Genomic DNA, 72,089 nt, shown 5'->3' with positions numbered 1-72,089 from the left:
GCCATCAATACGGCCCTACATCAGTGTAACCTCATATATAAGATCAATGCAAATCTGAGTCGCCTCATCATGCGTCTGTGGCTGGATAACCCAAGGTAGTCGCTTAATTACCTTATTAACCAACACCCATATCTGTCACTGATTCTGCACCAATCGCTCAAGAAGTGCATAAGAAATAGTGATCATCATACCTGAAACTGTAGGCGTGGAAGAGGTAGGCCTGGAGTCGCCATCTGGATGCTCTATGGCCTCCTCCGTCAGATGAAATAAAGTTGTACCCTCTAAAGTTAGAGTAGGAGGAGGTGGACCTGTGGGCATCGTGCTTGGCCCAAATAGTCAGCTCGGCTTGATCTTGTACAATAGGTTGGCCAAATTCTTTATCAGTGCCGCATATGTGGACTTCGTTGTTGGGATGTGCTTATCAAAGTGGTGATTTACCATTGTCCTAGCGAACTCACATAACATCGTGATCAGATATAGGAATGGCAGTCCAGCCCATTCATTAAATGCTCGATCTTAAATTTTGGCCAGAATTAGCCTATAGATGGGTAGTCCAAATCAAGCCATAATACAAGTTACTAGAAATACCTATATGGGATAAAAGGTGTTGTAATTTGCAGTTCGTCAAAGATGGGCGCGGATAATGGCCCACCAAAACTTAGCATGAAATGTGAGAGAAGCCTTACTAATCAACTGTCGGTCATTAGTAACCCAAGGTGCATTTTCTCCCTCAATAGCTATATGTTTTGTAATCCATCCCATAATTAGTTTTCGAACTGGAGGATCACTCATTTTTGCCTTATCACTAACCTCATAGTATCGATTCTCATAGAGTCTTGTCCAAACATCAGTCTGGAATTTTGCACCATATAAAAACCTATTGAATGTAGTCTCTAAGACATCCACTATATTTCCACAAACTGTGACTTCATCCCATGGTGGTTTATTTAACGCAAAGTCCATCTTCTTATTTTACGAGATCTCTGCGGGTATAGCATTTATCATTAAGACAGCAAAGTCAAAATAGAACTCCCTGACTAGATTTTCACCATAATATACCGGGTCGTTGGTCATCCACCCAAAATAATGCTTGTAGAAAAATTCTTTGAGCTCAGGTAGGGCGGAGAGGTTATTAAGGAATACCCTAACCTCTGGCCTAATGGCTCACTTACATAGGCCTTTGGACCCTTTGGTTAAGCCGTTTGAAAAGATATCATGTTGATCTAGAACAAGCCACTTGTTTCTCATAAAAGTAATAACATTACAGCATGCAATTGGGTCACTTTCTTTTGCATGGGCAAATCTCTCTATAGGATCCAGTCTGTCATCCTCATCACCAGCTGCACTACCCTCCTCACAAGATTATGCATCATCCCCACTTGCCACATTGGCCGAGCTGGCTGCCTCTTCTTCAGACTGGGAGGGATTGGCCTCAACCTCGACAGCCACTTTGGATTTAGTCGTGGGAGAAGCATGAGGAGAGATAGTGGTGTTCACTTTTACCTCAGAAATACTGGATATATCTCTTATTAACTCTCTCTCCATCTCATGCTTTGATTTATGCTCATATTCTTCAGATGGGGAGGCGTGGAGTTCGTATTGGTACTAAAGAAATAAATGGTTAGTATTTAAACAAGAAAATGCGATGACTTTAAATAGGTTCTCAGACTTCCCTATTATTCATACAAGAATGACAATAACCCCTAAGAAATGACGTCGCTTAATCTATCATAGGGTGATTGCAAATGGAAACTGAAAATAAAAACAATACTTGTGTTTTTCAGATTCTTAGAAAATTTTTAAAGTGTTTCAGTACGGTGGACTTTCACGGGCCGTGAAGGTCATCACAGACCGTGAAGGCTTTCGATATGCCTTCTAGAACTTAAGACTTAGGGGTAGTCTAAAACTTTTTCTAAGTGTTGCGACCACGGAACAACACCACAGCCTATGATGAAGTTCACAGTCTGTGATGCCTTTAGTGATCCTACAGTCAAAATTTTTTAGAAGTGGAGACAACGGTCCTCCACCATGGCTCGTTAAGTGCAATACAATCTGTGGTGAAGGTCATCATCCCCAACCCCTCACAGTAGAGCCATTATCGAACAACTCCTCAATTACAACCCAATTTTTACACCAATTCAAGAACATTTAGCACATTGAAACACGTAACTCAATAGTTAGGCATTCAAAGTTAAGAAACTACAAGTATACATCAACTCCACATTCCAACTACTACTATCTGAAAGTCAAATTACCCTATCCCAACATACTATGCACATTCACAGATACAACATAGTCCAAACTATCCTAACAAATATGCACACATGATCTAAACTATGACAAAATTCCCATTTTACAATAACCCAACGAATTGAAAAGAGACACTTACTGAATTCGTTCAATGTATGCCTCACACCATTGATTTTCACAGTTCTAGGGACAAGACACTCGACTAGACACATAAATCACTCCTTGCAACTTGAATTCGTGGGAGGAGGAAGGATTTTCACAATAAAGGATTTGAGGTTTGCTCTTTGCTTTGGTTCATATTGAGAGAGAAGAAACTCGAATTTTTAGTGTAAATGAATAATAAACCAATAGCCCTAAATAATTTGCATTTGGGTAAATTTTAGGTCGACTAAATACCACGTATCCAACGAGGCTTCACGACCCGTGGTGGGTACTCATGAAAAGAACCATAGATCGTACTCCCCTTTCATGACATGGGAGTTGGAAAAAATAGAGGTGGTCTTACTTGGGTACCACGGAGGGGAAAATGGTCTATGAAGTTCATCACGAGCCGTAATCCATACCGTATTTATGGACATGGGTAAAAAGTAAGGGACCTTAACTGGGATTTACGAAAGGCAAAATGGTCCGCAAAGTTCATAACGGACCGTAATCTCTCCCGTAATCCTGGAGTTCCTTAAGACATTGCACATTACGCCACTCCATCATAAGATATTGTGCCTTACATGGTCTGTATAGGTGCTTGTGGTGAGGAACCTTGGCCACTTTTTAATGTTTCTCTCCTCTTTGATACCCTTCACTCACTGAACACGCTATGACACTACAAAAACATCCAATAACAGAATTTAACCTATCTAATACTAATACAATCCTTGGGTTACCTCCCAAGCAGTTCTTGATTTAAAGATGCGGCACGAGGTGGGTCACTCCACTACTCAGAATTTTTGAAGCTTTTCCCCATGTGTTGCCTCCCATGAAGCACCTGATTTAATGTCATGGCATGATGCAGGTTCCTTTATTGCTCAGACTTCATCAAGCTGGTGCTCTTCAATAACTTTCACTTCGTTAGGAGATCCCAAGTACCGTTTCACCCCCTGTCCATTCACTTTGAACCTATGACCATCTTGATCTTCAATTTCAACTGCTCCATGAGAAAATTCTTGTGTGATAGTGAAAGGTCTAGACTACTTTGATCGTAGCTTGCCTGGAAACAACCTTAGCCTGGAATTAAATAGCAACACTTTGTCCCTATTATTGAATTTGCACTGCTCAATATGCCTATCATGGTATAGTTTCATCCACTCTTTGTAAAAGTAGAACTCTCACGCATACGCAAGTGAAACACATCCATCTCATTGATTTGATCTAGCCTCATATACGTAGCTTCACTTCAATTCAAGTTCAACTTTTTTAGGGCCCACAATGCTTTATGTTTATGCTCTATATAAATGCCATACCTTTCCAAACATAAATTGGTATGGGTACATACCAATGGGTATTTTGAAAGCTATTCAATATACCCATAGAGCATCATGCAGCTTCCTCACCCAATCAATCCTGTTAGCATTCACAGACCTGGCTAGAATCTCTTTGATTTCGCGGTTTGATACCTAAATATGTCCACTAAACTAGGGATGATATGGAGTTTCTACCTTGTGTTGTCGCACATTGTATTTCGCCAGTGGAGTCCAAAAGTACTTATTACAAAAATAGGAACCCCCATCACTGATGATAGCCCTAGGAGTCCCAAACTTAGAAAAGATGTTTTTTCATAGAAAACCAGCAATATTTTTGCTTTCATTATCTGGTAGGGAGACAACTTCCACCAATTTTGAGATGTAATAGACTACCACAAGAAGGTACTTCATCCCATATGAGCTCATAAACAACCCTATGAAATCGATATGAGCTTCCACCTATTTTTATTACGCGTCACACTTGTTCTTTTATTTTATCAGCGGCCACACCCTCATGCCTATTTTTGTTCTCATCACCCAACCCTTTTCATAACCCACTTTTTCTCTTCTCTCTATAATAGTCACCCTCAACTTAGGATTTTGGCCTGAGTTGAAGTACATAATCTCCTAGGAGGGACCAGGACCAATATAAAGGCTCACAGATTGGTTCTCCTTATAGTAGCCACCCTCAACTTAGGCTTTAGCCTGAGTTGACGAACATATTGTCCTTGGAGGGACCAAGGCCAAAATAAAGATTCACAGACAAAAAGGGAAGGTGAATTGTGGTTAATCAAAGAAAAGGTTTATTCAGGCTCAAACTTTTTGTTCAAAGGATATGCTTTCATTTGGTCAGTTATTTTTAGGCTAAGTGAATTATTTTCAAAAATAGCCTATAATCATATCCTAATCAAGCTATTCTATCATTTCAGTGAGACAAACTAGGCAACTTCTGGCTTACAGATGCATTGTTCAAACTAAGTAGTTAGACTCACACACACATGGCACATAATTTATACTATTCAGCGCTAATCAACCCAGTCATATCCTAGCTAGCATTTGATTGACAAGTCAATACGTACATGTCCTATAAAGATCGTAACAAGTCAGTTTTCACAAGCCATACCAATCATACAGTATTTCACATAATTTTAAATTGGGATTCATTTTAGCACTTCAACTCATGCTCTTCACAGGCTACTATATACTTTTAAGACTCTTGTATTTACACAGAAACAACCTAAACATGTCAGTTCTACTAGATATATACTTGCAAGAAAAGAAATATGGCAACAAAAACTTCAAGCATCGGGATGCCCTACCCTTATCAAAAAAGTATGCATTATCCTTAATTATACGTCAAAGAACTTAATAATAACTACAAGGGAAGTGATCATATCTGTAATCCCTTAGGCGTCAGTCGGTGGTGGTAAGTGACACCAGCATCGGTTGATACACTCAATGATGTAGGCTACCCGAAAGGATTATCGCCTATAGTAGGAGTAAGCATGCTAGGAGGCACCTCACTCATAGTCACAACTAGAGCCAGGATCACACCAGTCTCAGAAGAGGAGGCTCCATTAGAGGATGTCCCAACCATAGTAGCCTCAACCTGCTATCTCAATAGCTCCGCCTTCTCCTGGGCTTGCTTTGCTGAGATACGCTTTGCTCTCTTTTCTGCTTTTTTTGCAGCTTTTCTTTTCTTATCATCCTCATCTAGGGAGCTATCTCTCTAGCGCAATTTCTTTCCCTTTCCTTTTTTATTAGACTCGAGTACCAAAATAGAGTCCCACACCCCATCTAGCTGAACAGGTATAGGCGGTGCTAACAATAATTGTAGCAAGGTATCAGTTATAGCACTAGCAGAAATACTAGAGAATGACTTTGCTTCCAATTTACCCACAGCCTCTCATAAGGTAGCCAACTCTGCCCATAAGGATGCAGTCTCCTCATCACCTAAATGACCACTTTGTGTAGAAATGTGGAACTCAAGGCCATCAATACGGCCCTCTATCAATGTAACCTTCTATTTGAGCTCAGTGCAAATCTGAGTTGCCTTCTCCTGTATCTGTGTCCGGACAACCCAAGGTAGTCACACAATCACCTAATTAACCAACACCCGTGTTTGCTAATGATCATGTAGCAATTGCTTAAGGAGTAGATAAGGAACAGTGATCATCATACCTAAAACTGCAGGCGTGGAAGGCATAGGCATGGTGTCTCCCTCGAGCTGCTCTATGGCATCCTCCATTAGAGGGAATGATGTCTCCCTCCAAATTAGTCGTCCCTACTTGGTCTTGCACAACTGGTTTTCTAAACCCTTTATTAGTATCGCATTTGTGGTCTTCATTGCTAGGATGCACTTGTAAAAGTGGTGATTTACCATTGTCCCCATAAATTCATATAATATTATGATCAGATAGGGAATGGCAGTCCAGCCCGTTCATTAAATGCTCTATCCTGAATTTTAACCGCAATTAGCCTATCGATGTGTAGTCTAAATCGAGCCATACAAGCTACTAGAGATACCTATGTACGGTAAAGGGTGTTGTCATTTTCATTTAGTTAGAGATGGGGGCGAATAATGGTCCACCAAAACTTAGCCAAAAATGTGAGTATAGCCTTAGTAATCAACTGCCTGGCATTAGTAACCCACGACGCATTTTCTCTCTCAATAGCAATATGCTTTGCAATCTATCCCATAATTAGTTTTCGTACCATAGGATTATTTATCTTTTCCATCACTAACCTCGTGGTGTCGGTGCTCATAGAGACCTGTCTGATCATCAGTTTGGAATTTTGAACCATATAAGAACCTGTTGAGTGTAGTCTCTAAGACATCCCCTACCTTTCCACAAACTGTGACTTCATCCAACGGTGGTTTCTTTAACTTTAAGTCCCTTTTCTTCTTTTTCAATATCTCCGCGGGCATAGCAATTATCATTGAGGTGGCATAGGCAGAATAGAACTTCCAAACTAGATTTTCACCATAATATCGCAGGTCATTGGTTACCCACCCAAAATGATGCTTGTAGAAAAGTTCTTTGAGCTCAGGTAAAGAGAAGAGATTATCAAGGACCACTCAAACCTCTGGCATAATGGCTCGTTTACACAAGCCTTTGAACCTTTTGGTTAAGCTATTTTCAAAGATATCATGTTGACCCAGAACAAGGTATATTTTTCTTATAAAAGTAATAACATTGCAGCGTGCAATTGGGTCACTTTCTTTTGCATGGGCAAAACTCTCTATAGGATTTAGTTTGTCATCCTCATCACCAGCTGCACTATCCTCCTCACCTGATTGTGCAACGTCCTCTCTTGACTCATTAGCTGATCCGGCTACCTCCTCTTCAAACAAAGAGGGAGGCCTCAGCCTCGGTAGCCACTTTGGATCTAGTCATGGGAGAATTATGAGGAAAGATAATAGTTCCACTTATATCTCAAACCCACTATATGCATCGCTTCTTGACCCTTTCTCCATCCCATGATTTGATTCATGCTTTGATACTTAGGATGTGAAGTTGTAGAGTTTGTATTGGGAAGAATTCTTGTTGCGTGGTCGTACCATGGTACCTACGAAAACAACAAATGGTGAGTATTTAAATAAGACAATGCGATGGATTTAAATGGGTATGCAGACTTTCTCATGATTCATACTATCATGACAATAACCTTTATGAAATGACGTCGCTCAATCTATCGTAGGGTAATCACAAGCAGAAACTGAAAAAGTAAAAACTATTTTTATGTTTTTAGATTCTCAGAAAATTTTCAAAGTGTTTCAGTATGGTAGACCTTCATGAGCCATAAAGTTCATCACGGACTATGAAGGCTTCCGTGGTGCCTTCCAGAACCTAAGCCTCAAGGGTAGTCTGAAAATATTTCTAAGTGTTGGGACCACGGAACAACATCATGGGCCGTGAGGAAGTTCACATTCCATGATGCATTCCATAATCCTACACTTAGAATTTTCTAGAAGTGCAGACAACGGGCCTCCACCATGGCTCGTTAAGTGCAATACAGTTTGTGGTGAAGGTTATCATCCCCAACCCCTCACAATAGAGCCATTATCGAACAAATCCTCAGTTACAACCTAATTTTTACACCAATTCAAGAATATTTAGCATATTGAAACACACAACTCAACAGTTAGGCATTCATATTAAGCAAATACAAGTATGCATCAACTAGACATTCTAACTACTAATATTCGAAGTCAAATTAACCTATCCCAACATACTAAGCATATTCACAGATACAACATTGTCCAAATTGTCCTAATAATTATGCACACATGATCTGAACTACAACATAATTCCCATTTTACATCAACCTAAGGAATTAAAAAGAGAAACTTACTAAATTCGTTCAATGTATGCTTCACACCGTTGATTTTCACAGTTCTAGGGACTAGGACACTCGATGACACACACATATCACTCCTTGCAACTTGAATTCATGAGAGGTGGAAAGGTTTTCATGATAAGAGTTTAGAGGTCTCCTCTTTGCTTTGGTTCATAGTCAGAGAGAAGAAGGGTGACCCAATTTTTTGGTGGAAATGGGTTATAATCCAATAGCCCTAATTAATATGCATTCGGGTAGAAGTCGGGTCGACTAAATATCACTTACCCAACTAGGCTTCACGACCCAAGGTGGGTACTCGTGAAGAGAAACACAGATTATACTCCTCTTTATTGACATGGGAGTTGGAAAAAATAGAGATGGTCTTACTTGGGTTGCACGGAGGGAAAAATGGTCTGTAATCTCTACCGTATTTATTGACTTGGGTAAAAAGTGAGGGACCTTATTTGGGATTCATGGAAGGCAAAATAGTCTATGGGTTGCCTCACATGCAGCGCCTGATTTAATGTTGCGGTATGACGCAGGTTCTTTGACTACTCAGACTTTATCAAGCTGTAGCGCTTCAATAACTTTCACTTCATCAGGAGATCCCAAGTACCGTTTCACCCGCTATCCATTCACTTTGAACCTATGACCATCTTGAGCTTCAAGTTCAACTGCTCCTTGAGAAAATACTTGTGTGATGGTGAAAGGTCCAAACCACTTTGACTGTAGCTTGCCTGGAAACAACCTCAGCTTGGAATTAAACATCAACACTTTTCCCTATTGCTGAATTTGCACTACTCAATATGCCTATCATGGTATAGTTTTATCCACTTTTTATAAAGATCAACATTATTATATGCACGCAAGTGAAACACATCCATATCATTGATTTGATCTAGCGTCATATGCGTAGTTGCACTCCAATTCAAGTTCAACATTTTTAGGGCGCACAACACCTTATATTCCAGCTCTACGGGCAAATGATATGCCTTTCCAAATACTAAATGGTATGGGGACATACTAATGTGTGTTTTAAAAGTTGTCTAATATGTCTATAGAGCATCATCCAGCTTCCTCGCCCAATCAATCCTGTTAGCATTCACAGACATGGCTAGAATCTCTTTGATTTTGCAGTTTGACACCTCAACCTGTTCACTACACTAAGGATGATATGGAGTTGCTACCTTGTGTTGTCGTACACCGTATTTTTCCAGTAGAGTCTGAAAGATCTTATTGCAAAAATAGGAACCCCCATCATCGATGATAGCCCTAGGAGTCCCAAATATGGAAAATATTTTTTTCATAGAAAATTGATAACACTCTTACTCTCATTATCTAGTAGGGCTACAGCTTCCACCCATTTTGAGACATAATCAACTACCACAAGAATGTACTCATCCCATATGATCTCACGAACAGCCTCATAAAATTGATGTCCCATACATTAAACAACTCTACTTCCAGGAATGGTGACATAGGTTGCTCCTAACGCCTAGATATGTTTCCTGTATTTGGCACTGATCGCAGATTTTTGCCAAATCATGGGCATTTTTGCAGATAGTAGGCCAGTAGTAACCACATTACAAAATATTTTGTGCAGTGCAGCTCCCACCATGGCATCCACCTATCTGAGATGAGTGGAATGCCTTCAAAATACTGAGCATTTTTGCTTCTAGAATACACCTTCTGATGACATTGTCAGCACACATCTTAAATAAATATGGCTCATCACAAAAGTACCTGTTAACATCATATAAAAACTTCTTCATTTGTTGGAAAGTAAGATCTTCAGGTATAATATCACTAATAAGATAATTAGCATAATCAGCAAACTAAGAGATAAGATCAAGAGTGGCATCCAAGACCTGTTTATCTAGGAAGGAATCATTAATGTCAAGCTCGTCCTTACCTTTATTCTCATCTTCTATAATGGAGAAGTGTTCAGCCACCTGATTTTCATTACCTTTACGGTCCTTTACCTCAAAATCGAATTCCTGAAGAAGAAGCACCCATCTGATTCTTGGCTTGGCATCTTTCTTGGTCATCAAGTATCTCAAGGTTGTATGGTCAGTGTGCACTATCACCTTGGTACCCAAAAGGTACACTTTGAATTTTTTGACCACATACACTACTGCCAATAATTCCTGCTCAGTCGCAGTATAATTCTTCTAGGCTATATTTAGTTCTTTTCTAGCATAATATATGGGGTGAAAGATCTTATTGCATTTTTGCCCTAGCACACCCCCCAAAGCCACACTGCTAGCATCACACGTGATCTCAAATGGAGAAGACTAATCTAGAGCAATAATCAGTGGTGCTATCAACTTTTCCTTCAAACACTTAAACGCTTTCATGCATGCCTCATAAAAGTAGAACTTTACCTCCTTCTCCAATAATTTGCACATAGGGTGTGCAATTTTATAGAAATACTTGATAAAACACCAATAAAAACCTGCATTGACCTAAAAAGCTACAGACACCCGCTATAGATATAGGAGGAGGTAGTTTCTCAATCATCTCTATCTTTTTCTTCTCGACCTCCAAGCCTTTCTCCAAAATATTGTGGCCCAGCACAATACCCTCTTTGACCATGAAGTGGTATTTTTCCCTATTCAGGACTAGGTTAGCCTCTTCACATCTCTGCAAAGCCCTACTAAGATTTAACAAACAGTCATCGAAAGTATTGTCTATCATAGAAAATCATCCATAAATACCTCAAGAATGTCTTCCACCATGTCAGAGAAAATAGACATCATACAATGCCGTAATATAGTAGGGGCATTACATAATCCAAATGGCATGCCCTTGAATGCAAAGGTACCATAAGGATATGTAAAGGTCGTCTTCTCTTGGTCCTCTAGTATTATGGAGATCTGGTTGTAGCCAGAGTACCAATCCAGGAAATGGTACCAACCTCTGCCTGCCAACCTATCTAGCATTTGGTCTATGAAGGACATTGGAAAATGGTCCTTCAAAGTCTATTTATTCAGCTTTTCATAATCTATGCAGACTCGCCATCTAGTGATTGGCATAAGTGGGACCAACTCATTCTTATCGTTAGTGATGATTGTCATCCCTCCTTCTTAGGGACACATTGAATAGGACTAGCCCAACTGCTATCTGATATAGGATATACCACACCTTCATCTAACCACTTGATAATCTCTTTCTACACCACCTCTTTCATAAGTGTATTTAGTATCTTCTTGTGTTCAATACTGGGACTGCAATTCTCCTCCAATTGAATTTTGTAAGTGCAAATATGCCAGGAGGAATACCTATAATATCAGCAATAGTCCAACCAATAATTTTCTTGTACCTTTGTAATACCTCAATCGGTGTTGTAACTTGCCCTTCACTTAAATCTGCATTAATAATTACTGGCAAAGTGTAATTCTCACCAAGAAAGACATACCTCAAATGGATTGGCAACTCTTTGAGCTCAAGTACATGCGGCTCCTCTATGGATGGTTTAGCCGGTGGAGCCAGCATGTTCTTTAAGTCAAGATCTAGCTACTTTGGAGCATAGGGATGTGATATTATGCCCTGCAAAGCTTTCACAGACTCTCCATACCCCTCACTGTCGTCACCTTCAAAATTTATGATTATAGCTACAAAAGGATCAATATCAAGCCTTTTCTCAATAGGTACATCGATGACACTCTCGATCTTAACATTAAACACATACATCACTGCCATATATTTTGGCTGCTTTATGGAAGCGCATACATTGAACTTGACAGGTTCATAATTTAGCCTAAATGTAAGCTCTTCATGTTCTACATCCATCAATGCTCTGCTAGTTGCCAAAAATGGTCTCTCCAAGTTGATAGGGACCTCAAAATCAACCTGACAATCCAGTAGGACAAAATCAGCTGGGAAGATGAACCGGTCTACTCATACCAACACATCACACAAAATTCCTACTAGTCATTTCATAGATCTATCCACCATTAATAGCTGTATATAAGTCGGTTTGGGGCTCCCAATCCCAACTATCTGTAGATGGCTAATGGCCATTAGTTTATACCTCAACTTGCTTGGTACCATTATTTTAGTCTGTTTGATTCTGCTCCAATACTAGATCCTCGACCTGATGAACTCATCAAATATAACTGTCTTATCTGCCTGTTGCTTTTCATTCCCATCAATCTCAGGAGTTGCATCCTTTGTTTACTCTATCCCTGCAATAATAGTGTCAAACAGTACCTTACCACTCCTTGTTTTCACTGCCATGCACTGCCCATCTTTCCTAGGATTTTTCACTATGTCACTACGTAAAGTACCATTCTTCCATTGATTAAATATTGCTGACAACTAGCCCATCTGATGCTCTAATTGCTTGATAGAGGTAGAGTATGCATCTACAAATTGATTGATATTAGTCATGTCACCTCACATATCTCTGACTCCAAACTCAGTCATCTCGATCTTCTGTAGGACCTTTGTCATTAAGTCTTCCAGCTTAGAGTTCCCATTATTAATTTTGTCCTGATCTATGTTCATTGATGGCACATAAACCCCACTTTTGTCATTCTTAAAGTTGTCCTTATTTTGCCAATTTCCTAGATCACGATTACCGATCTGGTCATACTAGTTATCCCGTTGAAAGTTATGACCTTGGTTTCCAGAGTTGTATATCTGGAAACCCCCTAGCTATTCAGAAATTTGGACTCCTCCTCATAATCAAACTCTGGTATATCATATCGACTTCTAGTATCCGCAGCTTTTACCTTTTCAAGCCCTCCACCTAACAAACGCTTGGTTAGCAGATCTATCTGCATCCTCATGTAGGCCATATCCTAATCACACTCTTTTTCCTTTCACCTTTGCTCCGCTGACATCTCAAATTGAAAGCCAAAACCTCTCACATCAGTGTCTCTAGTGGACTAGGCTTTGTTATTCTTTGTGAGCTGATCTAGAATTATTGTGGCTTGTGAAACTTCTTGGCCATGAATGAACTACCACAAGCTATATCTATGACTGGTTTGGTTAAAAATTGCGAGACCTATAGAACACCTCCTTCAAGTGCTCATCGGTCAGGTTATAATTGGACACTGTTTTAGCTTCTGCCTAAATCTCTCCCAAGTCTTATGCACTGCTTCAGTAGGTAGCTGCTTGTGAGAACTAATCTCATCCTTGGTTTACAGCTTCTTGGATGGTGGGAAAAACCTCTCTAGAAATGCTTTCCTCAACTCCCTCTAGGTGGTGATCAAGTCATGTGGAAGCTCATTCGACCACTTTAATGTCTCTCCAGACAGAGATAATGAAAACAGAGGTAGTTGTACGAATGATTGGCTAACCCCAGGGATTTTAGAGGACTTGCAGGTGGTGATAAAGTTTATCACATGTTGGTTAGCATCGTCACTTGCTGCTCCACTAATTATTCCTTTTAAGTTCAAGATTTGAAGCATCGTACTAGTGATAGTGAACATCACGCCCTGAGGTAGTGGTGAGGATTATAGCTCTAGTAGCTCCTGCACCATCCATATCAGTATCATCATCAACTAGAGAAAAGTTCACAAGTCTCTGATCTCTACCCGGCAAAGCTCTATTGAGTTCATCCCTGTTGTTAACACCATTCCTGGCTTGATTTTCAGCTAGCTCTCTCAACCTTAGCGCCTCATATTCTTGCGCATTCATCTTTTGAATTGACCTTTGCTTTGGGTGTTTGGCATGAACTACCTGTTCCCTTCAAAAACACAAGCAAGAAACAAAAAGTAAAATTAGGAAATAAAACTACAAACTGAATTAGCAACTAATAGAATATCTCAAAGTTGTATTCCCCGACAACGGCACCATTTTGATAATGCTCAATTATACCTCTCGAAAGAGATATAGATGATTGTTAGTAGTATATTTTATCCAAATAAGAGTCAGAGTTGAACCCATAGGGAATAGGTCAAAACAAAACTATTAGCAATCATTTATTCAGTTGTAGTAGCTATTTCCCGAAAATAAAGTACATAAAGTAAAATGGGGGTTTTTTTTATTTAATTTAGTAACACAATGATGTTTCAGCAAAGCAACTAACAAGTAAGTTGTGAACAATATGGGAATTTATCTAGGATTGTATTCCCCATGACATGTAACTTAATAGACAAATTGTATTCATGATATTGTTCAATGCATTGCATGCAAAATCTAGTGAGTTAGGTAACATCTAATTCACGTCCCGATCCTTCTTAGATGTATCTCATTCATCTCCTTCTGGTCTCAGAATGTATTCTTTACTAAGCCTCATTCTAGATCTCAGAGTACTAACTCCTTCGGATCTCAAGTAACTTAGACAAAGTTTATCCATTCTTTCGAAGTTAGGCTCTTTGAATTATTGTTGTGATAGTCTTTTCCTAATCACTACCTCCCTCCCGAGCAAGAAATAAATACGTAAAAGTTCTTAATGTGTGCACTCACTAAGAAAGACTTTTAAATGAAGAAATCACAATACATGCAAAAAAAATCACGAATACCAATCATACGTTTTGCCTATTTTAGTTAAGTCGTCATGGTTCCCACAACCCTAGTTATTGGCTTAGCTACTCATGATTGTAAGTAAAAGAACAATAATTTATGTAGAATTCATGAATCAATACCTATGCGGATGGAAGTAAACATTGAATCAAACACACGAACCCACGAATCAAGAATGAAAATCTGAATGATATTTCAAGAATCAATCTCATAAAGTAGTAGAGTGTATCTTTAATATGTTCACAAAATACTCAAAAAAACTAATAAAATGTAGAACCCAAAAAATAAAATAAATTTGGGTATTTATAGAAATACAAAACCAAATCCTAAATCAATTAGGAAAACTTAAGTCGACACTTTTCACGTTGGGTCATTACGGACCGAACTAGAGTTAACTGTCCATTGATTCCCTCGTCTGAGAACCGCCATTCACGTACTATTCCTCCCCACTAAAAAGAGCGATTGGTCCTACTTTCGTGGTGTTTAACTTGACTTCTTCACCTGTGTAAACCTTGACTCTTCACGAAAAATCACCATGCCCCGTGGTGCTGAATACAATCTGTACTAGAGTCCGTGGTGATAGCCTTTGCCAATTCTCCAATTTCTTCCCTCAACCTTTACAATCAAGAAAATACGATTCGTAGTGGACTCCACAGCCTATGATGGGTTCCATGGAGTTGCACTTGGCCAAAATTGTAGCAATAACCTCTTCACAAGGTTAGCATTATGACATCCACCACGGCCCGTACAAGGCACTATGGTCCATGGTGGGTTCCGTGGAGTTATACTTCACCAAATCCTCCAGCACAATTTCTTTCTCTTATCAGCACTACGCCAACCGCCATGGCCCGTGCAAGGCACTATGTTCTATGTGAGTCTTGTATTCCTCGGTCCTCAGTAAAATAGCACTCAGACCCATAAAAATCATTCAAAATCGTGCGTGATATAGTTTTCCTGCAACATACACAAAACACACATCATATCAACAAAAATATGCTTGCAATGCACACTAATTCACCGTTTTGAGCATCTAAAATATTATAAATACGTGATACATTAGACATCACCTGACTTAGATTCCATCCGAGTTTGACTTAGCCTAGAATTTTTAAGTCACTACCCAAAAAAATTTATTATCCAATTCTTTCACCATTGATCTACCCATAACGACAACGAGTCGTTACAAGTTCTTTAAAAATAATTTGCAAAAATTGACCTCCAAAAGACTTTTTTATTTTATATTTTTTTAATCCCCACCTTTTTTTTTAAAGAAACCAGTATGTGGGATAGGACGGCTAGTTGTATTAGGACTGGTAGTCGTAGTCGGCATCGAGGAGACTGGTGGTGGAATGGAGAAGTACAAGAAAAGGTGGAAGCAAAGAAGATGGCGTATGCAAAGTTGATAGAAAGCACGGATGAGGTGGAGAAGTGGACGAATAGGGAACTTTATAAGATAGAGAGAAAGGAGGCGAAGTCGGCGGTTTCGACGGCAAAAACAATAGCTTTTGAACGCCTTTATGCTGAACTAGAAGAGAAAGGTGGGGATAGAAAATTGTTCAGGCTAGCCAGGGCGCGGGAGATAAGGGCACGAGATGTGGACCAAGTGAAGTACATTAAGGACGAACATGGAAAAGTATTGGTGGACGAGACCCTCATTAAACAGAGATGGCAGTCCTATTTCCATAAACTCTTGAATGAGGAAGGGGACAGAGACTTTGTGTTGGGAGATTTAGAACATACAGGGAGGCGTCGCGATTTTGGGTATTGTAGGAGTATTAAAGTCGATGAGGTTAAGAGTGTCGTTTGTACGATGCGCTAGGGAAGAGCAACCGAACCTGACAAGATTCCTAGAGAATTTTGGAAGAGCACGAGCTCGGTAGGTTTGGAGTGGTTGACTAGGTTATTTAATGTCATTTTTAAAACGACAATGATGCCCAAAGAATGGAGGTCGATCGTAATGATTCCTCTATACAAAAACAAAGGGGATATCCAGAGTTGCAACAACTATAGAGGTATTAAGCTACTAAGCCATACTATGAAACTGTGGGAAAGAGTGGTAGAGATGAGGGTGAGGAGAGACGTGTCTATTTCAGAGAACCAGTTTGGATTTATGCCGGGACGCTCAACTACAGAAGCCATCCATCTTATGAGGAGACTGGTGGAGCAACATAGGGAAAGGAAGAGGGACTTGCATATGGTATTCATCGACCTAGAAAAGGCTTATGATAAAGTCCCAAGAGAAATACTATGGACATGTTTGGAGGCTAAAGGTGTACCTGTGGCATATATTAGGGTGATCAACGACATGTACGAGGGAGCCAAAACCAGGGTAAGGACAGTAGGAGGGGACTCAGAGCACTTCCCAGTGGTGATGGGGTTGCATCAAGGATCAGCTCTTAGTCCTTTTTTATTTGCCTTGGTGATAGATGGATTGACGCGACAAATTCAAGGTGCAGTGCCATGGTGTATACTTTTCGCGGATGACATAGTCCTGATCGAGGAGACTCACCGCGGAGTTAACGCTAAGCTGGAGGATTGGAGACATACCTTGGAGTCTAAAGGGTTTAAGTTGAGTAGGACAAAGACAGAGTACTTAGAGTGCAAGTTCAGTGAGACACTTCAGGAGGTTGGCGTGGAAGTTAGGCTTGGTGCTCAGGCCATCCAAAAGAGAAGTAGTTGCAAGTATCTTGGGTCTATCATGCAAGGCAGTGGGGAAATTGACGATGATGTCACACATCGTATTGGGGTAGGGTGGATGAAATGGAGGCTCATTTCCGGAGTGCTATGTGACAAGAATGTGCCACCAAAACTTAAGGGCAAGTTCTACAAAGTGGTGGTTAGACCGGCTATGCTGTATGGGGCGGAGTGTTGGCCAGTTAAGACTTCTCACATTCAAAAGATGAAAGTTGCTGAGATGAGAATGCTGAGATAGATGTGTGGGCACACCAAGAGCGACAGAATTAGAAATAAGGCTATTCGGGACAAGGTAGGAGTGGCCTCGGTGGAAGACAAGATGCGAGAAATGCGACTAAGATAGTATGGACATGTGAAGAGGAGAGACACAGATGCCCCAGTGCGGAGGTGTGAGAGGCTAGCCATGGATGATTACAGAAGAGGTAGGGGTAGGCCGAAGAAGTATTGGAGAGAGGTGATTAGACAGGACATGGCGCAGTTACAGCTTACGGAGGACATGACCTTAGATAGGAGGGTGTGGAGGACCCACATTAGGGTAGAAGGCTAGTTCATAGTCTCGTTATTCTTCTTTATTCATAGGCGTAGTAGTGCATTACGATCTCTTGCGCTTTGACTTCTGATTTCTGTTATTTCTGTTAGTATTTATTACTTTCTATGCTTTGATTACTCTATTTTATCTGTGATGCTTTCATTATTTATTTATTCGTTATTTGTTATTTGTTATTTGTATTTATTTGTTATCTATTCGTTATTTGTTTGTTGTTTTTCTCATAAACTTTTAATTTCCTATTCTTATCTAACATTTTTTTTATGCATTTATGCTTTTACTGAGCCGAGGGTCTCCAGGAAACAGCCGTCCTACCTTGGTAGGAGTAAGGTCTGCGTACATTCTACCCTCCCCAGACCCCATGTTGTGGGATTTCACTGGGTTGTTGTTGTTGTATTTTTTTAAAGAAACCGACCTCCTAATAGTACAAGGACAAACCAGACCCATTTTTTCTTGTTTTGGAAATATTATTAAGAAGAGTATTTTTTGTTTAGCTACTTTACTAGTTGAAGGATATTTTTGAGTCAAAAATAAAACAATGAATGCCTTTTTTGAGCTAAAACACAACAGAGAATAAATCTGGCCCATTTCAATTAGTTCAAAAATATATTTAACTCTTTTTCCTATTTATTATAATTAGTAAACAGGGGAATTACAAACATATATAGTAATATATGATCTTAAGTAGATATAGTAATATAGTACAAATATATATAGTAACATATGATTTTAAGTAGTGATAGGAGTTAACAGTTCCTTCTAAAAATTCTAGATCGGCTTGAGACAATATTTATACAATTTCACCATATGTCAGAATTTCTTATAGTGAATCTTTAATTGAAGATGAAGATATTATATTAAATTATGGGCAAATACATAATAACAATAAAGTTTAAAAAAATTATACCTTCAACTATGATTGTTACTCATGATGACAAGGGGCAAATAAAAAAATGAATATTAGGCAAAAAGAAAGGTCTAGGTAGCTCTCGACTTTAATTAAGAGCCCTTGATAATGGGAAGTGAGTAGAAACGTCTTACTTTTAAACGCATATGGACGACACAAATATCATAATGGAAAGAATAGCTGATAATTTATTTTTATTTTTAAAAAAAAACAATATATTAGTCTTTAGATTAATGAGACCACCTTCTTAATTTCAACTTCCACTAACACAAAATCTTATGATCTCTACCATCTATAAAATCCTAAAAAGTATCATCTTCCATTTAAGAATTCGGCTCCCTTTCATTATCCCTGCTCTCCATTTCATTAAGTACATATTTCAATAAGAGATATATATATTTTATTTAATTTTTAAAGGTTAAAATTATATTATATAAATAAATATCATAACCATAATTAAGTGAATAAAGTTTTTAAAAACACTCTACAAATCCATAAATTTTGATAAATACAAATATCATCTTATATAAGATATTAAATTATTCGTGGCTACTGTGTTTGGAGAAAAAAATAAAAACATCTTATATATTACTAATATTTAAATGAGTGGAGGCTAGAGAAAACAAGAATTCATTTTTTTTTCAAAAAAATATTGTGAAATTTAAGAAAACATTGTTTTAAAGAAAAAAAATATTTTTGAATATTCTAAAGTAAGAATATTTTCTTATCAGGCTAAACAAATACGTTATTATTAGTTTTTGCTAAATGAAAGAAAATACTGTTTTAAAGCAAAAATATTTTTGAATGTTCTAAAGAAAAATATTTTCTGATCAGACTAAACAAATACTTCATTAGATTCATGTTCGACAATTTTAATATTTGAATATAAAAGTATAAGATAAAATAAATAATATTAATATGTATCAAAAATTTGTGGAGAATATTTTTTCCTTTCCTAATTTGTAGAGATATTAGTTTTTTGTAATATAATCTTAACCTTTATAAATTAAATAGGAAATATGGTTTTTATTTAAATGTGTATTTGACGAAATGGAGAGAAATGGGATGCTCCATTTGATAATGTTTCTTTATTTTTTATATTTGAAGTCAAAAAAGGTCACCCGCGTCGCCAATATATTATATCACACTCATTTATGATGATATTGTTTGTTCAGATATGATGTGATGTATAGCATGCCATCACGATTCAAGAATATATATATATAAGCATAAATAATATAAAAGTTGTCTTTTTCAATATATAAAAAAAAATATTCATAATGTTATCGTAGAAAAGACTAGCTATGCTGTAGAAAGATTTGATTGTATTGTTGTATGTAAGGGTGTACATAAATTGGATTGGTTCGGATTTTTTACAAATTAAATTAAATTATTTGTGTCGGGTTATTAAATCTATAAACTAAATCAAACCAATAAAAGTTGAGTTTTTCGATATCAATTTTTTTCGGATTTTTTGAGTTTTTCGGATTTTTTTGGATTTCTCGGATTTTTCATAGTATCTAATAAAAAGCACAGAGCAGTGCTTCTTAAAAAGAGTTTTAGTACAAAATATCAACATATAAGATGGAGGCAGAACACTGTTTGAAGTTTTAACTTTATAATATAACTTTATAAGATGTTGAAGTTTTAACTTTATAATATAACTTTATAAGATGGGTTTTTTTTGTATATTATTTAAATGAGCTTTTCAAGTCCAAATCTAAATGTAAGAAAGAAAACAAAAATTATGAAAAAAAATTTAAAAAATATTTATAAATTATATTTTAATAAATATTTTCATGTATAACATAATTTAAAAGTAGTTTATCTATAATCGGGTCGGTTTGGGTTCGGTTTGACTTTTTTTAGTTAAAACCAAACCAACTCTATAATGGTCGGGGTTTTTTTCCAAACACCAAATCAAGTCAAACCAAACCACTAGTCGGATTTTTTCCCCGGTTTGGTTCGGTTTGTCGGTTTGGTGTGGTTTATCGATTTGCCCTGTACAGCCCTAGTTATATGTGTAAGGAGTCGTTTATAATGGGATAAGGGATAACAATTTCATAATAAAATATATGACTATTTTATTTTATATTTAGTTAAAAATATTAATTAATTTTGAGATTATTTATTTCATTATTTGTAAGAAAATGATGGAATAAGTTATCTCATATAAATACTGGTATAATAAATCACATGGGATATACCAACTTATGAGATATCTTTATTTATTTCATGATTGTTTGATTCGCGGACAAAGTTATCCCGCGATTATAATGCTAAAATTATAAACATGAGACTAACGTATTCCACTTGAAAAATAAGATAAAATAATTCCAAGTTGAATGAGATAAAAATTAGGATACGATAATTAAAACTAAATTTGAGATTAAATTTATATTTAGCTAAATATAAATTTATACCTTCAATTAAATACAGTGTCAACTTATCTCAAATTTTATTCCTAATATTATGACGTATTTTTATGTTTTAAAATAAGGTTAATGACTTAATGGTGCCCATTGCCAGTGGCTTTTGGGATGATGTTTTGATCCTTTAATTGTGAGCTAATATATATAGTAATATAGAGGAGTATTACTATATAAACGGCTCTAGTTTATTCTTATGGAATTAAAATACAGTTTTCAACTTAAAAGTGATGTCTAACTTATACTTTTGCTTTAGATACTTCTTATTTCTGGACGAGAGATAAATTACATTCCTTAGTCTTAATTTATGACGTAATTTGATTGAATATGGAATTTAAATTAATACAAAATTTAAATTGTGTTTGGATATGAATATAAATTAGAGTTAATTTTGAATTTTTATGAGTGATTTGAAGTGAAAATTGTAAGAATAATTTTTTTGAAATTTTCGAATTCTAAAAAATTTTGGAGTTCAATTTTAAGTTGAATTCCAAAAAATTATAACAATTCTATGTCCAAGTAATTTTTCGATATAAAATTTCTGAAAAAAGTAAAAACTATCCATGGCCAAATGAGCACTAAGTAGCTTCTTTTTTTAAGAATAAATAAATTATAAGTAGCTTTTTTTTTCAACTACCACAGTGAGACTTCGTTCACATTGACAAAAAAAAATGATAATACTGTTAAATTTCTCTCTAACGAGCACTTCTTATAACAACATTTAAATATAATGACTTGATTTTCTCCAAAACTGATTTTTCATGTTATATTTTACTTATCTATAACAACGTTCTACCTATAACAATAATGATATTCATTATAACAATACATATTTGTAAACTTACCTCTCTATAACAATCATACTTGAATATTGTGCAATAATATTATGTATACAATAAATATTATTGCAATCATCTTTAATATTATGCACGTAGTGAATTTTAAGTACGAATATTTAAATAAAGAAAAAAATATTTAAATGGTGTTCATCAATTATATATAGTCACAACTTGAGGAGGAAAAACTATTGATGTGTGCTTTTTTTTCCTTTTTTCTTTTACATTCATACTGTTTCTTATGAAGAGATTATTGAATCTAAGCGGTATAATATCACTAAGAGACTGGAATTTACGAATTCTTATGTCAAATTTAAATTTTTTAAATCTTCAATTAATTTTAAATGCATATGTTCCTTAGATTTTAATTCTTTGTCTGCAAGGTCTAACTAGTTATGAATTTATTAGTAATGTATTAGTCTTTTAAATTTTTAATTAAGGAAATACAAAAATCAATTGAGATTTTAAAATTAACAAGCATTATATTTTTGCTTATAACATAAGAAGTACAAAAAGGACAATTTTGCATACTTTTTTTTTATAACAATTAAATAAGATTTAAATGTCTAGAGTTAGTACGCACATATAACAACACTTTATTACAGCAGTTATTAAATTTTTAGATAAACACTATCATTATAGAGAGATTTGACTTTTTTTAAAAAAATAAAGAGTTATTTTTTGTATTCAAATAACAAAAAGTGGTTTTTTCTTTGAAATCTTTGTCATTAATAGGAAAAATAACTTTCTTATATATGTTTTTTGTCCGTTTATTATTAGAAATAATTTGAAATTGTGGGACAGAACTTCTTTGAAAATATTTTCCATTCAAGTCTCTTGTCATGAAAATGATGGATTTGATGGTAGAATGAAAAATTGCGAAAAAACGAAAAACAATTTTCGATTCTTGAGCATGTTGGGGGATTAGGCGGCAATTGAAAGAGTTGCTCGAAAGCTTGACGACGAAGCGAAAAAAACCTATTTATTCTATTTTCTTAATTGAGTAACTAACAAACAAATGAAACAGAATGATTCAAAGACGGGGTTCATTTTGGTATATATAAGGTGACACTACATACGTCTTGGAATATTTTCTTGATAGATCTATATCCTTTATTCCCTGTAATATTGTTGGAGACGTAATCTTAATGTTCTTTTCTCATGAACGTGATGTCAATTGACATTGAATTGGGGGAGATCCAACAAATTGGATAAGATTTACGGAAATTCAGTAATTTTAGCTTAAATGTTATATATACATATTTTAAATTTTAAATTCATTTATGAATGAATCAACCACTAATTATCAAGTATAGAGTATATTTTATGAATACTACAAACACCAATACTGCTTTGACTTATTAGGGTCATGAGGGCTCCAAGAGTAAGCAAATTTGACCCCAAGTTAGGAAGGAAAAATCCATCATTATGCCTCTTTCTTCTTCCTCTTCTTTTTCTCCATTCTCTTGTGCATTAGAAATTTTTAAAAAGATAAAAGAAAGAAAAAAATTACCCATGATCAATTAATTATATTATATTTGGTACGATTCAAAATTTACTATATCATGATGACACCTACACTTTAATTCAATAGGCGAACCAAATTTCAATCTTAATCCATTTCAATATATGAGAGCGGAAAAGTGAATGTGAGAAACATTAATAGACAATAGGTCATTAAAGATAATTCAATAATCATAAAGCACGAAAATAGCATGTACACTTTAAAACTTGATGACACGAATATAAGAGCGACTATATAAAATACAAGTCTGAAAGTGATCCAAATACAATTGTCTAAGAAATATGAAAATACATTAAAAAATTAAAGTAGGGATAGATGGAGTCTGCTGTTGCGGAAAAACTGGATAAATCCTTGTATAAGTCAAAAATGCAGAAATAAAGAAAGACGGCACAATTAAGACTCCTATAAAGAAAAAGCAATAAAAAATGTGTACTTTTCTTGTAGAACTCAACTAGGTCTTCAAAAACCAATGTTATAAAAGGAAACGGTCGCACAAAGGAGGGTTTGGCTTTGTGCAATCTGATATCAAGAGTTTTTTGTGAAGAAAGAGGCAAAGCAGCAGTTCAAGAGCAAAACATTGAAGAAAGAAAAACTAGAGTTAGGTTTTCTTTCTGAAAGTTAATTCATGTGTTTGAACTCTTCTTAGAAATATTATTGAGTTATAATTTTCTAAGGTAGAAAGTGAGGCTTGTAACAAGAAGTGGGTTTGACTTTTTGGAGACTTTGAGTTGCGATTATAGTTAATCGTTAGAGTTAGGAGTTTGAGTTACTTCGTTGATTATTGACTTGTAATCTAAACTACTCTTTGAAAGTTAGTGAAGTTTGGTGGAAATCCTACGGGTGTAGGTTGTGGTTTTTCTTTCCTTGAACAAGGAAGTTTTCCACAATAAATTTTGTGTCTTTTTCTTACTGTTTATGTTAGTATCACTAGTTCAAGAACATGGTTCTTGAAATAGTTAGGTGGTACAGGTTTCTTCAATTGGTATCAAAGCGGGTCTTTTCACTCAAAGATTCAAATATTGAAAAGGATCAATGGCTGCACCACCTACTGCACAAGAAGGACAATCACAGACAAGGCCACCACTATTCAATGAAAAATACTATGTATGATGGAAAAACAGGATGATGAATCACCTAATAGGAGATAGTCCAGATCTCTAAAATGTTATCCTTAACGGACCCATTATTTCTATGAAGACTAGAACTGATGGGACAACACAGGTACCAAAGGACTGAAAGGAGTGGAATGCGGAAGATAAACTGGCAATTCAAAACAACGCAAGAGCTAAGAAGATTTTGATTTGTGAAATAGGTCCAGATGAATATAACAGAATATCCGTGTGTCAGGATGCAAAGGCGATATGGGACACCTTGCAAACTTCCCACGATGGAACCAATCAAGTAAAAAAAATTCAAGATTGATAATCTGAATCAACAGTATGAATTATTCAGAATTATGGATGGAGACATAATTCAAGACATGCATACCAGGTTCACTATCATAATCAATGAAATCTATTCTCTGGGAGAAGTAATTCCGACTGAAAAAGCTATCAGGAAACTCTTAAGTATTCTTCCTGAATCTTCAAAAAAAAAATTAATAGGATGAACTCCTCTAGGAAAGGAAAAGATGTACAAAATAATGTACACTTTGCTCTAGATGAAACTATAAAAAGGCTAAACAACGAATTATAGTCTTTAACTAAAAAGAATGAAGCTCTACTTGAAGAATTTGAGAAAACTAAAAGGAAATTGGAGATCAATATGAGATGGACTAAGTCATCCATGATGCTTGATGATATCCAAAGAAGTCAATCCTCAACTAAATATAGAATAGGTTTCAAGAATAATTCTATAAAATCTGGTGAAAATTGTTATGATGTGCCATGTACTCACTGTGGACAAAATAGCCATCAAACGCACATATGTCAAAAAAACATAGTTATTAAAAATAATCTAATCTATGTAAAAAAGACATCTTATGGAACAGGAATCAAAAAACTGGTTCACAAACATAAGCACCTACCCAAATGGACTAAGAAAAACCTAATTCATTATTTCACTCATAAACAGGGACCCAAGTGGATCTGGGTGCCCAAAATTAATCTTTGATTGATTGTGCAGGAATAGGAAAGAGGAAAACATAAGCAGTGGTACTTCGATAGCGCTTTTTCAAGACACATGACGAAAAACAAAGATAACTTTCTCTTACTTAATGGTTTTCACGACGGAAGCGTAGCTTTTGAAAATGGAAAAAAAGGTGAAATCATGGGAATTGGCAAAGTTGGACCTTCTTATTCTCAAGCAATAGACAATGTGTACTATGTTTAAGGATTAAAACATAATCTTCTCAGCGTATCACAGATGTGCGACAGAGGGAATGATGTAATTTTTACATCTACTACATGGAGAGTAACTAGTACAAAATCAAAGAAACTGGTCATCATAGGAAAAATGCACAAAAACGTCTACATGGTTGACATTATGAGCCCAGAAATAACTATGCTAAAAAGCTTAAGTGCAGTTGATGACAATTCATTGTTATGGCACAAGAGATTGGGGCATGTAAGTTTTTCAACAATAAACAAACTGATCTCTAAAAACTGTTACAAAGACTGTCAATGGGACGATTCAATGAAAATTAAGTATGTGGAACATGCGCACAAGGAAAACATGTGAGATCGTCCTTCAAACCAAAAGGTATGGTAAGCACAAAGAAACCCCTAGAATTGTTGCACATGGACTTATGTGGACCAATGAGAGTTCAAAGTCGTGGAGGTAAGAGGTATATTTTTATTATTGTTGATGATTATACAAAATTTACATAGACTCTGTTATTAAGTTCAAAAGATGAGACATATGATGTATTTGAAGTTTTTGTGAAACTGGTTCAAAAGAAATTAAAATATGAATCAATGAGCATCAGATCTAATCATGGAACAGAATTCGAGAACTCAAAATTTCTTGAGTTCTGTGCGGAAAATGGTATAGATCATAATTTTTTTGCACCACGAACACCACAACAAAATGGTGTAGTGGAATGAAAAAATAGATCCTTGAAAGACATGGAAAGAACCATGTTGATTGTTAGTGGTCTTCCTAAGGGGTACTTGGCAGAAGCTGTAAACACTGCATGTTACTTGATTAATAGATGTATGATTAGGTCTATACTAAAAAAATACCTTATGAATTACTGAAAGGCAAAAAATCAAACTTAGAGCACCTCAAGGCCTTTGGTTGTGTATGTTATGTGCACAACAATGGCAAGGATGCTCTAGGAAAATTTGATGCCAAAAGTGATGAGGGATTTTTTCTCGGGTACTCTTCTCGAAGAAAAGCCTATAAAGTTCTCAATAAAAGAACTAATAGTGTTGAATAAAGTGCCCATGTTATATTTGATGGAGCTAATCACTTGGTCGAGAAAGATGTATAGGTAATCGTGATAAGATAGGAACGACTGATCTTCTACAAAGACATGCTGATGATGCTAACTATGAGGATACTGAACTTTCAAATAATAATGGCGAAACTCCAGACCAAAACTATAAACCAAATGAGCTTACAGAAGATACTCTTCCAGCTGTGGACGATGTCTCTACTGAACCTAGTCCTCCTACTTTAGTCCCAAGAGAAAGCAGTTAGACAAATAACTGGAAACACAAAAGCTCTCGTTCCCTAAAGAACCTGCTCACTCCTCTTTACATGGGAATCCAAACCAGATCCAAACTACGGAACCTATATGCCTTCTCAGTATATTTATCAGTCATAGAACCCAAGAACATTAAAGAATCACTCCTAGATACGGATTGAATCAGTTCCATGCAGAAGGAGTTAAATCAATTTGAACGAAGTAAGGTATGGAACCTGGTTCCCATACCTCCAGATCAAACAGTGATAGGAACAAGATGGGTGTTCAGAAATAACCTCGATGGTCAGGGAACTATCACAAGAAACAAGGCTAGGCTTATGGTTCAGGGTTACAATCAAGAGGAAGGAATTCACTATGATGAGACATTTTCTCCAATAGCTCGAATGGAAGCTATCAGAATGTTGATTGTGTTTGCAGCACACATGGAGCTCAAATTATATCAGATGGATGTGAAGAGTGCCTTTTTGAATGGATATCTGCAAGATGAAGTGTATATTCGTCAACCACTAGGTTTCGAAAGCCATGAATATCCTAATAATGTATACAAATTGGACAAAACTCTCTATGGACTCAAGAAGGCACCGCGTGCATGGTATGAAAGATTGTCCACATTTCTTCTTACACATGGATGTACAAGAGGCAAGATTGACAATACATTATTTCTCAAGAAAAACAACCTTCATGTCTTAATCGTGCAAGTGTATATTGACGATATCATTTTTGGAGGAACAAATGCACATATGGGTGTCAATTTTCAGAACTTATGAGAAATGAATTTGAAATGAGCATGATGGGAGAGTTGAACTTCTTTCATGGACTTCAAATCCATCAATCATCGTCAGAAATATCGATTTATCAACAAAAGTACATTAAAGAACTACTGAAAAAATTTGACATGCATGATGCCAAAGTACATGATACACCTATTTCCACCACCACAAACTTGACAAGAATGAAACTAGTTCCCCAGTCGGTGACACAAAAAATATAGAGGCATAATTGGATTCCTTCTATACCTCACAGCTAGTATACCAAACATAGTATTCAGTGTCGGACTATGTGCACGTTTTCAGTCATCTCCAAAAGAGTCACACATGAAGGCCGTCAAAAAAATACCGCGATACCTTAAAGGAACTCAGAACCTAGTTCTCTGGTATCCTACAAGAGACTCCTTCGTTCTAGTAGGATTTGCTGATGCAGACTATGCAGGCTATCTTGTAGATAGAAAAAACACATCAGGTATGGAACATTTTCTTGGACCATGTCTGGTGTCATGAGCCACACGAAAACAAAACTCAGCTGCACTATCTACTGCTGAAGCAGATTATGTAGTTATTGCATCATGTTGTGCTCAACTCTTATGGATAAAACAACTCTTGGACTTTGGGATAATTGTAGGATGCATACCAATAAGATGTGACAATACTAGTGTGATGAACATGGCTATGAACTCTGTTCAACACAAATGAACCAAGCGCATTGATGTACGACATCACTTTCTTAGAGACAATGTTGAAAAATGACTCATAGTCATGATGTTTTGTAAAATTGAAGATCAAGTGGTTGATATCTTTACCAAATCATTAGGAAGAGAACAATTTAAGAAAAACAGGCTGGCACTTGGTCTCATTTACCAGTCCAATTAACCATCTTCTCTCTTTCTCGGCAGATCAATTGATAAGTAGTGATTTGGTATTATAGATAATGTGACTTACTGACTCATCTTTGTACTATATCGTACAGGTACACACTCATCTTCAGAGGAACACTACAGCTCAAGTTTGATGACATTACCCTTAGTTTCCTATAATAAGGCGGAGAAGCAAATTGACTGCACATATGAACCAAGTCCTTCCCTTAACAGGTATGCACTTATCCTTCTAGTCTTTACTACTGCGACACCTCTTAAATACATGATTCACATATTTAACTAAACCTGGTCCCCTTACTTGTACTCTCCATATCAAATAAGCGAGAAATTCATATTTCCTCTCTAAATTTTAAATAACCTACACACAGATCTCGAGATCTTAACCGCCACCTCACCCTCTAAATCACTTGTCAAACTATTATCAGTTCCCATCAAATCACACATAGATCCCATCATTATCAGTTCCCATCACTCTTAAACCTCCCTACCCACAAAACTCTCTTCTCCACCACTACGCCTCAACTACATCCATGGAAGTTACAACTTCTCCATCGATAAACCACCCAGACTTGACCCCTTCACACACCATACCTTTCCTCATTTCAACCCTTGTTGATTACTCCGATGATGAGGACCCCATATTATCTCGAGGGGAATCACTAGCGGCATCTTCTTAGGGGAAATATCACCCAAAATTGTTGACTCACACGCCACTGCCTTCCCCTGCTCAAACTCCTTCATCTCCTTCTCTACCACACACCACCCTGGAATACTTCTCTCTTTCACCTTCACCGCCTCCCAATGAAAACCCTAATCCCTTATTCAACCCTTCCACTACTCAACCCTTCACCCCTTCATCATCTCCACCAACCCCTAAAAAATCTAATTCTTCATCCATCCATCTTTCTCCTATTGCAACCTCTAATGTATCTCTTACACGTCCTATAGCACCCCATTCTCCACCCTCTTCATCTCATACACTATCTCATCCCCATTCCACATTGAATGATGATATTTCCCTAACTCAGCTTCGCTAATCTAGACCCAAAAGACCCAAGAAATATATTGTGGTTAAAAGGGTTGGGACCCGCACTCCATTTACTTATAGCCAAAGGAAAGATGATGTGGAGGCAACCACTGAATCCAGTCGCAAACAGCCACGAACTTGTGGTAAGTCTCCCTTACATCCTGCATCCCCCCTGTTGACCTTGAATATAGCTCTAATGACCTCCCTGAAGTTGTACGCCATGAACCCACCACTTTCGGTGTAAAGCCTAACAAAAATCTAGAAATATTTCTTGCTATGGGAAGAAGTTGTATTTTGGGTCTAAAGTTGTTCTTAGGGGAAGGAGTATTGATTCGGAGGTTAGGGAGTTTTCTATGGTTTAACAGTTGATGAGGTGTTTAAACTTCCAGGATTGGGGAATCTCTTTCTGGATAATCCTTTAGTTGTTCATGAGTCTGAAGTGGTTGATTTCTATACCAATCTGATGGTCTTGGAGGATAATGTGGTTAGTTCTAGGGTTTATGGGGTTGAGATTTTCTTTGATTTACATCGAATTGGAGAAATTTTGCAAATTCCTACTGTTGGAATAACTAAATATGTTTAGACTAAGGATGAAAATTCCATACTCACATCCAAGTTCACACAAGAAAGGGTTTATGTCTGGCCTAGAAAAGTGATGAAGGGTGGAATGACACCATTCCACAAGTTGTTGTTTGAATTAGTGCACAAGGAGATGGTTCCTCGTGGAGAGAAAAGGCATGAAGCCACATTTAGGGACATGGGGTTGGCCAATGCTCTTGATCTGGATGATCGCATAAGCTGGCCTGTTATCATGATTTCTCACATGGCAAGGGTGGTTGATCCTAAACCTGGTCCTCACCTGTTAGCCTATGGGAATCTGCTCACTCTTGTATTTCATGCCTTCAATGTGCCTCTAGGTGAAGGTCGTAGGGCCACGAAGAAGGACATGATTGATAGAACCACTCTTATAGAGTGTGATTGCCTGCCAGTTGCCACTTCTGCTCCCGCACCTGGTCCAACGGTGGTTGGTCCATTTGCTCAGCTATGGCCTTTCTTAATGCTGCTCAAGATCAGAACAATGCTCTGCAAGCTGAGGTGAACACTATGAGGGTTGACCTTGCTGATGCACAAAGGGAAGTGGTTGCTCTAGAGGACCAACTGATTAGGCAGCAACAGGAAAACACTACTCGTATGGACAAGTTGCTTCTCCTTATCGCTATCTCCCCTTCCTCATCTACTTCTCCCTCATAGCCTTCGTAGCATGTTCATTATACCCTTGTTGGGTTGTGAAAACTGTATTTTTATTGGTTTTTCTTTGTACAGACTATATTGGTGTCCTTCTGGGCTTAAATGTTGTGCTATCTTTCTACGTGCTATGAATCTGTTGCTTTGTGTTCTCTTTTTTGCTATCTGTCATTGTTTGGATGGCTAATATCCTCAGATTATGAGCATTTTGTGTTTTCTCACACAGGTGCTTGTGTTGCCATTTATGGATCTGATTCAGTATATTCACATTATTTTCTTTATGCCTTTCTCACATACTCTTCTTTTTAAGATGTCAAAAGAAGGAAGTTGGTTTTTGTTGGTTTTTATGCTTCACATATGTGCAGGTCCAAAAAGTACAAAGTTTGTCATCATCAAAAGGGGGGGAATTTGTTGACACCATTCAAGAAGGTTTTGATAATGAAAATTGAGAATCAGATTATGAGAACCTGGTTCACTCTCTAGATGGTGCAGTAGGCAGACGCGAAAAAACTAGACAAATCCTTGTATAAGTCAAAAATGCAGAAATAAGGAAAGACGGCACAATTAAGACTCTTATAAGGAAAAGCAATAAAAAGTTGTATTTTCCTTATAGAACTCAACTAGGTCTTCAAAAACCAATGTTATAAAAGGAAAAGGTCGCACAAAGGGGGGTTTGGCTTTTGGCAATCTAATATCGAGAGTTTTTGTCAAGCAAGAGTCAAAGCAGCAGTTCAAGAGCAAAACATTAAAGAAAGAAGAACTAGAGTTAGGTTTTCTTTCTGAAAGTTAATTCATGTGTTTGAACTCTTCTTAGGAATATTATTGAGTTATAATTTTCTAAGGTAGAAAGTGAGGCTTGTAACAAGAAGTGGGTTTGACTTCTTGGAAAGTTTGAGTTGCGATTATAGTTAATAGTTAGAGTTAGGAGTTTGAGTTAGTTCGTTGATTATTGAGTTGTAATCTAAACTGTTCTTTGAAAGTTAGTGAAATTTGGTGGAAATCCTACGAGGTGTAGGTTGTGGTTTTTCTTCCCTTGAGCAAGAAAGTTTTCCACAATAAATTTTGTGTCTTGTTCTTACTGTTTACGTTAGTGTCACTAGTTCAAGAACCTGATTCTTGAAATAGTTAGGTGGTACAGGTTTCGTCACGGATCATCCAAATGGTTGTAGTAAGTCAAGGGAATCCATGGAGGAGCTCTTATGCTTTAGCCTAAGAAACAACTGAGGGGACATGATCTATGCTCAAGAAAGAAAAATAGGAGAAGAGATCAACATGATTGCAGCAACTACAACAATTAAGGAAGTTATGAATTAGTGCTATGCACATGGTTTACAACAAGTTGCCACAGAGACAGACATTTGGTACTCCAAAACATCATATGTTTGGAAGTACCATGGGAAGTAGTAGACACAATGGATCAAATCAAATAGATAATGCTATAACTATAAGCAAAAGCTAAACATACATTTAGAGAAGGAATTCATTAGCAAATTATCTAACCAACATAACTTTCGAAACTAATGAAAAAAAGTCATGTTTATAGGATTTATGTGACCAATACTCTTTGTTAAGTTAGGAATTAACGACCATATACCTTCTGAGAGTAGTAAGGATGAAATCGGAAGAAACAACATTAAATACTTTCTTGATTTTTCAAACTAGCAAATACGTATTTTTGACCAAACCTTGTTGACTAAAAACAACAGATAAAAAGGACGAAAGGAGTCTAACTCCTATGGATATAAATCATTATATAAGAAGATCTATGCGTAAGTATTAAAATTTTATTGGATTTAAATCCGTAAATTAATATGGATTATATTTAATTCAAAAACAAATAGTCTAAATAATGTGGCAATTCAAGTCAAATTAAAAGAGTCACTAGAATCATGCCATGTGTTAGAGTAATGAGATAATTCAATTCAAATTAAATGAACCATTAGAATCATGACACGTGTCACCACTCCCTACAACTATAAATAGGGGTCCTCATTATTCTTAAAGGGGGGATTTTTTGAAGAATAAGAAGCACGAAGAGAGCTCGTGGATCAAAGGCTACAAATTCTTTACAAGTTCAAGCACTCAAAGAACTCAAATTCAAGATACAACTCAAGATCAAGACCGTCAAATTCAGAAAAAGCTCAAAAGCCCTTGAATTCAAGAACAAGTCGAGATCAAACCCATCAAATTCAAATACAAGTCAAGATCAAGACCACCAAATTCAAGATCAAGCTTCAGGCCCTTGGATTCAAGTACAAGTCAAAATCAAATTAAGCAACATTCAAGAACAAGTTTCAAGGCCCTTGAATTCAAGTACAAATCAAGGACAAATTCATCAAGATTCAAGGTCAAGCTTCAAGCCCTTGGATTCAAGTACAAATAAAGATCAATTTCATCATATTCAAGCTCAAGTGCATCAAATTCAATATCAAGCTCAAAGACCTTTGAATATATATTTAAAAAGAAAAATCAGAGGATTCATAGAGAATGTAACACTCACTACATATTGAAATCAAATACTACATTTTGTTGCTCCAATTTTTGTGTCTTGATTATTTATTTTTATCGGCTCGAAAATCTGTTGTTTACACTATGTAACTAATGATCTTTATTAAATTAAGTAATTAAAAATCAGATACCTTCTCAGATTAGTAAGGATAAAATTGGAATAAACAACATCAAATACTTTCTTGATTTTTAATTCAAACTAATAAATATGTATTTTTGACCAAATCTTCTTGATTAAAACGAGAGATAAAAATAATGAAAAGAGTTCCAACTCTGGTGTATATAAGTCATTTTATAAGATCTATGTGACCATTAATCTTTTCTAAATTAAGTAATTAAAGATCATATACCTTCTCGAAATAGTAAGGATGAAATTGGAATTAACAGCATCAAATACTAGCTTATTGATTTTTCAAACTAAAATATAAATATTTTTTTATCAAATCTTGTTGACTAAAACGATAGATAAAAAGGACAACGGGAGTACCACAACTCCGGTGGATATGAATCATTTATATAAGATCTATGTAATCAATAATCTTTATTAAAAAATAATTAAAGACCATATACCTTCTCTGAGTAGTAAGGATGAAATTAAAAATAAACAACATTAAATACTTTTTTGATTTTTCAAACTATCAAATTCGTATTTTTGATCAAATATTGTTGACTTAAACAACAGATAAAAAGGACAAAAGGAATACTAGTTCATGTGGATATGATCGTAATTTTGTATTTGTCATTGATATGTTCTTGATAAGTATAAATGATCTACTCGAATCATATGTAGAAAGTAAAACAAATTTTCCATTTCTAAATCAATGTCAGTAGTTGACACCAGTTCATCCCCGATTATGAGTCCATTACTCAAATAATCACTCAACTATCTAAAATTATCTATTAAAATTAAAAATTAAAAAAAAAACGGTTTTTAACATAACAATTACCAACTTTGCATATTATCACTCAAAAGGTCACAACCTACCAAATACCTATTTTAGCTTCTATATTATCAATCTTTGTCGTTTTAAAACTATATTACGATTTCTTTTTAATATATATTATGGACTTAACAATAGGGGGGGGGGGGGGGAAAGCTTATTTGTAAAGTAAAAAATGAAGAAAAACTCAAGCATATATAAAGGTGTAATAGTAAAATAATTGAGCATAATATAATATTAATTTGAATAATGTTCATATCAGTAATTAATAACAATAAAAACTCAAAAAATTTCAACACAATTGAGATGAAAGAGATTTATTTATTTCTTAATTAAAACATTTATTCAATGCATGTAATACAAACCAAAGAATTATTTAAAATAGAGGTACATTCTACAATGTACATTATATATGATTGCAAAAGATGTTCAAGTATTTTATTATTACACCACATATATGCTTGAAAATATATATTTTTCACTTTTTACGAAATAAATAAGATTTATTTATTCAATAGTTAAGTCCATACTACAGAATAAAAAGAAAAAAAATATATCATAATATTTTAAAAAGTAAAACTCGACAAAGGTTGATAATTTAGAGGGTAAAATAGGTATTTATCCAGTTGGGCGACCTATAAATATGCATAGTTAAGGGATACCATGACATTTTTTAAATTAGTGAAGTTTTAAAGGGGTATACGTAGGATTTTGTATTTACAAAAAACATTTTTTGGACATTTCATTATTTTACTATTTTTACGTATTCCTGTACGGAGAATATGTGAATAATGTAATGGTTTTCCTATATTTAGGAGGAAACAAAAATAAGACTCCTAAAAGAGTGGGAAGGAATATACTAGTGAAGATTCTCAGGTGTTTTAATATAAATACTACTCCTACATATCTCTTCAACCCATCCTAAACCCTTTTTCTCTTCTCTTTCTCCCATCTATCAGCAGGTGTGTTTTTATGCTTTCTTTTATATATCTATATGCCTTAGAGTCTGTAAAGATTTGTTTTATTTGCATGCAAGAGAATGAAGAATGGCGATATCTTGCAACTTTGATTATAAACGTGCCATGATTCTTCATTATATATAGTTTGATTTCTTATTAATTAGTATAATTTTCATCTAGGATATACGTACTGAATTAAAATTTTGTTTGGGAATCACATCGATTGTTTTATTTTTGGACGTGAAGGGTGGTGAGGAGGCTGGGTAATTTTGTGATTTTGGTGGCGCGGGGGATATGCTGCATTCCAAAATTAACTAATGGTGTGGTTAGGTGACTACTTAATAGTTTTGCTCTTATAATTAGGAGGAATACAGGAAAAACATCATTTGATGACTAATTAAGCGAGCATGCGATATAGGTTGTTTAAGAAGAGTGAGTCGTTGGTTTATTGGGAGTGTCATATATATATATATATATATATATATATATATATATATTTTCATGAGCTAATTTTGACACTTAAAAGGATTTTTTGTTTGCAACAATTTTGTGCCAGATCCTATTGAATTTCTTGGCAAAATATATGCATGATCTTGCATTTCACCTTTTGTTTTCTGGTTCATATTGATTGCCCCGTTAATTAGAGTAAGCTATTCCTTTTCTTTTTGGGTTTGGGTTACAATAAGTGTTTGCTGTTTTGAATTGGTAATGCTGCTCTTTTGGCAGAGACCGTCTACAAGTTCCACCAGTGTCTTGATTAAAAATTGGATTAGCTAGCGCCTTACATGTTGAATATTGTTTTGATTTACAGATAAGAGGTGAGTTAAGGAAAAGAAGAAAATGGCTGGGGATATGAAGGTTTTGAATGCACTTGATTCGGCAAAAACACAATGGTATCACTTCACAGCAATCATAATAGCTGGAATGGGATTTTTCACTGATGCCTACGATCTCTTCTGCATATCTCTAGTCACTAAGTTGCTTGGACGCATTTACTACCATGTCGATGGCTCTTCAAAGCCTGGTTCACTACCTCCCAATGTCTCCGCTGCTGTCAATGGTGTCGCCTTCTGTGGTACCCTTGCTGGCCAACTCTTCTTTGGCTGGCTTGGTGACAAAATGGGCAGGAAGAAAGTCTATGGCATGACCCTTATGCTCATGTGTATATGTTCCATTGCTTCTGGCCTTTCTTTCGGTAGGGAGCCTAAGACTGTCTTGACCACCCTCTGCTTCTTTCGCTTCTGGCTTGGTTTTGGAATTGGTGGCGATTACCCTCTTTCTGCAACTATTATGTCTGAATATGCTAACAAAAAGACGAGGGGTGCCTTCATTGCTGCTGTTTTCGCTATGCAAGGATTTGGGATCCTGGCAGGTGGTATTTTTGCCATCATTATCTCTGCTGCATTCCAGGCTTGTTTCAAGGCACCAGCCTATGAAGAGGATGCGCTTGGTTCAACGGTTCCTCAAGCAGATTACGTTTGGAGGATTATATTGATGGTTGGGTCAATTCCTGCCCTCCTCACTTACTACTGGAGGATGAAGATGCCTGAAACTGCTCGTTACACTGCTCTTGTAGCCAAAAATGTTAAGCAGGCCACTGCAGATATGGAAAAGGTTATGCAGGTTGACATTGAGGCAGAGCAAAAAGAGCATGCAGTTTCTTCTGTAAAGTCCGGCAATGAATTTGGTTTGTTCACGAAACAATTTCTTAGTCGACATGGACTTCACTTGCTTGGCACAACCAGCACATGGTTTCTTCTTGACATTGCATACTACAGCCAAAACTTGTTCCAAAAGGACATTTTCAGTGCCATTGGATGGATTCCTGCTGCCAAGACTATGAATGCAATTGAAGAGGTTTACAAAATTGCACGGGCCCAAACTCTTATCGCTCTCTGCAGTACCGTGCCTGGCTACTGGTTTACAGTGTTTCTCATTGACAGGATTGGCAGGTTTACCATTCAATTGATTGGCTTCACAATGATGACAGTGTTCATGTTTGCTCTGGCCATTCCTTACCACCACTGGACTCTCCCTGGCCACCATATCGGGTTTGTGGTCCTCTATTCACTGACCTTCTTCTTTGCCAACTTTGGACCCAACGCCACTACATTTGTCGTGCCTGCTGAGATTTTCCCTGCTAGATTGAGGTCGACTTGCCATGGAATATCAGCTGCAAGTGGAAAGTTAGGGGCAATGGTGGGTGCATTTGGATTCTTGTATTTGGCTCAGCCAGAAGACAAGGCCAAGGCTGATGCAGGGTATCCTGCTGGAATTGGGGTGAGGAATTCACTCATTGTCCTTGGCGTGGTCAACCTTCTGGGAGCATTTTTCACTTTCTTGGTTCCAGAATCCAAGGGGAAGTCACTCGAAGAGATGTCAAGGGAAAACGAAGACTCAGCTGAGGAAGGAGCAGAAGTGGAGGATCATTAATCCGATAACAGGATAGTTCCTGTGTAAAATTAGTTGCTAGTTTTCATTTCTTTCCTTTATATATTCTGCAAAGTTTCTAGCGAGGATGATAAGACCTCTGTTGTTTCCAGTAGTACTATATTTTCTTTAGTTCAAGCTATTAGTGTAGAGATTCTATGTTTCAGGTATCTGAGATTCTGTAGCAACTAGAGTTCCATATGTTGTATGTTTTGTGTCATATTATTGGATGCAGTGTATAAGCTTCTGATATTAGTATATGACTCCACCTCCATCTGGATAATTATGACAACTGTTCAGAGCTAAACAATTATGAGTATGTTTTTACTATTAGCTCAAGTTTGATGTGATGCTTACAGATTTTTAAGTATAATGAAAAAACTATTCCCTTTGTAACTTTTCTTGATTACTTCCCTACACTATAATATTTCTGCATTCTGTCAAACAGTCAGCAGAAACTCAATAAATTACTATTACCCCATCCTGAAGCATGTCCATTAAAATAAATTAATCTAATCCAAATATACCAAATTAAACATCATCTATCAGGAATTCGTGGTGAAAATCACAATACGCATCTACACTTGCTTTTTAACAACTTGTTACCACAATGTTAATTTTCATTGTTATTTTACATTGTTATCGTAGACATCAAAATTTTGTATGACTCTACAAGGCGAGTCCTATTTCAGTTAGGGTTTTCATGTGACCAGGAGGTCACGGGTTCAAACCTTGGAAATAGCCTATGTCAGAAATACAAGGTAAGGCTGCGTACAATAGACCCTTGTGGTCAGGTCCTTCCCCGGATCCCGCGCATAGCGGGAGCTTTAGTGCACCGGGCTGTCCTTTTTTTTCTTGGAGTCTACTTTATCCTAAACCCTAACTCATGCCTATATAAAAAGTATTATATTCCCTTGAAAAAGTTATCTTGAATATTCTGCAAATTCATGGAATATTAATAAAGAGATCAAATCTAAATCTTTTAGTTTGAGAAATACGCCACTAAATGCCCTCGAATCGTGGAGAAATCTTATGAGAGAAGAATCAAGGAAGGAACAGAATTTTACCCATATTGTTTTATCAATAAAATATTCTTGTTTCTTCAAATTTTATTTATGGTTGATTTATTTTTCATTTACTTAAAATTTGTTGCAAATAGTTATCTTTCTTCTTTCTTCTATTTTATTTTTTTTAATTTAATTATTAATTTTATAATAACTTTATTCCCTTTTCTACTGTTCGTTATAATATTGTTAGTTTATACCTTTTGTAACATTAGGTAATGACGTAACAACAACACAATCTATCTAAATATTGTATTCATCAAAATAATATAATACAACCAATATAATATGAAACACTATAAAACTACATGTAACAACCATTCAAACCTGCGAACTAGGACTGCCATCGAATTAAGTGAGTCAAGCCCGAGCCTAATTGACCAAAGCTCAATCAATCTTTGCCAAAGTATAATCAAGGTCAAGCCGTCTCTCTAATGCTTAGTTTTGCGTAGTGATACGTCATTAGAAAAATAACGAACATGGTCAAGAACTCGTATGCATCCTCAGTCTTCCCACCCTGAAACTGTGATGGGTCCATTTTTTGAAACCTCTCATATCGGTGTTGCTCGTCGTCAGTCAACATGACTTCAGGTGCACTCTGGGCTCCCCTACCTGTACTCTATCCTCATTTGCTCTAGAGCCCGCAGGTGGCTGGCCCACCGAATCCTGAACAACTGAAATTTGATGTTGCCCTAGGGTCTGAGCCCTTGCTCTAGTCTAAGAACCCTCGGGTGTACCATTCGCCCTCACACTCTGATTAAATCCTTCGAGCGCATCCAATACTCGCATCAAAGTGGCCTGAAGCAATAGTGCAGTAGCAAGCTCTGGAGGGACTTGTTCCTCTCTAGCATCAATCTATGGATCAGGAGAAGTCTCTCTAGCATGACCTCTAGTTGGTGTCGCTCCTCGGGCATGACCTCTGCCTGCCGCCACACCCCGACCATGGACTTTAGCTTGTCCTCTATCTCTACCCCTAGTTAAGGTCCCAACATCAACCTCAGGGAGTGCCTCCCTTCCTCTACCTCTAGTCGTTGTTCTAGTCCTATCCATCTATCAAAAGGGACACGCGAAAATTCAGTTCCAACACAACACGAATAATATGAAGTGAAAAAACAAAGGAAAAATTTCCTAAAAGTCCTCATAGCCTCTCGAAGATAAGTACAGACGTCTCCGTACCGATCCTCAAGTCTCTACTTAGACTCGGCTTGTATACACGTGAGACCTATGAACTTGGGGCTCTGATACCATTTTTGTCATGACTCGAATTCGGATATGATGGCACTTATCTCAACCCACAGAGACAAGTCAGCCTAAAACTCAATGGAAAGTAAATGCGGAAGTAATTGAGATAAAATGAGGTTTAACTTATTCAAAGACAAATAAATAATCTCAAAATCCCCCAAGACTGCTTGTCACGTGTACAAGTCACTAATACATTATCGAAGTGAGGGTTGCTTAGTTGGTTAAGCACCTCCACCCACGACCGGTAGGTCCTGAGTTCGAGTCACATTGGAGGAGAAGTGTGGAAACACTATAAATCCTCCAAAATGGGGGATAAAAAAAAGTACAAAAGAAAATACAGTCACAATGTTTTTGTCTCTAGAATAGGACTAAAACATAATAAAAGAGTAAGAGGTGTCCGCTAAATGGATGTAACAGTTACCTTAACACTCGAAATAATAGTCTTGGATGTGGTAGAAAACAGTAGGAGATCAAGAAGGTCGGGCTTACAACCTACACAAGTGTAGAAGCAAAGTGTGAGTACCAAACAACACGGTACTCAGCAAGTGGACAACTAAAACTAAGCAAAGCTCAATAGATACAAGTACTCCTGTCCTCCCAACCGAACATCCTTAACTACAACCTGCATAAAACCATCTCAACTCTACACTTGTACAATAATAACAGTAATACAGTCCACAAATACTCATCAATAGTCTCATCAATGAATCATATCAAGTCAAGTTCAGCATATACAGAGCAATAAGTGGTAAACACGAATTCATAAATATCAACAAAATATGATGCAATGCAATGAGATGATGCATGTCTGTCCTATCGGTACACATCCGCTGAATTACAGTCCGGAACCCATGAGGGACATTTCTATCCATGTAACCTGCCACGGAGCGAGTGGTCCATCCCCTCAATATATATATCCTGCCACGGAGCGAGTGGCCCATCCCCTCAATATATATATCCTACCACGGAGTGTGTGGCCCGACCCCTTTTGTTTCGCAATACTTGCCACGGAGCGTGTGGCCTGACCCCTTTGTTTCATATCATTTTCAGTCTCAGCATAGTATGTCAGAACCAATGCAATCAATTCATGTTCATATAATTCACGATAATAACATGACAAAAACAATAATTTTTCCTATCTCACATCAACATAGTCATTTTACATGTTCAAAATAAATCCATAATCACGACATATCAATTCCATCAATACATGTCATTGAATCACCATTTTATACCCCTCATCTCCATTTTAAGGTCAATCATACAATCAATAACCAGTCCAATTCTCATTACTCCCTAATACACATAACACAGAAATACAAGCATTTACAAGCTTAAACTGAGGTTTAGAAATTTACTTGTCTTAATTAATCAAGCAATCACTCCGGGACTTGAGCCTTCCCTTTTCGTTGAGCCTCCAAATCAACGTAATCTAGTCAAATAAATAATCACAATAAGATTTCAAAACTAACAACACCCTTATTACCATATGTCTAGCCTAGACCCAAAAAATTAAGCAAATCTATAAACACGTTCCTAATCTTGATGCCACTTAACATGTCAATTCTCATATTTTCTGAATTTCAAAACTAAGGTTAAACTTCAATTAAATTGAATAATCACTTTAAAACCTGAGTCTTTCGTAACGCTTCCGAATGATCAAAATCTGTTCAAATACATAATCTTCATAAAAATATGAATCCAATGACACCCATATTGCTATATTTACTTTCGAATCAAAAATTGGGTCAAAAAGTCATCTCGAGTCATTGAAGTCAAATCTGAAAAATAAATTCCGATTATGTTCACTCATGATAAAATAAACTCACATGTCAAATTTAAGCTAAAACGGATTGTTATTCGACCCTCAAATCAAGATTTTATGTGAAAAAAACCTAGGGTCATATTTTCTTATTTCAGCGTTGTTTCTCCACCAATATACCCTAAAAATATGTTCATAATCACATAAAAATTTAATGGAAAGGATGAGAATAATTACCTTGACGCTTTGGAATGAAAATCCCTATTTTTCTCTTCTCCTCTATTTTTCTTTTTCCCTTTCTTTTTTTTCTTCCTCCGTATTTTTTTTCCAGTTTCAGTGCTTATGCGTTCGTCGCTGTTCTCCTTTTTTATTTCATTTCTCAAACTAATTATGTATTAAAATTTACAAACCCTACTAACCTATTTTAACAAATATTAGAAAAATGGTATAGGGTATTAAATAAATTAACACTTTAGCCCACCAATTAAATTAATTCTCTAAAATTATTCTTCAACTAATTAACCGAAGTTATCGAAAGGTCCAAAATTTTCAACTTAAATTTACAAAAAGGGTCTTCTATGAAAGGAGGAGGACTCGTTCTCAAAATTATCTAACGGGTCATTATATTTTTGTACCAACATAATCAAACAATAAGGAAGCCAAGGGTGAAGCTAAGTTTTACAAAGCTAATCTATTTGCTTAATTTAGCCAAAACAAAATATGATAATTTAGCCAAAACAAAATAATCATATTTTGTTATTATGAACCATTTTGAAAAATGAGTCTTATTTTTATTACCTTATGCATTACTATGTTTTTTTACACTGAAGTAGGGGTGTAAAAAATCGAACTGAAAATTAAATTAAATCATAAATCGAAAAAAAATCGATTAGTGATTTGGTATTGGAAGAAAAAATCTGATTATACTTACCGCCTGTTTGGATAAGCTTTTTTTAAGCTACTTATAAGTTGAAAACTGCTTATTTTAAGCTAAAAAAAAGGCTGGGGTAACTCAACTTATTTTTTTGGCTTCAGTTTAGATAATCTAAGTCAAACAAACCCAATTATTTTTTGGAACTTATTTTAAGCATAAAATGAATCTAAGTTGGCTAGTCAAACACTCAAAAAAACTGAAAATAGCTTATAAGCTAATCCAAATGGGCTCTTAGATTGGTTTGGTCTAAATTTAAATAAGTCAACCCGAGACCAAACTAACCCGACATTATATATAAATTTTTTAAAATTTTATTTTATACATAAAATTATTTACTTTGATATAATTTATAAATATTTCTTATACTTTTCCATCATATTTAAGTATCTTTTAACGTATTATTTCAAGTTTGAAACTTAGAATTTTGAGTGGTTCAATGAAGATTATAGTTAATAGATATTACTGACTCTAATAAAGCTCAAATATTCAAAATCAAATTAATACTAATGCTAAAAAAAAATATTTAACACTAACAATGACAATAATGTTGAATATTTGTTATTTGGTTTACATTGGTTTAGACAATTAAAATATATAACCTAATTTTAGTTTTTCTTTAATAGTTAATCATGTAATTAATACTTATAGACTTATTTTAGCATGATTTAGTACTTTTAAATTATGATCATTTTCATTATAATATATTAATTTGCAATATTTATTTTACAATTTCTTATCATTTTTTATTGAATATTTTAGTGTGATCATTCATCTCATATTTTGTATTATTTTCTTAAGAAACACCTTAGATAGTTATATTTTGGTAGGGCTAAAAATAATATTTGAAGCACAAGTTAATTATATATAGGTATGAATACTCTACTGAAAACCCCCCAAAATCTGAAAACCCGAGAAATTCGAAATTTTTTTTGAAAAAATCAATGTTAAAAAGTCCAAATTTAATTTATTTGGTTTGATTTATGAATTTAAAAACTCAATACAAATAATTTAATTTGGTATTTAAAAAACCTGAATCAACCCGATCATATACACCCCTACACTACACTGAAGTGCTCTTTTTATATTTAGGAGCCTTTTTAATTAAACGCCAAACTCATGTTAGAAAATATTGAAGCACTCATTTTATGTTAAAGGAGTCTTTTTTTGTTATTAAATTTTAACCACTTAATTACTCAACTTCAAATTATCATTATGCATTAAACTAATGTAACATTTTCTTTTTGGCTTATGAATTCAATAGAGATTTCATTTTCATCTACCCTTTATTTAGGTACTAAATCGGAACAATTTTTGATCATTTTCAGGAACTTAAATTTTTTTATGGTATTTATTTTATAACTCAAATATATTGTTTAGTAATATTTACGTAATCATTAAAAGTTGTGTATTCAATGATATATGTTGCATGTAATGATTTGTTCATTATATATATTAATGCGGTATAGACATGCAAAGCACGTACACTAAACTAGTATTATTAAAAGTAGGAAGCTCAAAATTAAAAGTTGAATTACGATTTAAATCAAAATATATTATAAAATATTTAAGTACGGTGAATTAAAGACCCCTAATTATATTATTCAATTTATCATCAAGTTATTATAATGTAGAGGACAAAAATACTCCTAATTATACTCTTATTCAATTTATTATCAAGCTATTAATTATTGTTAGGAAGACAAAAAGACCCTTAATTATATTATTCAATTTATTATTATCAAGAAGACAAAAGGACCCTAATTATATTATTCAATGAATTAGCTATGACGAAACTCAGGCACCGTGGATGTACCTTTAATTCCTTGGTACTAGAATCAATAATTGCACTAATTGCACATTTAAATTTATTAGTTTTGGGGAATTAAGTTCCTATTCCATGTCTATGTCATTTCACTCCTTTGTAACGGCCAATGGATGACCATAAATTCAGAAGACATATCTCACCAACATGACTTTTGAGTTTCTATAGAATATTAGATAAACTTTTGGCTTATAAATATCATGTGTGCTTAACAAATCCTGTGTGTCACGCTACAGTTTTACTTTTAATAGCAACATATATTTGCTTCTTTCGTTAGGTTCAGATAATGAATTGTGGTGATGGTCGGGTGTACATGAACCGGGTTGGTTTGGATTTTTTACAAATCAAACCAAATTATTTGTGTCGGGTTATTAAATCTATAAACCAAACCAAACCAATAAAAGTCGGGTTTTTCGATATCAATTTTTCTCGGGTTTTTTCGGGTTTATCGGGTTTTTCATAGTATCTAATAATAAACACAGAGCAGTGCTTCTTAAAAAGAGTTCTAGTACAAAATATCAACATATAAGATGGAGGCAGAACATTATTTGAAGTTTTAACTTTACAATATAACTTTATAAGATGAACTTTTTTTGTATATTATTTAGATGGGCTTCTCAAGTCCAAATCTAAATGTAAGAAAGAAAACAAAAATTATGAAAAATTTTTAAAAAATATTTATAAATTATATTTTAATAAATATTTTTATGTATAACATAATTTAAAAGTAGTATATCTATAATCAGGTCGGTTTGAGTTTGGTTTGACTTTTTTTAGTTAAAATCAAACCAACCCTATAATGGTCGGGTTTTTTTTCCAAACACCAAGCCAAGTCAAACCAAATCACTAGTCGGGTTTTTTTTCCGATTTGATTCGATTTGTCGATTTGATGCGGTTTATCGGTTTGCCCTCTACAGCCCTAATGCTCATGATACAATCTTGCTTTTGATAGCTAGTTCTTTTTCCTTCTTGTAGTTCCCTTGTAGATAATGGCAGCAGAAGTAGTTATAAAGTCGGATATTATAATTAGATGTATTTAATTACCCACATTTACCGTAATCCATAGCTTGAAATTCCTTTGGCATATTTCTGTATACCATTATGGGGCTATTGATATTAGTTAGTTTCACGTATTTGTTGCTCGGTGGTAAATATGTTAACCTTTCTAGGTGTTAACCTTTTAGAAAGAAGTTGTTCTGATATCAATTGTTGGCTTGTACGAATCTACCACACGAGTCAGGGGACCAGGTCCCTTGACACAATCAGTTAACAAAATGCTCAAATTAAGTGCAGAAGGTAAAATGACACACAATGTTTATGTGGAAAACCTCCTTGCTCAAGGGAGGAAAAACCACGACCTGTCCAACAGAATTTTACCAACCATTCTTCACTGAGATGCAAGAGCAAAATAATCTATTACAACCTATTGTAACTAGATACTAACCCTCTCCACCCCGTGGCTTGCAATACCTCTATTACAAGACTTTGAACCTACGCAATACCTCTATTGCGCACTATCCCAACTAACTCTAGTTGACATAGATTTTGAATACTCCGATTAAGCTAACTCTAGCCATGACTCCGAAACTAAGCAATAACTCTATTTCCCACTATACCAACTACCTCTAGTTGACATAGACTTCAAACACACTTTTCAAAGCTAACTCTAACTATGAACTCGATGCAAACCTGATACAAGGAAAGATGATTAATATTCCTTTATAGCATAGTAACTGATCTTACAATGTTGAACATAAGACACAACATTACAACAAAGCAACAGCCTAAAAACTATTCTTCAATAGTAGCTCGATCAGGTCCCCTGCTGCTTTGAGGAAGTATTCTTTCTTTTGAGCACACACTATTTTTTCCTTTTGCCTTGTAAATGTGATGTGTGGAACTGATTTGTTTCATGTTCTAAAGATAGTAGTTAGCATATGTATGAAACAACCTAGTACTTTCTGATTGGCTAAATGTCTCTATCCTTCAACTGCTGCCCACCAACCACAGCAGGTGGTGGCAGCTTTTACAGCTGGACCAGGTCGACCAGGTCCCCCGATCAGGTCTCATGGTTAGTAGTCTCTTCTGATTTTCCCACCAATCAGAGAAGGTGGTGGCAGCTTTTATAGCTGTCTCCCATTTGGTATGTGACACACACTGATAATGAAACCAGGTCTGCCAATCCGGTCCCATGGTTTGTTGATGCATCAAAACTTGAATTGTAACATTTTCTCCCATTTTGATGATGACAAACCATGTAGACTTGTGCTTATGTTTCTGCAAACAGGTAAGATGGTCCCCCTATCACATAGCTTCGCAATTAACATGAACACATAACTTCCCCCTATCAGTATACATTTCTTGTCTCCCATGTCCCTCCTTGCATCATTTTGTTGAACGATAGTTTGTTAAATCATCAAAACCCAATACAATATTTTTCCCTTTTTGATGATAACAAACTATTTCCCTTATCGACATTATCTTCCCCCTTCCATATGAACCAGATCCCTTGATCCGAACTGGCTACCTGTCATTAATATTTTTTACCCTTTTAGGCATCATAAAAAAGTTAGAACAGAAAATCAAGTAAAATAATATGCACTCTCGATAAATTCATGGCCACTGGGCAACACTAACATGAATGAACTAGCCAATATCAAGAAAAGAAGAATAGTAGACAAAAAGGCAAAGTTTCATTCATAGTTCATCATCATAGCATCAAAAGCATTGCATTAACAAAAATGCATAAGGGAACTGATCAGTTATAGCCACGTAGACAGCAAATAAATACATTTAGGGTAGGAATCAAATAAAGTAAAAAGATTAGGAAGAGGGAGGACAAGGAAGAAAAGAATGGAGAACCATCATCATGCACTCTTTTTCAGCAGCATAAGCATATATCAATTGTTGGTTAGGTCTTCCATTTCACAGTAAGACTCTTATTTTTAGCAGTTAAGGCATGAACTTGTGCCTTCAAATCAATATTTTTATTCTAAAAAGTCTCATCACAACTTGGTCCCTAAGTCAGGTCTTTCGGTAAGGTGATTTTCAAATTAGGAATTTTAACCCCATGCCTTGCCATTGCAGCAGTCATCTTCTTCAGATCAACCTTCAGCTTCTATTGTTGTTCCACAGTCTTGACACTTGGGTCTTTTCTTTGTTACCTATTTTTCTCTTAACACACTCACATTCAATAAGAGTGGTTAATAAGAATGATTGCTTCACTATCCATACAATTTCTTTGCCAAATTTTATCTTGTAATGGGTAAAGATCTTGTTCAATAAATAACCTTGATCTATTTCTCCTTCATTTTTTTGATAGGTCACCCTTAAATATATGTTAAATTGCACATGTAGGAATGAGACCAGGTTAAGACTAGTGATCTGCCTCTAAGAGAGAGTCAGAGACAGCCAAATCAAGAACTGATGGGACCTATAAGGAATAAATGTTGTATTAGGAGAAGCGAAGGGAAAGAGACAACATGACTGAAAAGCCAAAAATTAAGGTTTTGAAAAGATATGGATTCTTGTTTTCAAGGGATGAATTAAAAGAAAATGCTTGAGACATTCTAAGATATGTGACAACAAATTACATAGGTGGAAAAAGGCACATGGCATTTTTGAACAGTTCTCAATGGCATTTTAAACAGCAATAAGTTTGATACTAACCTTTGAGGAAGGACCTGGTCCCTCTCTTGAACTTGTTTGAAGGATACTTGCCTTGAGTCTGCCCCATCAGCTTTTCTTCCTTAGCTAGTCCATCATGTGTGTATACCTACAAAAGGTATAATACTGAATTTAGACCAAAAGATACACATTACTAACAAGGATACATGTTCCCTAATCAAAGCCAATGAGAGGGTTGATAGCATCAACTAGAGTGAGTCAATTCAAGTTGATTATCCCCAATTTCAGACTATTTTTCTTGCATTGATCCCTGTTTAAAGATTTGTGAATAGGTCTACTACTTGGTTTTTAGTTTTGCAAGAATTCATGCAAATATTTTCCTTCTCTACATTGTCCCTCAAAAATGATGTCTCACATCATTGTGCTTGGTTCTCTTATGATGCACTACATTCTTGGTCAATTCAATGTACTAGTGTTGTCACATAAAAGTTGAAAGTATTGGTAATTTTCCCAAAATTCTTAAGTTGTTGCTTGATCCATAGGAGCTAAGCACAACATGATGCGTCTGCTACATGTTCTGACTCAACTATGAAATGAGCTACTAATTTTTTCTTCTTTGTGCCACAGAACATCATGGAGGAAACCCAAAAAATGAGGCATTCCTGATGTGCTTTCTATCAACCAGGTACCCTGTAAAATTTGCATAAGCATAGTTAAAAAAAATCACCAGATGGACAAAATACGACCAGGTCCCCGTAAGTATCTCAGACTTCTTATAGCAGTTTTCAAGTGAGATGACCAGGTCCCTAGTGTCTAGTTTTAGCACATGATTTGGTTAATCAATATTTTTTCAAAACTAGGGGGCTGATTGACATACGATTCCTCCTTCAAGTACCTATTAAGAAAGATACTTTTCACATTCATTTGAATCCCATTGAGAATTCTTATTGCTTTCATCCTTGTAATCGGAGCAAAGATCTCATCACAATCAATTCCTTCTTTATGATTGTATCGTTGAACCATCAGCTTAGATTTGTTCCTTGTGATTTCACCATGCGCATCAAGTTTTTTTTGTACACCAACCCAACCTGGTCCCTATGATAGTTCTGTCAATGGGCTTGTGGATCAGGTGCCACACTTTGTTCCTTTCGAGAACTAATGAACTTGTTTCTTCTGTAGGTGCATTTTCACTTTCATCTATTTGAAGATCAGCTTCAGGAGGAACCATATCTCTACCCGGTCTCTCGCCTCTTCTCAACTAAGAATCTTTATTGGCCCACACAGATCCATATAAAAAGGATAGAGTGGCTTGGATGTACCAACTACTTCCTTAGATTGAAAGAAGAATGAACTTGATTTCTTTGGGCACGTGCACCATACACTTTGTAATTTAAGAATTTTATCAAGGCAGAACCTATACGAAAATCTTCATCATCATCTTGCTAAGAAGAGATGGAATTGCATGTCCAAGTCTCTTATGATACATTTCAACATCATCATCTTGTTGATCAACTTTCTGAGGAACAGAAAAGTAGTAATAGTTCCCTTGAAACTGTGAATTTCATCTTTGACAAACCAGCAACCAGGTCCACATGCACATTATTGAACTTCTTTTCTATCAAGATGACATCATAAAAAGAAGTACTTCCCTTTTTGAAAGCTTTGAGTGAGAGGATTTTCCATCTTTTCTGTCATTAGCTTAGCAGCCACTATCAATATTATTATTTTTTACCCATTAGACTGTCTTCTCTCTCTCTACCCTACCTGCAAAATCACTTGTTAGACTTAAAAACCCAAACAAGTTTGGATTTCCAAAAATAAGATAATGGATGAATAAGACTTTTTTCCCAAAATGGTAGCCTGGTCTTTATAGACTTGGGACCATGTCCCTTTGAGTTCCCTGTTGTCTCAGCATGCTTCCAAAACTTTTCATCGGTAGAAATTTTAGCAGGACGTGCATTTTTATAATAACCATTTATGCCACAATGAGTGTACAACCAATTGTCAAGATTTGACACATACTTACTATGAGGATTATAGGGTGCACAAATCTTTCAACAAAAAAGACCTTCTCTAGTGTTGGATCTCATATTGGCTAGATGTGTTGAGGTCTTTGACGAGGCTATCCAACAAACTGACTTTTCAAGATCAACTTTAATCTTGATCAGGTCCCTCTCCAGTTCCCTGTTTCTTTCAAGAGAGGCAATAAGCTTTTCTTTGGACTGTTTTAGCTTTTCTTCAAATTCAAACTGCAACCTACCACTTTCTCCCTTTCCCTTTGAACTATTGTGAGAGTAATCTTTCAGCTTTTCATTCAAATTCTCACTTTCAGCAGACAAGGACAAAAGTTTCCTTCAAGCTCAAAGATTTTATTTGTTAGAGAAGGATTTTCAACTTCAAACTCAGCAAGAGCATTAGTTAAGAACTTTTTTTCTTCAATGAGCTCATAGTAAGCATAAATTAAAACACTAGCTAAGGCTCGCAACTCCTTCATAGAATAATCTTTGAGATTGTTCATAACATCAAGAAAATTTATCTCTTCTTCATCTTCAGTAACTGAGGCAGCCATGAAAGAAAATGATGAGTCAAAAGTTAAAGACTCATCTTCAACAACCGACAATGAAGTGTCCTCAACTTCTTTCTTCTTGTTCTTTTTAGGAACATTGTTCCTTTTATAGGCTTTCTCTGGATTGTTTTTGATGTAGTCCTTGTAATCCTTCTTGTGGAGTGGACATTTCTCCAGATTTCTCATACTTGTAGCAAGTATCATTTCTCCTTGCATGCTTGCTTGAGTTCCCTCTTCTTTGAAATTTACCATTCCTTCTTATAATTCTTTGAGACCTTTTGGTGAAATAGTCCATATCAACATTTTTTTTATGATTTGGTAGAGCATCCATGAGGATCAATCTTTTCTATGTGTTAACCTTTTAAAAAGAATATGCTCTGATACCAATTGTTGGCTTGTATGAATCTACCACACGAGTTAGGGGACCAAATCCCTTGACACAATCAGTTAACAGAATGTTAAAGATAAGTACAGAAGGTAAAATGGCATACAATGTTTACGTGGAAAACCTCCTTGCTCAAGAGAGAAAAAACCACGACCTGTCCAACAGAATTTTACCAACCATTCTTCACTGAGATGCAAGAGCAAAGTAATCTATTACAACCTATTGTAACTAGATACTAACCCTTTCCACCCCTTGACTTGCAATACCTCTATTACAAGACTTTGAACCTAAGCAATACCTCTATTGCGCACTATCTCAACTAACTCTAGTTGACATAGACTTTGAATACTCCGATCAAGCTAACTCTAGCTATGACTCAGAAACTAAGCAATAACTCTATTGCCCACTATACCAACTACCTCTAGTTGATATAGACTTCAAACACACCTTTCAAAGCTAACTCTAGCTATGAACTCGATGCAAAACTGATAAAAGGAAAGATGATCAATATTCCTTTATAGCATAATAACTGATCTTACAATGTTAGAACATAAGACACAACATTACAACAAAGCAACAACCAAAAACCTATTCTTCAATAGTAGCTCAAATAGGTCCTCTGCTGCTTTGAGGAAGTATTCTTTCTTTTGAGAACACACTCCTTTTTCCTTTTACCTTGTAAATGTGATTTGTGGAACTAATTTTTTTCATGTTCTAAAAATAGTATTTAGCATATGGATGAAACAACCTAGTACCTTCTGATTGGCTGGATGTCTCTGTCCTTCAACTGTTGCCTTCCAACCACAACAGGTGGTGGCAGCTTTTACAAGTTGGACCAGGTCGACCAGGTCCCCCCTATCAGGTCCCATGGTTTATAGTCTCTTCTAATTTGCCCACCAAACACGGCAGGTAGTGGTAGCTTTTACAGCTGCCTCCCATTTGTATGTGACACGCAATGATCATGGGATTAGATCCGCCAATCAGGTCTCATAGTTTGTTGATACATCAAAACTTGAATTATAACACCAGGTTCTATCAGGTCCCATGGTTTATAGTCTCTTCTAATTTGCCCACCAAACATGGCAGGTAGTGGCAGCTTTTACAGCTGCCTCCCATTTGTATGTGACACACAATGATCATGGGATTAGATCCGCCAATCAGGTCTCATAGTTTGTTGATACATCAAAACTTGAATTATAACACCACGTTTTGAAGAGCCATCGACATGGTACGTAGTAAATGCGTCCAAGAAACTTAGTGACTAGAGCTATGCAGAAGAGATTGTAGGCATCAGTGAAAAATTCCATACCAACTGTGTTTTTGCCGAATCTAGCATATTCAAAACCTTCATATCCCCAGTCATTTTGTCTTGACTCTGCCAAAAGAGCAGCAGTTAAAATAACGATGATGAAACAAAGACTCTTTTGTGAGAAATTTACTCTTCCTTCTTGTTAGTCTAACATTCACAATATGGTCTTTTAAAGGCATATGTTGTTTATAGTAGTACTACTACAACTTTTTTAGTTCAAGCTTTTAGTATAGAGATAGTTTCAGGTATCTGTGTAATTGCAGCAATAAGAGTTCCAAATGTTTTATTTACTATGTTTTGTGTCATATGTACTCCATAACTGGATGCAGTGATTCCATTTTCATCTAGAAAATTATGATAACTGTTCAAAGCTAGCTAAAGAAGATTGAAGCACTTGGTGCAGGCACAAGTATGAGTATATTTTTACTATTAAGTCAACTTTGATGTAATGATGTTCCTCTCAAAAGTCTCTAATAAACATGGATGCTAAAACTTCATTATTGATCATATCAAGGAAAAGCAAGCTTACAGATTATAGGATAATGAAGATTCAACCTCGAGCTGATTCGATTCTCCTTGTGAAACTTTTCGCAGCTCAGAAGAGAGAGTAGAAAATGATGGTCCATCCTGGATTGAATGAAAGGGGGAACAAACTACTTTTGTTTTTGACCCAACTTTTTTAGCCGCTTTTTTCAAAGATGTATTTTATATAGATTGTTAAAAAAAATCTCATCTATTATTAAATTTGAAAAGAAATTTTGAGATAGAAAATATAATAAAATTTTACCTTATTTAATGTGTGAATCGTTGAAGTGATTGAGAAATCGAATATTTTTTAAATAATTATAGTATTTTTTATTATGTGGCTCCTATTTTTTTTGCTCATTTATATTCTAATAATTAACATATATTTATATTATTATTCATGCATTTACCTTTTTCATTTCCCTTACAATATTTTTATTTTCTTAATATTGAATATTTTAAAGTGTCTCAAACGGATACAAAATATATAGTTGTCTATTAACAAAAAGATCAAATTTGTTTTTTTGATGTCTTCTTAAATTTCAAGCACTGCAACAAGTCAACACTATTTAAATATTATTATATTAACTTATCAAATTCAGCGTCAAATTTTATTTATTAACTTTATATTATATTTTCTCATTAAAAAATTATATTGTTTATATTCTTACTTCATAAGGTTTGCATATATTCGACCCTCTTCATACCTCAATTATAGGATTAAATTAAGTGTTATTATTATTCAATTTATATATTTCAACTATATTAGAGATATAGCTTAGATTGATTGCATATTATTTTCATTCCTTATTTACAAATTTATTTTTCATATTCTTAGCTTATTCATAACTTTAAAGATCCACATTCATTTTGATTGATGGTGTTGATTTCCTTCCTAATCCTTATATATCCACCATCTTGTATAAATACCCCATTCATTATTAATAAAATTAACAACTTATCTCTTCAGTAAACTACTTTATGGTATCAGTGTTATTCCGCTTTATAGCCAAAAAGATTTTTGGGCAGTAATTTATTTTTCTTAGCAGTCATGGCTCCTTCTAATAACAACTTTGATTCCCTCGCAACCTCAACAAACAAAACTACTCCATGATATCATCTAACAACTTCATCTCCTTGAATAATAATGACCAACTTATCTCCATCAACGTCGTCACCGCCGCCCAAGCCCACCTGAAACTCATCATCACAACTACCAATCTGAGCAATATCAATGGGAAATACTGTTTACTGCCTATGATTTCCTTTAGTTTATAAATGAAAAATCATCAACTATAACTATCTCTGTCTATAAATGACAACACCATCCCATTAGAAGTGTCATGGTCGCACCATTTCACCAAAAATTATACCACTTGTTACTGCTGATAAAAGTTTCTATGTGCTTTGGCAAAACCTTGCCACCACTTATGAGAAGCCATCACATGCTCGCATAATGAGTTTGAGAGAAGACTTGAATACGATTCAAAAGGAAAATCTCTCTATTACTGTGTATTTGCAGAAAATCAAAGAGATTTGCACCAATCTTGCTTCAGTTGGTGTTCACATCTCCGCTAATGAAGTTTTTCTTCATGTTGTATGTCACGACCCGAGCCTAGGGCCTAGACGTGACACGGCGAATGAGACACCCGGAGATGCCTCACCCAAGCCTCTTAGTATTCATTAAGCATTTCATTGGTAATGGCATACGATAACAAGCGGAAAAGTAAATAAATAAAAAGGGAACCGGGACTAAGGGAAATATCGTGAAACAATAGTCCTTAACAACTTCAAAATATTTTCCATTTATGTCCCAACATACCTCTACTAATAGACTTGGCGGGGGCTAAGACATGTCCCTAACTCACCATCAAAATAAGTGTTAAGAAATGTCTTCATAAAAGTTTTAATGTTTTACAAAACATGAGCTTAGAATATAAAAGAGTTTATTCCCGGAACATGGGAACTCACCACAAGAAATCTTCAAACTAATTCGAGCTAGCCACGTGGAGGAGGTCGAGGAGCGACGTCGGTTCCTACATGGTGATATCATGTAGGCAAAAGTATGCGTTAGTACTTTGAATGTACTAAGTATGTGAGTATGCTACGAAATGAAGAACATAAGAGGAACATGAACAAGCAATGTGCATAATGAGTGCATACATTAAACATCATCATAAGAAACATTAAAACATTCATTTTGTGGGGAAGTGACCTTAACCGACATTTAAGACCATGAAAGCTATTACATGGAATCCAACATAACCCCCTACGTTGGCACGGGGAGTCTACTTGCCAGGTAGGACTCCGTCAACTTTAACGTTCTTTGTCTTTAACTTTATTAGCTAATTGTGGATCCATTAGCCTAAATAGCCTACAAGGGATCCTATGTTGGCGCATAGTTAATGTAACATGAGACTTTACTTAAGGACCCCTTAGGTCGAGTCCCCATCTACATGCTATATTCGGTGCTAGGTCAATCCCACAGAATAACATTTAAATATCATAATAATATAAGCATTGTATAACTTTCGACATCAAATCATCATCGGTGGAATAGCTCATTAAAATATTTCATTTGATGCAAATATATGAGAATTGTCCTTTCACATTGAATCCTTTCGTTGGCTAAAATCTCTTTCATCATCATTCAATCATTTCACAAGACTCCCTTAAACATAGGCATTTGCTCATAAACTTTCAATTCAACTTCATGAATACATAGGAAGACTAGGTGGTTCGATTCATAAAGACCTTCAAATACATTTAAAGAATACTTGTATGCATGAGAGTGATATAAATGCATCGAATCAAAAATCTTAAAACAACCCACCATATATACTTTAAAACTACCTTTCAAGCCTTCATATAGGATCCCTAACAAAAAACAATTATTTCATGAATGAGAGTCAATATATCAATTTAAACACAAAAAGCTTCAAATATACCAAAATATATGCATTTTCAATCATCATGTAAAATTCCATAAGAATTCACCATTTGAAATTTGAAACATCAAGTTGAGAAAATATTTGGGCTCCATGGGTAGAAGAACCCATGGATGAAAACCCACATACCTTAGAGTGAAACTTTAAGAAAACTTGATTCTTGGTCTTCAATGAGGAGCCTTGAATCCTTTGAGTTTGATAGAAAAATTGGAGGGGATGATTTGAGAGAGAGGAGGATGAAGATTAGGGTTCTTTGGAGGTGAAAGAGTGAAAATAAATGACCCAAAACGCGTCAAAGTTTGTATATATAGATATTAAATAATTTTTCCAAAATGTCCCTACAAAATCTGGAAAACTGGACAAGTACGCGAAAGGTCCGCGATACGAAAGTGTCGTGCACCTTTCTATTCAACAAAAAAACAAAATCTGAAAAAATTGTGAAAGTTCGCTGCAGGTCCGCGACGTGGACTTGTCGCGGACCTCTATGGTCAACGAAGCATAACTTTTGACTCCAAACTCAGAAAAATGCAATCTTAGTGGCGTTGGAAAGAAGAATCAAAGACCTTTAATTTGATATATTATGGGCTACCCAAATCATTATATTTTAAGATATATAGTCATTTAAAGTTGACCCTTATAAGAACTCATTCGGAAACTTAGCTGATAAAATTTCTTTGGAATCGGCTTGGTGTTAGAGATCCCTTATGACCTTAAAATACATCTAATACTCTTAAAATACTTAGGAATTGATATTAACTCATATATACAATTAAAAATCACTGAGTTCTATCCTATATGCCAGAAAAAGAATGGTTCGAGTCTTAGCATAGAAATTTTCGAGATGTTATATTGTACATGGACTTCCTTTCAGGTATGATAGCATTGCCTTTTCACTTTGTGATCGTGAAATATCTATAACCTTTCAAGAACTTTATGATAGGTTTATTGACTTTGAAGCTCATTTGACTCGTCGGTCATCCTAGATTGTAGTGCCAATTATGGAGAACTTTATTGCTAAACCTTCCACATCCACCAACTAGATATCCAATTGAAATACCAATACCTCACATTCCAACCAAAGGAATTTCCCTTCTTCCAATCGAAATAAAAATGGCGATAATCAATGAGGCCATTCTAGTGGACAAACTAATTGTTGGGTTTAATTGATAGTTTGAATGGGAAATTGAGGGAAAAAGAAGTGGAGAGAAAAATGATTTATTCTCTCTTGCTTTATTAAATAAGCTTTGGTCCCACATAGGTGGTGGAAAGGAAAAGTCTTAGACTTAAAAGTAGAAGCACTTCTGCATGTTGCTCAAGGGTCAAGAAGAGGGTCTCCCCTCGCGCCGTCTTCGTCATCGCTCGGCTCGTCTCGTCTCGGCTCGGCTCGGCTTCGGCTTCGGCTTCGGCTACGGCTAAGGCTATGGCTACGTCTATGGCTTCGGATTCAGATTCAGATTCGGTCAATTGATATGATTGATTGGTAATCTTTTTGGACCAAATTTCCTTTAAATTTTAATTACCAACAGGTGCCTTTTCTTAAAAGGTGCAAATAGTCTATATATATCTGTTAATCCTCAAAATATTATATACGAAATTTCTGAAATAACATCTTCTTCCTCTTCTTTCTGCACTTACTAAAACTCGTGTGATATACAACCATCAAGTAGTTCGCAGTCACCATAATTTGTTGTACCGCTATTCTAGTGAGTAAATCGTTCTATCTTAGAAGAAAGATTCTAAAACCTTTGGTACATTGAGGGGAATAATTTCTTTAAGGACACACTGTGCATTCAGTGGGCTCGATTTCTTGTTCTTACATAATTTTACCAAACAATGTTCTTATTTTCTGTTCTGGTTTTATTTTTTATTTCAGAATTTATTATTGTTGTTTCATTATTTGTTTTCAATACAGTTTACTAACAATCTTAAGGAAATTATTGTTATTTTTATTTTCTGATTAAACTGTATTCTGTTTTTAGAGACTAAAATCTGTGTGGTTTTCTACTCCGTATGAAATAAATATTCTGACTTGAAGAGTATAAAAACTTCATCGGAATATTAAAGTCCATCCTTGTACAATGATTTGAAGAGTATAAAAACTTCATCGTTGTTTTTGTAAAAGGTCTGATATTATGAAATATTAAGACAATTTGTCTATCTTGATAGTGAAAAGAAATGACAAGTGATACTGCTACTACTTCTGTGACTATTGTTGCAACAAGCCGCACTTCTGTGCCACCGGCAGAAAAACCAGGAAAATGTTCTGGAGCCAACTTCAAAAGATGGCAGCAAAGGGTGTTCTTTTGGCTTACCACTCTTGGTATCCAGAAGTTCACCAACGAAGACCCTCCTGTGCCCGCTGCTGATATGCCGGCCAATGAAAAATTTATGATTACTGAGGCATGGACACAGGAGGATTTTCTATGCAAGGGTTACATCCTAAGTGCTTTGGATGATGATTTGTACAATGTCTACAGTGCTGTGAAAACTTCTAAAGAATTGTGGGATGCACTTGAGAAGAAGTACAAGACTGAAGACGCATGTTTGAAAAAGTTTATGGTTGCTAAGTTCTTAGACTATAAAATGATTGATAGCAGAACTGTTGGAACCCAAGTTTAAAAACTATAACTTATTTTTCATGACCTTATTGCTGAAGGTATGGTAGTTAATGAAGCATTTCAAGTGGCTTCTATGATAGAAAAGTTACCTCCTTCGTGGAGAGATTTCAAAAATTATCTAAAGCACAAGCGCAAGGAAATGAAGTTGGAAGATTTTGTGATTCATCTCAAGATTGAGGAAGATAACAAAACAGCAGAAAAGAAGTCGCATGGAAATTCAACGATTATGAGAGCGAACATCGTTGAAGATGCTGCTCCAAAGAATAAGAAAAGAAAGCAACCTTTTGGAAAGAATCAGGAGTAGAACAAGAAAAAGTTCAAGGGCAATTGTTATAATTGTGGAAAAGTTGGCCACAAAACTCCAGATTGTCATCTTCTAAAAAAAGGACAAGATAAAGGGACAAGCCAATACGGTGGAAAATAAAGAAGGTATCGATGATCTGTGTGCAATGCTATCAGAATGCAACCTAGTAGGTAATCCCAAAGAATGGTGGATTGATTTGGGAGATACTTCGCAGGTGTGTGCAGTCTGAGAAGTCTTCTCTACTTATTCCCCTGCAGCACCTGATGCGACGATCTATATGGGAAACTCTGCAACTGCTAAGATTGAAGGATATGAGAGAGTATTTCTGAAAATGACATCCGACAAGGTGGTGACGCTGAAAAAAGTTTATCATATTCCAGAAATACAAAAGAATTTGGTGTCTGCCGGCCTTCTTATCAAGAATGGATTCAAGTGTGTTCTAGTTTCAGACAAAGTAATTGTCAGTAAGAATGAAATGTATCTAGGAAAAGGCTACCTCACTGAGTGTCTTTTCAAACTAAATGTAATGGTTGTTGATGATAATAAAGTTCAAGCTTCTTCTTACTTACTTGAATCAAATAATTTATGGCATTCACGTTTAGGACATGTCAATCATAAAACCTTGCAAAAACTGATTAACTGAAATATATTGCCTAACTTTGATTGCAATAAATCAAAATGTCAAGTATGTGTTGAATCTAAGTATGCTAAGCATCCTTATAAATCTATTGAAAGGAATTCTAGTCTCTTAGAATTGATTCACACAGACATTTGTGATATGAAGTCTACACCAACTCGTGGTGGGAAAAAGTATTTTATAACTTTTATTGACGATTGTACTCGATATTGTTATGTATATTTGCTTAATAGTAAGGATGAAGCAATTGATGCATTTAAGCAATACAAGAATGAAGTGGAAAATCAATTGAATTAAAAGATAAAAATGATTAGAAGTGATAGGGGTGGAGAATACGAATCTCCTTTTAAAGAGATATGTTTAGAATATGGAATTATTCATCAAACTACTGCCCCTTACACACCACAATCAAATGGAATTGCGAAAAGAAAAAATCGAATATTAAAAGAAATGATGAATGCTTTATTAATAAGTTCTGGTTTACCGCAGAACTTGTGGGGGGAAGCTATCCTTACAGATAATCGAATACTCAACAGAGTGCCCCACAACAAAACACAATCCATTCCATATGAACTATGGAAAGGAAGAAAATCTAACTTGAAATATTTCAAAGTGTGGGGGTGTTTAGCAAAAGGTCCAAGTTCCTTTGCCCAAATAGGTAAAATTCGGACCAAGGACCGTGGATTGTGTTTTTATTGGCTATGCTACAAACAGCAAAGCTTGTCGATTTTTGGTTCACAAATCAGACAATCCTGAAATTCATGTTAATACGATAATTGAATCAGATAATGCTGAATTCTTTGAAAATATTTATCCGTATAAAATCAAATGTGAGCCCTCAAGTGAAAGATCTAAACGACCATGAGAAGAACCAAAGGAAAGTACACCAACCGAAGAGGATCCAAGGCGTAGCAAACGTCAAAGGATATCTACTTCCTTTGGACCAGATTTTGTGACATTCTTGCTTGAAAATGACCCTCAAACATTTAAAGCAGCAATGTCTTCTTCTGATTCAGCATTTTGGAAAGAGGCAATCAATAGTGAGATTCAATCAATTTTGAATAACCATACATGGGAATTGGTTGATCTTCCTCCTGAAAATAAACCTTTAGGATCAAAATGGATATTTAAAAGGAAAATGAAAGTTGATGGCACTATTGATAAATATAAGGCAAGACTTGTGGTCAAAGGTTATAGACAAAAATAAGGCCTTGATTACTTTGACACATACTCTCCGGTAACAAGGATAACATCTATTCGGGTGTTAGTGGCACTTGCAGTTGTATATGGTCTTGAAATCCATCAAATGGATGTTAAGACGGCTTTCTTAAATAAAGAATTGGAGGAAGAAATTTACATGGAACAACCTGAGGGTTTCGTAGTTCCAGGTAAAGAAAGAAAAGTGTACAAACTTGTTAAGTCACTTTATGGACTTAAACAAGCACCTAAACAATGGCATGCGAAATTTGACCAAACAATATTGGCAAATGGATTTAAGATTAATGAGTGTGACAAATGTGTTTACATTAAAAATACTCTAAATCATGAAGTCATTATTTGTTTATATGTTGATGACATATTGATAATGAGTAAAGACATTGCCGGTGTAAATGCTACAAAGCGTATGCTTGCTTAGCAAATTTGACATGAAAGACTTAGGGGTTGCTAACTTGATCTTAGGAATTAGGATCTATAAAACTCCACAAGGTATAGCATTATCACAGTCACATTATATTGAAACCATTTTTGATAAGTTCAAGTATTTAAATTTTAATGTTGCAAAAACTCCAATTGATGTAAGTTTTGCACTTCAAAAGAATGAAGGTAAAAGTGACTCACAATTGGACTATGCACGAGTTTTGGGAAGTTTGATGTATATTATGAATTGTACACGACCAGATATAGCATGTGCTATTAGCAAGTTGAGTCGATTCACGAATAATCCCAATCAAACTCATTGGATGGCAATGAAACGAGTCTTGGGGTATTTGAAACACACCCAAAACTATGTTTTACATTATAATAAACATCCCGCAGTAATTGAGGGATATAGTGATGCAAACTGGATCACCGAATCATATGAAGTTAAATCTACAAGTGGATATGTTTTCACCGTTGGTGGAGGAGAAGTGTCTTGGAAATCATCAAAACAGACATGCATCGCCCGCTCTACAATGGAATCTGAATTTATAGCTTTAGACAAGGCTGGTGAAGAAGCTGAATGGCTTCGAAATTTGTTGGAAGATATTCCATTTTGGCCCAAACCTTTGGCACCCATATGTATACATTGTGATAGCCAAGCGGCAATAGGGAGGGCAGAAAATATTATGTATAACGGAAAATCACATCACATTCGATGGAGACACAATACTGTTAGACAACTACTCTCTAATGGTGTTATCACTATTGAATACGTAAAGTCAAGAGATAACGTATCGGATCCACTAACAAAAGGCCTTTCTAGAGAGGCTGTTGAAAGATCATCGAGGGGAATGGGGTTAAGGCCTAGGACAAGTCAACATGGCGGTAACTCTACCTAGTAGACTAGAGATCCCAAGAACTAGGTTCAAAGAGATCAAACAAAGTTATGATTGGCGGTTCAACATTGTCAAATAACTCAACACATTCTCGTGATGATGACAATGTTCAGAAACAAAGGATAAAACCTTAAGGCTTTTTAATGAGTTAATAAAGCTTTAAAGGTTTTTTAATGATTATCTAAGTCTGACAAAAAATGACTAGATAGTGTGTCCATAGGACAACACATTTAGAAATCACCTATGTGAATGTGAAGTATAAGCCACTTTAAGGGGAATGAAGGTAAAGGCCCATTCTCTATGCATTCACGAAACCAGGCGGTGTTTATGGCTGAAACGAACACAATTGTGAGAACCATAGATGGTTGATGATTAATTGTGTGACTTATGTTGTCTAGTTATACAACAAAGTTCGACGGTTCAAAGATATCGCATTTACCGATTGATCGAGTATTTCCTATATAAGTTCACTATGGAAAGTTCAAAGGGAAACCTACTTATTCAGATGCAATTAATCTTCGCTTGTATATCACACACTTATCCGTGCATTCCTTTATCTTGTAGACATTCCCCATTCATGTGGGGGATTGTTGTGTTTAATTGATAGTTTGAATGAGAAATTGAGGGAAAAAGAAGTGGAGAGAAAAATGATCTATTCTCTCTCGCATTATTAAATAAGTTTTGATCTCACATAGGTGGTGGAAAGGAAAAGTCTCATACTTAAAAGTAGAAGCACTCTTTCATGTTGCTAAAGGGTCAAGAAGAGGGTCTCCCCTCGCGCCGTCGTCGTCGTCGCTCGCTCGGCTCGGCTCGGCTCGGCTCGGCTTCGGCTTCGGCTTCGGATTCGGATTCGGATTGATATGATTGATTGATAATCTTTTTGAACCAAATTTCCTTTAAATTTTAATTAATTAATATTATTTATTTATTTAATTAATTAAGTGAAAAAATTCTGATCCGTGACCCGCGACCCGTTTCTTTCCCGAATTAATTTAAAAATATTTCTCTCTATTTTTCCAACGGATTTTTGAAAGGTTGCAACCTTGTCCGAAAAGTTGCAAACCTTTTTCTCAATAGTCAAATATTTTCCCAACAAGTGCCTTTTCTTAAAAGGTACAAATAGTCTATATATATCTATTAATCCTCAGAATGTTATATACGAAATTTCTGAAATAATATCTTCTTCTTCTTCTTTCTGCACTTACTAAAACTCGTGTGATATACAACCATCAAGTAGTTCGCAGTCACCATAATTTGTTGTACCGCTATTCTGGTGAGTAAATCGTTCTATCTTGGGAGGAAAGATTCTAAAACCTTTGGCACATTGAGGGGAATAATTTCCTTAAGAACACACTGTGCATTCAGTGGGCTCGGTTTCTTATTCTTACATAATTTTACCAAACACTGTTCCTATTTTCTGTTCTGGTTTTATTTTTTATTTCAGAATTTATTGTTGTTGTTTCATCATTTGTTTTCAAAACAGTTTACTAACACTAATCGACCCAAGGCCACTTGTCAATTGTGCAACAAACCTTGCCATCACGTGAAGCAAAGAAGGAAACTACTTTTCATTTTATCTATTGTCATAAGTATTAGATTCAGTGGTCCTTCCAACAACTTCAACCGATCTAACGATCAGCAGCCAAAGCTAACTTTGCTGCACAATTCATCAATGCGGATCCAAATTGGCTTGTCGATTATGGTGCCTCTCACCATGTTACCCAAGAGTTAAAAAATCTTTCTCTTCACTCTGAATATTATGGCAGTGAGGATGTCATGCTTGGTGATGGTATATCTCACAAGATTGACCATGCAGGATCTACTCTTCTACCCTTCTCAATTTAACTAATGTTTTATGTATGCCTTGTACGAAAGAATCTTATCTCTGTTTATAATTTGTGTAGTGATAATCATGTTTCGATTGAATTATCACCTTACTCATTTATGGTGAAGTATTATTGTACGGGGCACCAATAGAAGTAGGGAAGCCTAAGGATGGTGTATATCCATGGCCTTCCAAGTCCGCTCGCCAAGCTATACTAATGCTTAAGTCAACACTACTTCCATCGCCATCCTCCCAACTATCATCAATGTCTCGTCCATCCCTCCACTTCTACTCGTTGTCATATTTTGAAGCTTTTGAATATTCCCTCATCTTTAGAAAAGATAGTTTTTTTTTTGCGATTCTTGTAAATGCAATAAAATGCATAAAGAGACCCTTTTATAACTCCTCAATACAAAAGTTCTACTTACAACAACAACAACAACCCAGTGGAATCCCACATCGTGGGGTCTAGCGAGGGTAAAATGTATGCAGATCTGACTCCTACCAATGTAGGACGGCTGTTTCCGAAAGACCTTCGACTTAATAGAAGCATAGAAAAAAGTCAGACAAGAATATTAAAAGTAGGTAAGTAGATAACGAAAGCGGTCCAAACAATAGTAAAATCAAAGCACCAAAACAAATAGTAGATATTGTTAGATAATAACATAAATACCATAAATAACATAAGATAACATAACATACATAACATAAATAACATAAATACCATAAATCAGAGTACAAGAAATCATAGTGCATTAATACGCCTACGGATAAGGGGGAATAATGCCACTATGTACTAGCCCTCTACCCTAATGTGTGTCCTCCACACCCTCCTATCTAAGGTCATGTCCTTGGTAAGTCGTAAATGTGCCATGTCCTATCTGATCACCTCTCCCCAATATTTCTTTGGCCTACCCCTACCTCTTCTGAAACCATCCATGGCCAACCTCTCACATCTCCGCACTGGTGCGTCTGGGACTCTCCTCTTCACATGCCCAAACCATCTCAATCGCGTTTCACGCATCTTGTCTTCCATCGAGGCCACTCCTACCTTATCTCGAATAGCCTCATTTCTAATCATGTCGCTCCTGGTATGCCCATACATCCATCTCAACATCCTCATCTATGCAACTTTTATCTTTTGCACGTGGAAGACCTTAACTGGCCAACACTCTGACCCATATAATATAGCTGGTCTAACCACCACTTTGTAGAACTTGCCCTTAAGTTGTGGTGGCACCTTCTTGTCACATAACACACCTGAGGCGAGCCTTCATTTCATCCATCCTGCCCTAATACGATGTGTGACATCATCGTCGATCTCCCCGCTGCCTTGCATGATAGAGCCAAGGTACTTAAAACTACTTCTCTTTTGGATGGCTTGGTCCCCGAGCCTAACTTCCGCACCAACCTCCTGAGTAGTCTCACTGAACTGGCACTCTAGGTACTCTATCTTGGTCCTACTCAGCTTAAACCCTTTAGACTCCAAGGTGCGTCTCCAATCTTCCAGCTTAGCGTTAACTCCGCTATGAGTCTCATCGATGAGGACTATGTCATCCGCAAAAAGCATACACCCTGGCACCTCACCTTGAATTTGTCACGTTAATACATCCATCACCAAGGCAAATAGAAATGGACTAAGAGTTGATCCTTGATACAACCCCATCACAACTGGGAAGTGTTCTGAATCCCCTCCTACTGTCCTTACCCTGGTTTTGGCACCCTCGTACATGTCCTTGATCACCCTTATGTACGCTACAGGTACACCTTTAGCCTCCAAACATCTCTATAGTATCTCTCGTGGGACTTTATCCTAAGCTTTTTCTAAGTCGACGAATACCATATGCAAGTCTCTCTTCCTCTCCCTATATTGCTCCATTAGTCTCCTCATAAGATGGATGGCTTCCGTAGTTGAGCATCCCGGCATAAATCCGAACTGGTTCTCTAAAATTGACACGTCTCTCCTCACCCTCATCTCCACCACTCTTTCCCACACTTTCATAGTATGGCTTAGAAGTTTGATACCTCTATAGTTGTCGCAACTCTGGCTATCTCTCTTGTTTTTGTATAGGGGGATCATGATGCTCGACCTCCATTCTACGGGCATCGTTGCCATCGTAAAGATGACATTAAATAACCTAGTCAGCCATTCCAAACCTACCGAGCCTGCACTCTTCCAAAATTCTCCAGGGATCTCGTCAGGTCCAATCGTTCTTCCCATCGCATCCTACGAACGGCACCTTTAACCTCATCGACCGTAATACTCCTACAACCCCCAATATCGTGACTACTTCCTGTATGTTCCAAATCTCCCAACACAATTTCTCTGTCCCCTTTGTCATTCAAAAGTTTATGGAAGTATGACTGCCATCTTTGTTTGATAAGGGTCTCCTTTACCAATATTTTTCCGTGCTCGTCTTTAATGCACTTCACTTGGTCCACATCGCGTGCCCTTCTCTCTCGGGCCCTGGCTAGCCTGAATAATTTTCTGTCCCCGCCTTTCTCATCTAGTTCAGCATAAAGGCGTTCAAAAGCTCTCGTTTTTGCCGTTGCAACCGCCGACTTCGCTTCCTTCCTCGCTATCTTATACAGTTCCCCATTCGTCCACTTCTCCACCTCATCCTTGCTTTCCACCAACTTAGCATACGCCACCTTCTTTGCTTCCACTTTTCCTTGTACTTCTCCATTCCACCACTAGTCCCCTCGATGTCGACTACGACACCCTGTTGAGACTCCTAACACTTCCCTTGCTACAGCCCTAATACAACTAGTTGTCCTATCCCACATACCGTTCGCATCCCCACTACTATCCCAGGCCTCCATATCCTTCAATTTCACTCCCATCTCTAAGGCACTAACCATTGTCAAACTCCCCCATCTGATCCTAGGTCGTTCTTCCCCGACCCTCCTCATCCTTGTCATCTTGATCCCTAAATCCATCACTAATAGCTTATGTCGGGTTGTAAGGTCTTTGGTCGGGATGACTTTACAGTTTTTGCACAAACCTTTATCATCCTTCCTAAGGAGTAAAAAATCTATCTGAGTTTTAGCCACCAAACTGCTGAAGGTTACCAAGTGGTCCTCCTTCTTTGGGAAACTCGAGTTGGCTATCACCAACCCGAAAGCTCTTGCGAAATCCAAAAGTGAGCTTCCTCCTCCATTTCTGTCCCCGAAGCCAAAGCCCCCATGCACATCATCATACCCTCCTGAAATAGAGCTGATGTGCCCATTGAAATCCCCTCCCACGAAAAGCTTCTCAGTAGATGGTATGCCTCCTACTAACTCGTCCAAATCCTCCCAAAAGCGCCTCTTATCCTTCTCGCGTAAGCCCACTTGCGGCGCATAAACACTAATAATGTTCAACATGATCCCTTGAACGACCATTTTAATCGACATCATCCTATCATTGACTCTCCTAACCTCCACCACCTGATCCCTTAAATCACTGTCTATTAAAATGCCTACCCCATTCCTATACTTTGATTTACCAGAAAACCAAAGCTTATACCCGTCTACCTCCTTAGCTTTAGAGCCTACCCATTTTGTCTCCTAGACACAGGCTATATTAATCTTCCTCTTCTTTAGAATCTTAACCAGTTCTATGGATTTACCCGTTAACGTCCCAATGTTCCAAGAACCTATTCTCAGTCTAGACGCTTCTTTAACCCACTTACCTCTCCTTACCCTCGTTCCCGCCCATGAGTGAGAACATGACCCTAGTCTACCATCACTATCCAAAGCCACGAAAATGCCTATGAACTAATAAATTATTCGGGGGTCTAAAGTCGATAAAATATAACTACAAGTAAATGAACAAAGGATAGATATATAAAGATATAAAAACCGGGGGTACCAACTCCGGTAGAAATGAACCTGGTTGCCGCCGAAAAATACTGCTCACGTCGGAAATACTGTTCACGTCGGCGTAAGGAGTTGAGTTGCAGCGGATGTTACGTCACCGGAAATACAGATTTGTACACCTGGAAAAAAAAATCACCGGAAAAACTGGAGTTTCGCCGGAAAAACTGGACAAATCTTTACAGATCTGCCTTCACCTACGTAGGGTATCGAGATTTCCGACATCTTTGACTTCCAAAGGACTGTCGACGTCCCGCGAATGTTGCTTTGTCGGAGTTTGCTGGTCCCACGGGTCGCCGGTGGTCTTCGCCGGTCGGAGCGGCGACCTTGAGTCAATGGAGAGAGTTGATCTATTGTTTATGCCAACTTCTGGTCTCTGAGTTTGGAAAAAGCAAATTACGAATCTTTGGCTACAAATTAAAACAAGAAAATAAAGTTGTAGGTAATGAATACTAAACTCCAGAAAGGGAAAGAAGAAGAAACACAAGGAAAGATTCTGATTGTCCAAGAAGACAGAAAAGAGAAGAAGAAAAGAAATGAAATCGTCAGGGCAATGGCTAGAAAGAGCGTTACTTGAGCTGTGCACCAAAAGTTTCTATATATGATTTTCAATATTATTTAATATTTGTGGATCCTTATACAAAATATAACTGGCTATTTCCTTTAAAGAGAAAATCTTGTTTCAATTGTATTTTCAAAATTCAAACGAACTGTGGAGAAAATATTCAAAAGCCCATTATATGTTTTTACTCTGACAATGGCGAGGAATTTCTTCATCTCTGTTAATTCTTTGAAGAGAATAGTATATCTCACCTTCTCACTCCTCCCTACACACCTGAACACAATGTCACTGCCGAGTGTCATCATCTCCATGTTGTGGAGACAAGTATCACATTATTACACAATGTCAATCTTCCTCAAAAGTTATGGTCTTATGCCTTCACTACTGCTTCCTACTTAATCAACAGGTTGCCCACCCAAACTTTAGATGGAGATTCACCTTATTTTAGATTATATGGTACTCTAGCAAATTACAACAAACTTTGTGTCTTGATTGTTTATGTTATCCATGGTTGCATCATTATAATCAGAATAAATTACAGTCTCGCTCTACTCCTTATATTTCCTTAGGCTATTCACAAAATCAGAGTGCTTATAAGAGTTATGATACTGTAAATCTATGCTTTTATTTATCTAGTCATGTTGATTTTGTGGAACACTCTTTTCCTTATATGTCTCTTGAGGTAATAGAAAGTAGACCCCAAAATGACACTGTTGATTCTTGAGTTCCTAATCACTTTGTCATTCCTCTTACACGTGAACAACCTTTATCGATCAACTCTTCTACGGCCTCTACTACACCGCCTCTTGGTCCCACATCTTCCAACGATGCACCTGACAATGCTTCTTCATTAAACAAAATTGGAAATTCATCTAGTCACCATTCAAGGTATGTCTTTTTCTCCTTCATCATCCTTGGTTAGCTCTACCTCTTCTAACCCCTCCTCACTTGATAACACAAATGAGTCAGATCAAAACACAACCATTCAACCCTCTCATATCATGACTACTCGGTTAAAGAACAACATTCATAAACCCATTTAGAGGTTGTGTCTAAGTGATACTTTCATGATTCAGCAATCTCAACGTATCCCATGTCTCACCATTAACCAAACCATCCAAGTTATCTCCAACAACCAAAACCTCCACCAAGCCAAAACAATCTTCTTCCCTAATTAAGCCAATAGAACCTCGCACTGTTCGTCAAGATTCAAAAGATCCAAATTGGTGTACTGCTATGAATGAAGAGATTTCAGCATTGCAAAGCCAAGGCACTTGGTCTCTTGTGCCATCTGTCCCTCATGCCAAATTGGTGGGCTCTAAATGGGTATTTCGTGTTAAATATAATTCAAATGGCAGCATTGAACGTTATAAATCTCGATTGTTTGATAAAGATTATCTTCAACAACCTGGTGTGAATTATTTTGAAATCTACTCATTAGTTGCTAAACATACTACAGTGAGAGTTGCTCTTCTTTCGCAGCCTCTAAAGATTCGCTGCTTAGGTAATTGAATGTCAATAATGCATTTCTACATTGGCATTTATCAGAAGAAGCTTACATGTCTCATCCACCTGGATTTGTCAATGAGAAGTTTTCCAATCATACTTTTCAATTACAAGAGGAAATTTATGGCTTGAAGAAGGCTTCACGTACCTGATATGATGAACTGAAAGCTTATTTTCTGTCTCTTGGTTTTCATCATTCTCAATATGACCATTGTTTTCTCATCTATGCAACATCTAGAGTTAACGTTTATCTAGTTGTCTATGTTAACGATCTCATAATTACTGGCAATCAGTCTCTCTATGTTGAAGAATTTATCAAACAGCTTGGTACTCCGTTCTCCATAAAAGATCTTGATGATCTGAAAAAAAAATTGGGTGTTGAATTCATTCGTTCACATGTTGATTTATTTCTTAACCAACAGAAATATGTATGTGAGATACTTGAAAGAACCAACATAGCAAATGCAAAACCAGTGAGGACACCTATCGCTTGTAGTTGATGTCCAGGTACAGGGATCTCCCGGGTCTTTCCGCCTTATAACAAAGTAAAATTTAAGTATTAATTTAAGCTCATATTCAATCTATGTATTTGTATTTAATATGTTCATTATTGTTCAAGCCATTAATAACCAATCGGATACGACATTATCCATTTATCGTCATAAAAATTTCGCTAAACACTCAATTCAAATAATATTAGTGTGCCCAGAAATCTTGGGTTCGCCACTGCATATCGTTGTTTGTCTTAGAAGAAAAAAACATCAAATTTTGATGAGCACTTTTAAGTGAAAATGACAATAAAATCATTCAAATCCTATATCTTCTTTTTTTTAGATCGAAACTCTCGTAGTGATATTTTTCAAGCAAAGTTGCAGATACCAATTAGCTCCAAGTCCGGTAAAATTGATTTTCTTGCTTTCTAATTCCTTCTACTGTTTATAATTATTTTAACTTTAAAATATTTTCCTTCCCATTAAAATATTAACTTTCTTCCTAACAAAAGATGTGTATGATCATGCTTCATTAAGAATCGAAATGGTACTGCCACTCATGAGTGCTCATCCTTCCATTTGGATCGGCTTTGGATAAAAATCAAAATCAAATTAATTTAGGCAATTTTTTGAATTTCTAAAACCAAATCAAATTAAATCAAACAAAAATCATCAATTTTGATTCTTGTTGATTTGATCTGATTTATAACTAGTTAAGATAAATTAATAATAGTAAAATAATACAAACATGAAACAACTACTTCAAATGATCATTATAAATCAACAAGTTTCTCATTACTAGCGGAGAAATTTGATAAGTATCTAGTACTTACAAAGTAAACATATAGACGGCAACTCGGCAAGCAATAGTTGTTTTATAACTTTAGTAAATCACACGATGATTGTATATAAATCTGATATAATATTAAATGAGAAAATAATATAAAGCACACTATTATTGATGTTAATTACTCATTGAAATAGTAGTTTCCAAAATTATATTTTCTATCAGTTAATTATTGCAAATATATGTATCAGACGGCTCAGATACATGTATCGCAAGTAAGATTATGTGAAATTTGTTTCAGTTACACTATATCCAAAGCGTGATTCGCATGTATCTGGGATACACTGATTCTCTCACTCTCCTCTCTCCTCTCTCGCTTGCCTCTCTCCCTCTCTTGACCTTCTTCTTCTTTCTATATGTATTTCACAATGTATCTGAGTTTTACAATTTTATGTATCTGTGTATCTAATATCAATTTCATGTGTTTGTGTATTCAAAATCAATTTCAACTTGTGTATCCGATGTCAATTTCATCCAGTGTATTAGGTATCAAATATCTAGTGTGTTCTCTATCGGATATAATGTATCAGGAGCAGACTCGAACACTATATCTAGTGTGTGTCTATATTATATATATATATATAATATTAAATACAGAGCGAGAAGTTTCTGTGGACACTAAATGAGAAGACCTTTAAATAATATTATAGCCTTAGAACATACAAGGAGAGAACTAAAATGTGACACCCCGGAAAATTTTTCGCGAAGAATCAAACATTTCTTCACGTGTGGGTAGACTCAGACCGGAGGACTTGTAATTCTACATATGAGTTAGGATTAATTCCTAAGTATTTGAAGTGTTTTAGATGTGTTTAGGGGTCATAAGGGATCTCTAACACCAAGTCGAGTC

At 36.1% G+C, this 72,089-nt stretch overlaps 1 protein-coding gene across 1 annotated transcript; it reads left to right on the top strand.

Annotated features, from left to right (window-relative positions):
- Positions 1–35,409: 35,409 nt before the first annotated feature.
- LOC129882755 (low affinity inorganic phosphate transporter 1-like) lies at positions 35,410–38,128 on the top strand. The gene is made up of 2 exons (XM_055957193.1): positions 35,410–35,443; positions 36,252–38,128. The coding sequence occupies exon 2, from the start codon at positions 36,281–36,283 to the stop codon at positions 37,871–37,873; it is 1,593 nt and encodes a 530-aa protein (XP_055813168.1). The 5' UTR covers positions 35,410–35,443; positions 36,252–36,280; the 3' UTR covers positions 37,874–38,128.
- Positions 38,129–72,089: the final 33,961 nt, after the last annotated feature.

The sequence above is a fragment of the Solanum dulcamara genome, chromosome 3 (assembly GCF_947179165.1).
Source record: "Solanum dulcamara chromosome 3, daSolDulc1.2, whole genome shotgun sequence".
NCBI lineage: Eukaryota > Viridiplantae > Streptophyta > Magnoliopsida > Solanales > Solanaceae > Solanum > Solanum dulcamara.
Note: the sequence above shows the minus strand (reverse complement) of the source record. Positions and strands in the feature narration are given on the sequence as shown.

Coding starts and splice junctions, on each gene's coding strand:
- LOC129882755 (XM_055957193.1), top strand. CDS start 36,281: ATGGCTGGGGATATGAAGGTTTTGAATGCACTTGATTCGGCAAAAACA.